We start from the raw sequence: 56,072 nt of genomic DNA on the forward strand, positions 1-56,072 counted from the left end.
ACTAATAATGGGAGAAAGCTAGAGTTTGAACAGATTCTGACTTTAAGATACAGATAAGTGGCTTTGCAGTAATCTAATTAAGATAATTCTCTCCTGTATCTCTAAAAATACTTACCCGTTCTGTCTCTGCTACTGAGCTGTATTTCTCTAGTACACAAATGTAGTGTATCTTAACATGTAGAGTCCTGGCATTTTTTTTTCATTCCTTCTCTTACCCCCTCCCCCTTTTGCCTCCCTTTGGAGTGAGGCAAATCCAGTACTAGAGTTCACAGCAAAATTTAGCACAGCTCTTTTTGCTACCACTCCACCTGTAGCTACCTTTCCAAGTAAACAGCAGTGAAGAATGATTAACATTTAGTACCATTTACATCCACATGGGAGTGCTAAGCACATACCATAAAAATGACAATTTACAATCATTTCAAATATATGTTAATCTTTTAGGCATTGGAATTACACATCTAGATCATGACCACGGAGCACCACATTTCTTTAAATGATCAAGTTAAGCTTTAAATCCAGCTTTAAGTTTAGGTTAGGCATTTAAGAAAGCTTGTTTCATAAATGCAAAGCACCCAACAGCATCTAAGTCCTACTGCTATGCCAGATGTACAAATATAGTGCCTTTGTTTTCAAGTATTTGGGAAGTTCAACATGTAAATGCTCTTCAGTAGACGGAGCATTTTATTTAGAGTCACAGTACCAGCTGCCTCTGGTGTGACATCTGTAAGAAAGATTATTATTGTAACTCTAGGAAAAGTAAATACAGGGACATGCTGCACAACATCGAGCATAAACAGCCCAAATTAGCCTAGTCAAGTGATCACTACATTAAATGAAGTCTACTTCCCTCCTTTTCTTTCTACCCACCGCAATCCTTTTTCCTTATGAGAAACCACGTTTTCAGCTTCACAGTATGTATATACGATCATCAAGTTATTAAAATATTTTTTTATGTACCATCTGTAATTTGGATTGGATAAACTACTATAGCAGTAAGCACCAGCATATACTGTTACTTACCCCATTTCATCACCTTGCATGTAGGCCTAAAGAGTCTTCAAATATATCTGCACCATCTAAGTCTGCAGAAGCAGCTTAAAGCTATTGAGAATAGAGAATTGGGGTGTCCTGCTAATTAAACACACACCCCCTTTTTGAGGACTTTGATACAATAGAGAAAATTTAAGCAGTTGAGAGACTGCTGAGGCAGAAAACATTTAGTTTTATATTACAATAGAAGTTTCTATCAAATTCAGCAGTAGAACAAAAGTTCACACTGCCCAACAACAGCATAATTTTTACTTTGTTCTATTTCATCACTTTTGTATTTTTTTCCTTTCAAAATAAGAATAAAGAAAACAAACATCCTGCATGAAAAAATTCTACTATTCTATAGAATATTAGAGAAATCCCACTAAGACATGGTGGGGGTTATGCAGACAATTAGCTATCTAGACTATCAAAATATTTATTATTCAGCCACCAAATGAAAATCACTTTTTAAGTTCCTTACTGGAATGCCTTTCATCATGTCATTTTCAAGGCATGGTTACTACTAATGAAATTCATTCATGATTTCCAGAAGGTAGTATTACTACAAATGGCTTAAAATGATGATATTTAAGATACCACAAAGCTTGGAATTCAGCTTCAGAAAACAGTATTATGCTCTATGAAGTAGTAGTGACATGAGTATGCTGGCAGATCTACAGACTGACATTGAACAGATTCATCTGTATGATATGTAAAATGGATTTTTATATAAATGTTCTGCTACTGGCTTTTTAGCTGCTCAAGGTGTGCCAGGAGCAAGCAAATGAGGACATGGGTATGCTCCCCCCCACCCCAACTTCCAGGGGCATGTTGTATGATTCTAAGAAGCCGATTTAAAGTAACAAAACCAAACATCAGCAGAATTTCTCTTAGCTAAGTGTTAACAAGGACTTATTGTAAGGAACATTGTTTATTGTATTACTTTGATAATGCACAAAAATATTTGAAATGTACATTAATATTCTCATGTACAACTCACAGCAATTGATCCCCTTAACTGAAAAAAGGTATCTAAATACTCTGTATTGCATTTTATAACTTTAACTAGACTTTTTAAAAACAAGTTTTCACATTCACACTTGTCACTCAGTTGTAGACATTCTTAAAATAAACAGCATTTCCTTTAAATTGGTACCACCTCAACACTTAACACAATTTTATATTTGCTATCAGGTTTTACTGAAAATTTAAAATTGAGATAACTGCACGAATTAATATAGAACATAAAGGGTTAAATGTGGCATTCTAATTTTCTACACTGTTTTGCCAACAATACAAACCACCAAAATCCAACAAGAACCAGGCAGCTGTTAATTTGTGGTTTTGTTACATGTTTACGCCATGGTAGCTTTCCACATTCTCACCCAACTTGTTTAAACAGCCATTTTAACTGGACCAAAACCCTAGGGGGGAAAAAAGGGGAATCTGCATATGAGTTCTACCACAGTGTCATTTAATATGAAATGGTTTTAGGTAATACTTGTAGAAATGCTACTGTTGTAGGTATTCACCTTGGCACTTCTTTGGGTTTTTTTTTTTTTCTTTAAGGTAAGTTAGAGAAGCATGTGCCAACAGGTAAAAAAAGAACTATGCCTCCCAAGCAAACCTGCTACATACTTTCAGCAAGAGATAGCTACTAAAATTTAAAAGTTTATTTTAACTATAGCCCCATTTTGGACCTGGCCTTGCATTCCTCAAGGTGAGATCTACAGGACTTTTGCCTGAATGAAGAACTGTATGATCACTCTTTCCAGTAAGCAGTTTTGTTTAATAGGTATTTAACTACACAGCAGTGTGTGCTTTTGTGTGTATATGCATATACATACACTGATAGGCACTGTATAGCTATATAGACAAGGCCAGCTGCAATTTAACTTTGAAACTGTGTCCTTTTTTAAAAATAAAACTTTTGGCTCCTTGAGCTCTGATGTTAGCAGCTATTTCTAATTTGCAAAGTCATCAGGTAGCACAACAGTTTAGATATAAAATTACTCATAAAAATGTAAAAATCTGTATATAGTAGAATATATGGGAGATAATGGTGTTAAGTAGATTGCAGGGTCACAAGATAGTCATACCCAGAGTGCAAAAAAAGTCAAGACTCGCTTCCAGCTGTACCAGTCACACAAAGGCCTTACCTTCATTAGCAAGAATAATGCAACAAACCACTTCCCATAACTGTGTTATCTTTTTATATACTTCAATATGCTGATACCACACTTTTACATTTTGGCATGGTTTTTGCCCTTACGCACTCCAGACTCTGAAGATGAGATTTTTGGGTGCTTCTGTGGATGAGTGATAGTAATAAAAGTGTTAAGGTGGGCTTTGGCACCTCTATCTCATTAGTAAAGCAAAGTCCTGCTCCATTTTTTCTTTAATAATAAAAAAAAAAGTCCCAAGAGTGGTGCATTCTATTAGCACTGAAGAGCAGAATAGGTCGGTACAGCGTGATGATAGGAGAACATATGAAATGGCAATATGTGTATCTACAATTGTCTTTCCAACCAATTGCACAGAAACTTGGTCCACTTCTTCAGTTACAGTGTAGTCCTCTTAAGAACTTTGGTTACAGCATTAATGTTTTTGTAAGAAAGCAAACAAAAAAACAGAGCAGATGCTTTCCTTTTCTTCAGGTAGATTTTTCATTGTCCTCTCCGGTCTTCTGAACCCGTGAATACTTTTTGCATGAAGATTTGAAGCAGCTGGGAGGCCAGGATATTGGCCAAGAAAAGCTGCAAGGAACAGAGCCTTGCACATTCTTCTCAAAGAAATAGAATATTGGATACCACCAAGCTCGAGAGAGAAAATTCGTCTGTGAAGACACCTTTAAAGTCTGTATTGGCACAAGAAGGTAAAGAAGAAAAGGAAACAATCAGTTTAAAGCATTACAATCAATTACATTGAGTCACAACAACCACAAAAAATTCAATATATTTGCATGCATTTCTGTAAAGACAAAGTGCATTCAGCCTAGAAAAAACAAATTACTGAGGTAACGTATACATCATAGTCCAAATGTATACTACAAACTAAGCATCTTTAACAGAAAAAGATGCTTCATTGCTATACAATATTCAGGGAGACCAAGCACTCACATCTTTGAATGCAAGTCCTTTCAGACATGTCACGTTTCCATTGAAACTAGTTGAAAACTAGATTGAAATGGCTTGAGATCTATGCTCCTGCTTGAAGGTGTTCTTAAAATAACTGCAGCAGATACCTTCTGAACAATGTACTTTTAGTGACAGTTACAGACAGAACTGCCACTAGATTTTTAGGATGGTCTAGGTAACTTAGGTTGGTTATAAATTACTAAACTACTGTGTATTCATAAGCTTAAACAAACAAGGGCTATTCTATACATGAACTACAGCAATAAAACCTTAAAGTTCAAGAAGTGTTTATAAGGAATTTCAAAAATTAGCTTTGTAAAAATAATTTTTGCAATAACTTATTAACAGCCACAGATCAAAAAGAACATCTTAATTCATTAAATATTTACTTAAACCACAGTAAAGTGAAACTTTCTGCCCAATTTGTTTAAACTTCAATATGGAACTCCTATTTTTATTTCAAAATTAAGAACCTGTGAGCATTATTAACAAATGCAGGCTATACATTGACTCTGAAGATATTTGCTACTCACCTTTTCATTAGCCATTGAGTGGTACCACCAGAAAAGCCGTGTGGTGATATAGTAAGCAATGATGACATCTACGGTGTAGTGTTCATGAGCAACAAGGATACAAATTATGCCAGCAGCACTCATTAGCCAGCAGATTAAGTGATACCACCAGAAATGACGTGGTGAATCTGTGAAATAGGAAAGTGATGGAAAAAAAAAGAACCACACAAAAAAAAGATGTATGTTGTTATAGCAATCCACAAAGGGAAGGGGAAAACATAAAAGATGAAATAGGTGAGATTTAGGTTGGATACAAGTAAGAAATCCTTCACTGTGAGAGTGGTGAGACACTGAACAGGTTGCCCAGAGAAGCTGTAGATGCCTGTCTCTGGCAGTGTTCAAGGCCAAGCTGGACAAGGCTCTGAGCAACCTGGTCTGTGTGAGACACCCCTGCCCATGGTAAAGAGGCTGGAACTAGATGATCTTAAGATCCTTTCCAACCTAAATCAGTCTATGATGCTATGATTATTTAATTTGGGCTACTAAATTTTAAAGCATAACTCATTTATACCACACTAGTACAAGAACTTTGTTTTGACACAGAAAACAAGACTAAAGAATTACACAAACTTACTGAGGTTTTCTTACTTTGTAAAGTGAATCCAAGAAGAGCTTACAGAGATAGACAACACCACTACCCATTTTCTGGTCAGATTAAGTTTTCCAGTTAATTCACTTCTAGGGTATGGGGTGCAGAGCAAGAGACAGAATTGAGGCAAAACATACACTTTATACACTTGGGTGTATTGAGACTGCTCTTTTTACAGTCTATGCTCAAGTAAACTTACACTCTAGTAAAATATCTAGAATTGATATAAACTTGAGCAGAATCATAGATTAAACAGGAAAAGATACTTGACTTTTAATTCCTAGGTTTTACCTGCTTTGCATGAAACCTCTGTTCTGTGCAACAGAATACACTGTACAGTGAAGTACAGTATGTGAATTTATACCCTTTCATTAAAGATTAACAAATGGGAGTGAAGCTCTTCTTCAAAATGCATTTAAGCCACTTCAGTGGAAAAGTTCTCCTGCCCTTCTGTCCCCACTGAAAAAGGCCTTGGGTGTCACAATGACCATTCATAACTTCTGCCAGGCTAACGGGCTTCATTTCACTCTCAGTGGGAGGTTTTGGCACCCCTTGCCTTGTGCGGCAATGGTCAGCCTTTACTTTCACACAATACCAGCAGAAAAGTTATGATCTCAACAAGCTTACACAGTAGAAGTTTGAGAGGCCCGTGCAAAACAGTTACTGTGGGACAACTTAAATTTTGGTGCAAGTGTCAAGACAGTAAAGTCTCTCAGCTCCCGCCAAAACACTGCAGACAAATCTGTATCTACTGATTAAAAAAAAAAATAAAAAATATAAGGAGCCAAATCATCTAAAGCAGCTGATGAAAACAGCCCAAAGCAAGACAAACTAAAGCTGAAAACGTAAATAACTACTCTGGGGGAAAAAAACTTGCAATATGGGGCAGTAAGTGAAGCAGCAAAGGATGAAAGAAAGAGCAGAGAAAAAATAAATCCACTAAGCCAGAAATAACAACCTCAGAATGCATCTTGCACTGCAGACGTGTCATCAAAAAAGCAGAAAAAGTACCATAAGCAACCTCTAATTCAGAGCAATTATAGGGCTTAAGTCCTTGCTCAGATAGTATTTTGCTAATTATATGGGAGTCAGAGAAAGGAAAGCTATTCATTTCTCATTTATAGAGCACAAGTCCTCTGAAATATATGCCAAACAATTAGGCAGCAAAGGGCTTATTACACATATCTGTATATTATAATTCCTCAAACCTCTTAGGATAGAAGTACAGGAGTTATACAAGCCACAGACATATTGGGTTACCTGCATCTTTCTGGTACTAAAGGTATTAAAAGGGTATGTGACCAGCATTAAGCTGCAGTAACATACACAAAACAAGGCAAACAACAGATGTATTAGGCTGTTTTAATAATACTGATGAGTTACACGTGCCATTCCCTCAGGAATGTTCACTTTACAAGAAAGACCCAGGCCTAAGAATCAGCAGACTATGAACAGCACCTTATATCCCTGTTTGAAGAAGAGTATCTTGCATCCAAAGATTTCAAGTTTGTCACATGAAACGGGCATTTCTATATCGTGGGCTTTGTGTAAGGCAGAACACAGCATTGCAACACCTTCCTCCCTCAACGTTTTCGTAACAGGAAGGCACTCAACTAATGCTGGCTAGTCTTAATTTTGTTTCAGTCAGCACATTCCCATGAGCCAATCTAGCATTTGCATAGTTTGGGACACAACAGTAGGAGAGAAGATTCCAATTCCAAATATGTGAACTGAAAAGGGAACTCCCCACTATGCATTCATGAGCGGCCAAGTTCCCAGGGTACCAGCATTGCTTACAATATATCAGATTCAGAAATTGGTGCTCTACTCTCTAAAGCTTCAATCGATGCTGTGTGTGCAGCACAGATTGAATCCCCCCCCACCCATGCACCACTGCAATGTAAAGCAAAGGGTGAAACCATAGCCCTAATTATATTTTTTTGTGTGCTTGCCAAATTTTTATCAACTTCAAGAGGCAAAAAGTAGGAGACCCTAGCAGAAGACATCCAAAGAGGACGAATCAACTTTTCACTGTTTGCAATAACTAACATATAGCAGACTTCACAAAAAAAAGCTTTGACTCTGCATGTAGTTTAGGTGTGTAATGGTGCTATGCTCACACCACAAAATAAATCCTTTAAAATCTAAGGTATGTCAGCCAATCTGTACAGAGCTAATTTACCTAATTATCTACAGAATGTTTTACCCCAGATTTGAGTAACCTGTTAATGAGTAATGAGAAGCTAGCTTCCTTCAATCAACTAGTACACACTATACATGTCTAGTCACATTAAGCCTTCAATTAAAGCCTACACCACTTCCACTACACCCATGTTCCATTTCCACTCAGAGTCATGATTTATATTTCAAACCCATACATGTACAGTCTGCATACGGCTGACCACTAACTGAGGGCTGTAGTTTTATATTTTGGTGCAAAAATATAAAACACATACTGAAACCTTTAAGGTGTGTTTTCCCAGTACAATGGATTTGAACAAGAAAAAAACATTGAAATACCATCACTTACACTCTTTGATGAACAGGTAGACCAGAGTTAATACCACAGTATGACCACTAAAGAGGAAGTCTCCGCACAGGATGTGAGATCCAGTTATGGATAGACCACCACCAGAAATCAGTCGTAGGATCCTCTGAACCTTTGCCTGCGCATCTCCGTTCAGCTACAACACCCAAAAAGAGTACCAAAAAAAAAACAACAACAGTTTAAGGTACACCATAAGCAACTTGAGTAAACTTCTTACCCAAACACGTGTGGAGTCAGGCAGACAGGGAGAAAAGGACACATCTTTGATTTCTTTGACTTTCTTTCCCATATTCTTAAACAAATGGGCATGCGCATCAAAGCTGTCAGGTGCCAACAACCAGCTTGGTAACACTAGCATTCTGCCTATGCTTTCCAAGGCTACTTTAAAATATGCACTGTATGAGAATGAGATGCACAGTATATTGGAAAGGTAAACATTAAGAATTCATAAGGTCAGGAATCTCATGATAGCAATTGATGGAATGGGTAAAACCCATTCAAAACTAGTTTCAATACCATACAACCTTGCGTACTGCTTGTCAGTCTGTTCAGAGCTGAGCAATTTTTCTACAGAGCAAAAAAAACCCTCGAACTAAATTTTACATTTGGTTACAAGCTCAGTCAAGACTTGCTCAAATTTAGAGGATTTTTTTTTTTTGAAACATACACGAGGATCAGCTTTTGACTTCTCATACACACTAGGCAAACACTCAGTTTCACCTAGCTATTTAAGATTAACTCGGGGGGGGGGGGGGGGGGGGGGACGACGCCCAAACACAAGCAAGTTAAAAGGATAACTCAGTTTTACATAATCAGAGAGATATTCACATGGGACAAAAACATAAATCCAGAAGAGCTATCATGTCTTTCCAGAGTTCAAGTAATTAATCCTGGTTTAATCCTAGCAATACGTACTTCTGGCAGAGACAGTTAAGTTTTCCTTTGCTTACCTCTCCCCACTTCTCAATCTACAACACACAAAGTCATTCCTCAATATATTAAAACAAAACAGTTGAGTCTTTACAATAGTGGTATACAAATAAAGATTTTCTTAAACAGATCCCAGTTCGTAAGTAGTTCATCCACTATGATCCTAAATTGTCCCAGTGTGAAAGAAGACTGAACAAACAGGTACCCCACCATCTATGTAATAGGAATTGCTGCAATACTAAGAGTGGCTCAAGCCTCGGGAACAAGTTTACTAGCTTGGTAGCAGCACTATTTTGACACAGGTGTTCTCCTTTAAAGCATCTTAACTGCAGCAACAACTTGAGGCTCTTTGCATATCTCACAATTTTTGGTTTAGTACAATCTATGTTTCTGAAGACATCAACTGAAAGTAATCTGTGTTACTTAACAACACCTGGAACATTAGCTTCTATTTGCTCTTATGGCCTCAGCCATAAGGGCTCAGGCAGACTAAAGCAAGAATTGGGGAGCAAAGACTCTTACCTTTGGCGCACACTGAAAATGCATTCCAGGCACAGGTAAGGTGGTAACATACATAGTAATACAGCGGTACAGATACAAAGTTCCCATTATAAAAAAGAACCTGCGTCCCACTATTGATCTGAAAGCAGAAGAAGGGTGGAGGGGAAAAATGAGTATAAAATTCACATGCAGGATACACATACAACCATTATGGCACTCTAGCTTTATTAGAAGTCTAAAACCCTAGAATTAAGGGGTAGCTCCATCCCCAGCTCTTTACCACACACTTCTTTAAATCAAAGGTTTCTTCAGTGCTGGCTCGTAATAGTACAGAGCTACCACAAAGCTTGCACCAATGTTAACATGACCTCAGTCTAACTTGGGTATGCAGTCAGGTGCAGTTTACCTTTGACTCTGTGTGCTTCTCTTTTTAGTCCCATATTGTAAGCATATACTTGACTTAAATATGTCATGAGACCTCACTTCAAGTATTGTGTGCAGTTCTGGTGTCCTCAACAAAAAAAAAAAAAAGACATGGAACTGTTGGAACAAGTCCAGAGAAGGGCCACGAGGATGATCAGGGGACTGGAGCACCTCCTGTATGAAGACAGGCTGAGGAAGTTGGGGCTGTTCAGCCTGGAGAAGAGAAGGCTGCATGGAGACCTCATAGCAGCCTTCCAGTAACTGAAGGGGGGCTATAGAGATGCTGGACAGTCCCCTCTTCATTAGGGGCTGTAGTGACAGGACAAGGGGTAACAGGTTAAAACTTAAACAGGGGAAGTTTAGATTGGATATAAGGAGGAAATTCTTTACTGTAAGGGTGGTGAGGCACTGGAATGCATTGCCCAAGGAAGTTGTGAATGCTCCATCCCTGACAGTGTTCAAGGCCAGGTTGGACAGAGACTTGGGTGAGATGGTTTAGTGTGAGGTGTCCCTGCCCATGGCAGGGGGGTTGGAATTAGATGATCTTAAGGTCCTTTCCAACCCCAACTATCTATTATTCTATGATTCTGTGTATAGTTTTAGTCAACACTGGAAAAAGCTTCCAATCTAGCTGTAGAAGACAAAAGGTTCTTCATCAAATTCAGAAGCCATTTCTTACATCAGCATGATTTCCTGTTTAAACGTTGTCACGTCAGTAAATACATGCTGACAAGCCCAATCCCAGAATAAATTTGACTTGTACAACATGGGTGTCAAATTCAGATTTTAGAAACATTATGCAATACTCAGGAGAAGTCTGTGTTTCTGTATCCAGCCTAGACAATGGAACAGTTTCTAAAGCAGTCATCCCTTTGGCATTTTTCTGCCAACCCCATTCTACAATATTGCTACAAATTCTACCATGAAATTTATTGTACTCAAAGCTAAAATTGGAAACAAGTGTTCTGAAAACATACACCAGAGGGAAAAAAAAAATATAGCTGCTTACTTGTATCTAAGAAACAACCACTGGAATATCCATAATCCAAGTAGTATCATTCCATTTATTTCTGATACAGAAAAAGCCCACTGCACACGATCAATGTAATCAAAAAATTTGTCAGGCAAGGGAGGGCTTAACTCCTTTGGAGGTACTCTCTCATGGACCACAGTGATCATGACAGTTGTTAGAATCAAGTTGAAGAGAGCATAGACAAAAGCAATGCCTGTTTTCCACCATTCCAGAGGAAATTTGTTCCTAGACTCAGCAGGCATAGCAATCTGGATGTAATCAGGATATTTCTTTGTTGTTTTTCGCAAGCCATTAGACAAGCCCTTTGGTTTGCTAGTGCCATTTTTGCTCTCTTCAGTAACTGAGAGAGTAGGTCGTGAGTAGCCGTTAGAAGCGTCATTGTTTTGACTCTCCATATGCTCTTCAAGTTTTGCTGTCTCAATAGTATTCATTCCCACGCTATATTCCCAAATAGGGTTTATCAGTGACCAACTTCTGAGCTCTGAAGTCTTATTTCTTCAAGTCCAATGCTCTTGTTCCTGGATGAATTTCTATTTCTGTTAAACTCTAACAGGTGTCTATTGTGCTTTCACTACTCAGATCCTGTCAAGCAAGTCATGAAGGTCAGTCTCTTCCTCTAGAGCTGTATCATCTGCGAAAAAATGAAATCCAAATAAATTCTGAGTACCTTCAGAACTAGTAATGTGACACAACGAAATGCTGTTCTAAGTTCCAGCCAAATTTACTTACATATGGAGTCAAAAGGCAAACTAGAGACATCTGGTTACAGAAAAACTTAATCTTTGATCAGTTTAGGAACTAGTACCAATTTCAAATTTTTTTAATTATATTTTAAGGACAAGATCCACAGACTTTAATGATGCTGACAGCACTTGTTTTATCAGTTGTCAGAATTAAGACTAATCCATGTCTGCAGCAATACTGACGTTTACTGCTATGGAGCACTGCATACAAAATATCTCCTTTTTGACCCTATTGACAGATATTAACATGGTTTGTCCATATAGATCAGACAATCATGTTAGTTCTGATGATAGAAAACAAAATGGCACTGCAGGATTTGATTTTGTAAGGCATAAAGTAATTTGGAAAAAATCTATTCCATGGGTAGATAGGTCTATTATATTTTCTTGGATCCAAATGAGTCTTTCAACGCTAAAAAACCCACAACCCACCCACAAGACAAAAACCTGGCTACACCACCAAAAACAACCACCCCAAACACAAAAGAAACTTGCACACACACACAAAAATAATCTAGATAGCTACTGCAGTACCCACTAAATAATGCCTGAAATTTCAGAGAACTGAGAAATACACTTCTGGATTAGATTCTTTGTTATAGTAACCTCTATGTAGAGCAGACCAAAAATGGATTGTTTGTCCTTTAGTTACTTTAAAATACATCTACATGGATATTTTTTTAAACAGGAACAAATAGCAAGATTCATTATCACACAGGATTTATTTCAGGCGATTCATTAAAATCACATTGGATAAAAAAAATAATCAGATATGCACACTTTTTATAACAGCATTTTCTACAAAGAATTGAATGCAGTTCACCTCCACAGAACTGACATTGCTCCCTGCTAGAAACAAAGGCTATTCCTCACCTCCGCTGTCTTTAAAGTTCTGTGAAACCACTTACTTATGATATACCTATTTTTATTACTCTGTTAGCTCCTATGACAAAAGCAGTATTACTGTATAAAAGTGTTCATTATCTACCAGCAATTTTAGTTTTTGTTTTATTGTTTCTCTAGGAGAAGTTCAATACTACCATCACCTCAAGTCTCAGCATGCCAATGCAGGCTGCCGCAGTTTGCCACACTATATGTGCCATGAAATCACCATGATGGAAACTAGAGTTTCTCCATAAAAGTATATCGCAAAACCTGGCAAAACAAAACATCCTGCTTAGTAAAAACCTGCCCAGTAACTGATCTCTTGATAGCAAGGCCAATCTAAAACCAACACAGCCTGGAAAGTCAGGTGTTTGTGTTTTGGTCCTCTTCCCTCATCCCCCCCAACTAGAGAAGACATTTAACATGGTCAGCATGTAAATCCCACTGATTTCAGCTCTTACTGCTGAAAGGGAGAAAGAGTAAAGGTTCAGATCCCAAACATGACTATCTCAGTATTATTTGTATAAATCTCCCAAGAAGAATTTCTAAGTTAACTCTCAGCAGTGTTTCCAAAATCCACTATCACTGGTTGACCTTTCCTAAATCCCTGATCAACAAGTTTATGTAAACTACAGACACATGCCTTGAACAACTCTCCACCACGCAACGAAAAACACTACCCAAGAAAACAAGTGGTGATTTCAGACACTTTCTCTCCCTTTTACTAATCATACTGTAAACTGTGCTACCCTAGAAGGGGAGGTTTAATCCATGAGGCAGGCATGACCTCTCAGATGCTTCCTACAAAGAATATTCTTTTAGAGTAGCTGTAAAAGCAACAGCTTACTTGATAGTGTAGTAGTAGAACAACACTGCAACTTTCACAAGTCCTATTTTAAACACACACATTCTATTCCCCATCTACTAAAGATAAACGTGACAGAATGCTTAAGTGACAGAGAAAAAAAAATTCTTAACCTCTGCAATTGCTTAAGTTTTGCAACACCAATCTACATAGAATTCAAAGTCAAGACCCTTTTTCTCAACATCACACACAGCAGTCACTGATGGAGGGATCAGCAAAACTTGATCTTTTGTATCTTGCATTGTGAAACATTTTTAGAAATATTCATTTTCTGAAAAACAGCAGCAGAGTTAATAGTAGCCTTTGTTAATTCCTTCTCTTCCCCCAAAATACCTCAAACATAGTAACATAACTAAAAGGAAGATTTTCAGATACTTAATGACATATAAGTAAGCCTTAAAGATCAAAGAGCATCTGAACTACAGATGAACAATAACCTCACAACCTAAAAGTACAGCGGCAGTCAAATTTTTACATTAACGTATTAAAGCAATTATACCTACAGCTTGCAGGAAAAAGTTCTGTTCCTTCTTGGTCCTTTTAAATGGATCATAAGGCATATTGATCTACTGTTTCTGATGCCTCATCAAGATTATTCCAAGCAGAGTGCATACTGCGGTCAAAACTTTGTTTACATTGATAGTTCAAGGCGCTATATATTATCTGATCAGCAATCTGCAAGAACATAAAGACTTTCCTTTACAGCACCTTTCCAACCTGTTCCTCCCGTACTCTAAAGGAAAGCAGAAACTATTGATGAAAGACAGAAACACTCTGCATGAAGCTTTCAGTCCCTTGCTGCCAATCTGACTGGCTGGACAAGTGACAGATAAAGAACACAAACAGTCTAATTCTCTGCTACAGGCTGTAGCATGTTAATTTCAGTTAAACATCCTATTGCTTCTTTTGTCAAACCTGGAATGCCCCCATATCCAAGCCACTAGATGCCCATAAACTGCCTAGTAGTAGGCCTTAGACTTCTTCGGTAACCAGGCAGCAATGCTCAGACCTGGTCATCTTGCCAACATCTAGGGTCTGAAAATCAAACCCAACTGCTCTAAACTATGGAACATCCACTGGGCGAGTCTCAAAGACTCACACAAAATTAGCAATGTAACCCAAAAGGATAAATACAATTCCTGTAACAGATACACTCACGTTTTAGGAAAAAGTTTTCTTTTTGGAAAAAACTTCAATACCATCTAAAAATAAATACCCTCTTCAAGGAGCAGAGCTTCTTAACCAGCAGTATTACAACAGAACTTGTAATTGCCACAAGAAACAAAGTATTTAAAGGAAAATCTTAGCAGTGAAAAAGATGAAAGAGCAGCAGAGATCCTAACTGTTTATCCTGAGTTTCTACTTGCTCCCATGCAAGTAGCTCCTTTATTTCTTCACATCTCCATTTGGCTGTCATTCTAAAGAAAATAGTTGACTGGGGGTACAGCTTTGAGACAAGTGTTAAGAAAGCACATCTATGTTTGGCTCTTTATGCTAGAACTGAAGAATAACAAATAGCTTTATTTAGCTTGTTAGTCATCCAATTTTCACATAAAGGTCATTTTCACATAAAGTTAGCTCACAACAGGTGCTTCTCATGCCATAATTGGCATTTCTGTAACATTTCTCAAACTATTTTAACTTTCATAATTTATTATGGACTGAATAGTCACACTTTAGATAGGCTTTCCAAATAAGCAGTTCTTAACCTGCTGTGCCATATATGAACAATACAATTGGAAAAAGAACATCTGTAACAGTAGGACTGATCGACTGACATTAAGGAAAGCTACATATTCATACACAAGGTGGAAAAGGTTTCTAAGCAGTAATATTTTTAAACCTCATTTACTTTTGTTAAGGTTGGCTCAAATATCTGAGGCAGCTGTAACATATTCCTGTATATGGTAGTTGTAGAAAAAGGGTCTGTAAATAAAGCACTAAAGAAAAATATGACACAGATAACATGAGGAACAGTTATAGTACCATATTGCTGTTCTCTATATCACAATTAGCAGGAAACAACTGCTGGCTAGTTTATGTTTTCTTCAGTCACATTTTTAGGACTATGTATGGGACCAGAACTAGAAAAGAAGCTGGGTAGCCTCTACTACCTTGACAGCAATGAATAAAAACTAAGTTTTTGGGGGTTCTTTAATTATTTTTTTTTTTCCCTAAGCATTTGAGGTCCCTGTTTTAATAGCATCCCTTCTTCCACGCTCTATGTATGTCCCACAGCATACAGGCCACTAGGGGGAAAAATGAAATACTCCCAAAACACAACTGCTAAGCAAGATCTGGGCAAAGTACATTCAGGTACGCAGAAACAGGACTGAGTTTAACAGGTCTACTTATTGTTTCTGTTTCCCTATAATTATTTTCAGAGTTGTGTTCACCATTCAGCTATACAATGTTTATGCTTACAATATACAAATACATGTACAAACTGAACTGCAGTTTATCTAAAAGTTATAAGTTTATCAACATAACAACATGGGCTGGCAACACATTTATAGCTCATGTGACGCTAAAGAACTGCAAGTAAGATAAAGCTGTATTACAGAATTGACAGTATTCTAGATACGGCTAAGTGCTGCACAAAGAGGAATAATCATTTCCCTATGAATCCTGGCTATGTTCCTGTTAAATACAACTCAGGACAGTGTTGGCTGCCTTCACTGCCAATCCACACTGCTAAATCCCTATTCAACAAAGCTGAAAGAAATACTGACATTTTTCCAATAGGCTAAAGACTCCCTCACAACTTCTTCACTCCAGAAAGATGACATTAAGTCTTCATCTTACTGAATCCAAAATGAGTCTGTTTCAGTATTTCACATCTGGGCAAAACAGCCTGCTAACTGGAACTGATACTTAAGCACTGAATCAGCTGCTTTTGAATGACAGCTAAAAAAAGGTGCTTTATCACTACATATTTTCTAACATTGCAAAGAAATGTTGGTCTTATGACCTTTTTTCCATTCATTAAGGCTGACTGTTACAAACACTCCATAAAGAGTGGAAGTCAGTGTACTACCTCAGTCCCATCAGGCAAAATAATTCTGGAAGAGTGCCAGAAGAAACCTTTGGATCATCAGGCTTTTATATAGTTTGCTGTGTGAGCGTATCAGGCTTTCCACTGCCAACTGCTTTCATTCTGCTATAGCACTGCTGATGCTGTTGAACCATGATCCAAAGCAAGATGGTTCTCAAGGAGCCAGCAACATCGGAAGAATTCTTAAGAGCCTAGCAACACATCTGATGCCCCACGTATCCTTCCTAGCTCACACAAATGTTGCAGATCATTGGCTGCAGGATGAGGGGGCCAGCACAGAAGGCAGGAATGTTTTAGACTGTTTTGTGAAATCTCCACCTAGTTACTGAGGGTAAAGGTTGCACTTCATAATGGAAAGTCAGACCCAAAGATTAGTCATCACTTTCAGTACAGGGTGGTGAGGAATCACAGTGACTAATGTGTACTTTAAAGTGACTCTGCTGCAGCTTATCAGCCATCAGAAGAGGAAATCACACAGAGTAAATTTATCAGTGATACACCCTAAAAATATTTGGGTGATTAAGAATATAACGTCTATCAGTTTTTTCTCTGCACTAGTTCTAAAAAGCTGCAGTGCCAACTCAAAAATAAGGGGTCACATTTATGACATTACTGAATATTTCCCACAGCAGTAAGAACCCCCTTCCTGAAAGTTTAATGTGAGCTTAAAGCTGCAGAGTATTTTATAACATTAGCAGGTAGTAAGGAAAACATGCACAAGCTGCACAACCCAGATAAAAGCCATTTTAGCACTGAAGTATACACAGAAGTCCATACCTCATAACTCACATTTAAAGTCTAAAACAGACATTAGTCCTTGCAAGGCATGTGACATTACAGAGACAACCATTAACTGTAATCATCTAGTGAGAGCAGAAAGACACCAAGTGAATTCTTATGACAGGGCACATTTAAAACTGACTAGTATCATACTGTAAGTTAGTATCATATCCCACAGTCTGATTAGCACATTACAAATTATGGATCTCCACAGAGGAGCTACTTGCCATGTTCAGAGGCTTAAACAATGAAAACATCCCTTTTCAGAAACACTAGTACTTCTCCCCACCCCTTATCTGAAAGTACGCTCATCAATGTTTTACCCCCTATGCCAACACCAAAAATCTAGTGCACAACACACTGTCAAACAAATCCAGAAAGAATCACTGAACACTTTCTCCTCTCTTTCCCCCTAAAAACTCTCAGATAACTGTCAGCTTGCTCAACTCTGATGTAGCTGCCTGGAAAGCTTCATGAATACTAGTCAAGAGGGATGATACAGGAACAACACATCCTCTGTCATTGACAGTAAACACACAGATTGGCTGGAACTGATCCAGAAACATGATCTGCTCCTTATTTTGAACCTCCACTGTACCCTTCTGTCACAACCACCAGTTCCTAACCCCACCTACCACCAAGCAGCAATACTGTAAGACTCTACTATCACAACCAACACCCCCACTAACAGAGATGGAAACACACAGCTCTCTCAAGCCCTGCATTCACAGGCTCCCAAATCTATATCCAGTTCACACACTGAAGGTTTGTTACCCTCCCACATTTCTCCCCATACCCCCAACTTTTCATGCCACACTTTCAGAAGCGAAACAGATTAACACCAGGAAGTTAAGACTGAGGCAATTTCAGCAACTACCAGAATCAACACGAAGATGTTTATATAGGGGATTAGGATGGCAGTACAGAATCCTTTCATAATACATTAGAGTTTCTAGTTTGCAATAACCAAAATGATAACAAGTTTCCCGTATGTAACCAGGTTTTTCACTGAAATCTTACCCATCAAATTGAAGCACTACATAGTTAAAACAATTAAAATGTCATCACAGCCTAAGTTTCCAGTGCAATCCCAAGGTCTTCCTCAAACTTGTTTAAGTGTTCCATTAGCTCAAGGTTTTTCTATTAATAGAAGAAAATACTTTCCACATTATGCTGACAAGAAAAAACATTTCCTTTTTTATTATTTAATTAGTCAGAGAAAATGGCATTGTTTAGCTTTAAATTGTAAGCATTTAAGTACTACACACTTCAACACTTCCTTCTTCATTTTTGTTTCTGCCACAAACTGACAAACAGAATACATTTCCTTAGTATTATCTCTTCTCTGGCCTGGCACACTATCTCCAACCAACACTGGGTATCATTGTTAAAGAAAATTTCAAGAGGACAGTAACCATGGGACAGCAGTAGAAAATTATAAATATCATCCAGATTCTTTCTGTAAAAATCTGTCCCAGACATTTTGCAGTTTCTATTTGAGTCTCATCCTACAGGTCAAAAGAAGCTGAGAACACTATTGATGCGTTTTTACTGCTCCTCACAAAGGTACTGTTTACCTCTGTACCTAAGCATCCTCAAAATGATTCAAACAGCAGCCTTTGGTAAGGATTTCCAATCCTTTAGCATTTAACAACCCTGCACTGAACACCACCACAATAACAAAATCTTTTTTTCCCAGCCTGTCATGAGGCTTTTACCATTCATAACAACCCTTTCATTTATTTTCCTCCTCACCTAATAGTTTGAGAAGTGTATTGCTTTTTAAAAGCTTTCAAAAAGGATTTAAAGAACTAAGTCAGAAAACATTTGAAAAACAAAGTCAGTGATGCTCATCCCAAATTCATATCCACTAAAAAAGAAAGAATAAAACTATTCCTGCAAGCCAACAGCCAAGTACCACCTTCAGCATTGCTCACAGAAAAGCCATCATTAGCATCTCTTACTGGAGCATTAGACAACTGCATTGGAACATCTACACCTAGTCCATGCACACACAACTAAAAAGGTGTAAATGAAATTAATAACCTAATCACTGAAGTTACATTGATCTTATCCTAGCAATTGGTAAAATCTGGTGTGAAAGTACTGAGGTTACTCTTAATCTATATAGAATGCTCTTATAATACACTGTATCACATACCTCAGGTAGCAACTTCCACTCTGTAAACTCTGTAAGCTACCTGTTACGCCCAAGGGAGGCTTCTAGACATCACTAAAGTTGTTATCTTTGAATGTGTAGGAAAGCAAATGATCACTCAAACTCATCGAACATGAATGCGAAGTGGAAACGTAAACCAACACAAGCAGGCCATCAAACTGCCTGCTAAATAGTATTCTTATCAATTGCACAGTGTGCTGCAGCTGAATATTGTTTATTTTCCATTTCTTTGTTTAAAGACCTGAACAGCAACATTACTATCACTTTAAATTTTGAGTGATAATACTATTTCCATAGCAAAAAACAAACAAACAAAAAAAAAACAAAAAACAAGAAACAAAAAACCAAGATGGAACCCAAGTCCAGTTCTGCCATTTGTCTTGCTGCCCATGAGAAAAGCCTATGAGAAATCAGGGAGGGGAAAAAAGAACGTGTGATCAAACATTTCAAAAAGGACATTGGGAAAAAGCTATTTCCAAATATATTTCATAGTTCTTAGTCACATTTTCATGAGAAGTCCTAGAGCTCTAATACTGCTTTCTAAAGAAAACATTTTATAAAAATGATTCAGAAAGCATTTGAAAGCATTCTTATCCCATGTCCAGCCAGACATCTATATATACACACTGATTTGGAAAGGAAAGGGAGGATATAGAGGTGTTACACAGGGTAACTGAAATGTGGAAAGACTAACTGTGAGGTGACAAACAGATTCCATAAACTGTTCCCCCAAAACACACTGCAGCAGCCAGAACTGCAGCTAACAAAACTGTTTAAGAGAATTAAGTCAGTTCCACTCATTTCTAGACTCACCAAGCTCAGCAATGTTGTGAACATGTGCTAAGTAACCATGGCATACAGTAAATAAGTGGTGAATCAACTCATTCCATGTGATCAGTTACCAAGGTCGTAAGGAAAGAACCAAGTGTTCAACTGGAAATAGCATAATCAGTTATAAAAGAACTCAGAACTCAGCAAAATCAGGGCACAGTAAAAACCACTATTCCAGTGTACCAAGTGGTGTCTTCTCGTGATGGAGATCTGATTACATTTTCCTGTTTCTGCTGTAATAGAATTATTGTCCAGAGCAGAACTTGGAAGCTATACAATATAGTGGCTTAGACTTCAAGAGCTTTCATTAACACCACACTACAGTAATCCAGCCCACTTGTTAAGGTACCTACAGTGCTAAACACAGGCCAGCACAAGGGCTTGCAGAATCTAATCTCTGCTAAGATCAGCTGTTCCAGGAACTGCTGTGGCACGGCCATTTCACAGCTAGAGCTGTTGCACATGCCTCTGCTCCTAACTACCCTCCTCAGGAAAAGTATTATCTTGCCAGGAGCAGGACAGTCCATCCAAGCATCAGTGGCTCCAATACCACCCTAAGATCACATCTATTCTAGAGAAAAAGCAAAGAGCATGAAGGGAAGTCTCATAGGGACTTAATCTAGAAGGCCAACCGTGCCAGTTTCACTTGATAGTCACTACTTTAACCATGCCTTGCATGACAGACATTGTAGAATAAGAAACACCTCCAGAGCATCAATTTCATGACTGCAGAAACACACAAAAGGCCACTAGACCAATGTAAACCCATTAGGAAGAAAACAGAGTATGTGTGTATGTTAGATCACAACCCTAACACCTGAGTCATGCTAAGACACTAATGACAGCTGGGAAAGCCCAAGAAGATGGCCCAAAACATTTGTCACTAATCCCAGCTCATGAAATTTCTTCAAGCTGATTAATCAAGACAAGATACAAAGACTGGGCTGGTTTAGGACTTGCCATACAAGTTGCCACCCAGAGGAGCATCTTGTGTTTAGCTGGAAGCAGAAGCCACAAGCTGGGACACTAGCAAATTCCACCCTGTGTTAAGCTCCTCCCTCCCCTCACTGCAGCAGTAGAGTCAGTTCATGCAAACAGTCCAGGTCATGCAATTTTACCTCATATTACAGATTAATATAAATTGAGTTAGAATTTCATAGTTTAAGTGTTTCAGAAAGCAGGATTGTTGCCCTACAGCATATATATTATCCCTTCCTAAGACTTCCCATCATTCAAAATCTCACTCAACACACAAGAAACAGGTTTTCTACATAGTAGTAGCGTTGGCATTTCAGCAGAGACTGGGAAACACTTAAGTAAGCCCAAAAATCATGTCCAGCCTCTGAGCAAATCCAATTTCCTTTCGTTTAAGATAATGCACATGATGAACTGCCTTAAACATTGAATACTCAAATATATGGGTCATAAGCCAGCGCCACATCTTTTGAGTAAAGACATCTTCCAAAGCCAAACATTTTCTTCCTACATAGAATCATAGAATCGTTAGGGTTGGAAAGGACCTTAAGATCATCAAGTTCCAACCCCCCTGCCATGGGCAGGGACACCTTACGCTAAATTGTATCACCCAAGGCCTCGTCCAACCTGGTCTTGAACACTGCCAGGGATGGACCATTCACAACCTCCCTGGGCAACCCATTCCAGTGCCTCACCACCCTAACATTACTACGACAGCTATACTAAAGCATATACTTAAGAAAGTTATATCATTTCCAACTTTGAAATAGTTTAATTCCACCAGAGTAACTCCACCCCAGTCTTAAAAGGACTATTCATAAAAAGCTCTCAGCTTCCCAAAGCTTCCACCAGTCTGATAGCAAGATTTATGGAACTTATTCGAATGAACTGAATAAACTCTACTTCTACAGGGCACCAGCACAAGACCTGTGAGGGCACAAGGTGTGATCTCTTCCTCTGCAAGGAAACAGTCAGGGCAGTCATCTGATGTGCCCAGGATTAGAATTTGTGGCAAAATTTCTTAAGCATGTTCAGACACCAGAACACTGAATATTCCCCCACACAGAGACACTTTTCAGAAAGAGACAAAGCTCCCACTAACTCTCAACATTTGAGCTGAAGTCCAGACTTCACAGCAGGCAAAGTACAAAAAAAACACCCAACCACAAACCAAAACAAAAAAATAAAAATCAAAGCACACCACCAAAGGGAAAAAAAAAAAAAAACAAACAAAAAACAACAAAACACCAAAACCCACAACAAAACAAGCAAAAACAAACCAACCTAGGTAACAGTTACTATTCAGTTTAACCACATGAACCACTTTCACCACATATACAGGAGGCAGAAAAGCACCAAACAAAAGGGTGCTCACACACCTACATACTTTCTCTAAAGTAGTAACTGTTAGATAAGAGGCTGCATGTTGTCTGATGTACCAGTGTGAAGATCTATGAAATGCCACTTAACTATGTGGTAACATGCCTCACGGGCATTCACTCTATACGTGCTGCCTGGCTAAGAGGTAAACACAGACAAAAAGGTCTTAGACAAGGCTAGATTTAAGATTATATCAGGCTGTACATTAAACATTAGGCTGAAACCGATTAACCAGTCGCAATGGTTCCTAAGATGTCCTCAGGAATAAGTTCCTGTTGAGCTAAGGTATAGGTCAGTTCTTGAGTACTTCTGGCCTACATGCTTTCAACACCCCAAAAAGACTTGCTTCAGATGAAGCATTTCAATCTATTCCCTCAGAATAAGTCTCACTTTTGCTCTTAATGAGTTTATGTCAAAGATGGTGAGATTTAGCAGAGAAACAAGCAGCAGCCACTTCATAGTTCAAATAATGCACAGGAAATTCTAAACTAAGAAAGTGAAGACATTTTCTAGATGTACACATACTTCCAATTCACATATCTGGAATTATGAAGTGACACAGCACTGAGAAGGGGAGGGAGAAAGGAAGAGAAAGCTGTCTTTGCTCTTTAACTCGATCTATGAAGTGTCCTAGACCTAGAGGACTCATGAAAAGAGGGGTAGGAGAGGTATAGAATCACTTTTCTTAAATAGTCACAATAACAAGTCAATAAAGTAATCCCAAGTAACAACACATTTCCTATGCACTAAGAATGTTTTTTCACTCCACTGAATCACACCATTACAAGTATGCAGCAACAAAAATACAGTGTCCTGCAGTTAACAGCCTTCTGAAGGAAAAGACTTGTAACTAGTTTCTGATTGAAAAAAACACCAAAATATTGCTAAAAACATGTGTAAGTAGATTTTTCATGTTCTATTATCAGCTATGGGTGACTATATCATAAGCTATGTCATACCAGTCTAACACCTGCTGAGTAAAACAAAGCATTACAATTTGAGTAAGCATTTTCATAATAGTATTACAGAAGATTAATCAATATAGCAGCTCTTTGATCAAATTATGTGAGACCTAAGTACAATAATCCTCTTGTAGTTGTCCTTACAAGTGCAACACAGACTTTGATAAACAACCACCTCTTCTGCATATTACATGCATTGCAGTCAAATCTGACTAAACTGTGCTGCCTTAAACACACATTCTAGAAAGGCTCACAGTGCTAAGAAATTTTGTGTTGTGATTTTTGTGTTTGATTTTACTACAACAGGATGCAAAAGGAGAATAGGAAGAAAGCACACATGCATGCACACTCTTAAGGTAGGTAAGGTAAAAGAACATAGTTCTAGTGATTACACTTAATGCACCACAGTAGGACAGATTCCTTCTGCTTCCTGCAACTCTTCTCTGCACTCCAGGCCTTTAAGTGGGAATTGCGTTCCATCATAGCTTCAGTCATTCAGCACTGAGCTCCTCAAATGTAAGAGCTAAATAGTTCAGTCCAAACCCTATGATATTTAAGAGGCTATTTTAAGCTTTCTCTAAGTCCAAATAAAATAAAAAAAATCCACACAAAAACACAAACAGAAAATGTTTATGAGAACATTCATCCATTCATCCTGCAGACTAAAACTAAGCCAGGCAGCTACTTATCTTGTTCAGATTGTTCAGTGACTAGAAAGCAGCATATACAGGAAAGTGTAAACTGCCTGCAATCTGCAGAAATATGCTCTCCAAAAAAAAAAAGTCACACTACATATAAATGAAAAATACTTTTCATTGATATGAAAAGTAATGAAATGAATATACTTGTGGAGCAAGAAGTGTAGTTATTCAGATTTTTGTTAGAGTTGAAAATTTCTTTAGCTCAACTACTTTGATATTTAACAGGCACTGTGCCTTGCTCCATGGTCAGTCAGCCCAGATGTATTTCATCCATCTTTCTAGCTTTTAAAAGTCAGTACAAGCTACTGACTTCTACCACAGGCATACACATTATTACACCCTATTTTACATATAGCAGTTGTTCTAGACAGAAGAAATGACTCCTTACTGTAATACTCATGCCTGCTTGTGTATATGGAAATAGCTTAGCCAATTTTAAGAACTGCACAGAGGAAGCTAATAACCATGGTTACCACAAAAAAAGAAAAATCACCTAAGCTATCCTCAGTGAAAGGGTGGAGTGAGCTTATCATTTAGCTATACAGCACATGTAGATTCAGTTTCATGGCGGTAAATACTGCTAAAACGAAGCGTATTAAACAGTGTCTGCAAATGCAGGACACAGTCACTGCATCAGACAGAAGTTTAAATCTGTAACATTCAAATCCTCAGAAAACTGTCTTCATATTAACTTCCGAATTTGCTATGGCACCTTAGAAGAAGCTAAGCATTTAATACTTCTTGCTTCAGAGCCAAACAGGATACCACAGCCCTTCCTCACAAGACTAACTTCATGGAAGTTAACATATTTCTAGGAAAACAAAACCACTGAAAAGAGTTGTTTTTCTATTTTAATGCATGATAATTTTTAATAGTCAATAGAGGATTTAAACTGCATGTCAATCCTCTTTTTCACAGAATGGAAAGAAATACAACTTCACTTTGGAGGACCACCTTTAGTTTTCAGACATGTTTTCCAGATCAAGTACTGTTCGTTTTTCTCAAAAAATTTCAAAACAGACCCCTATAGCTGTGTGCAAAATACACATATGCAGTGAAAGAAAACAATTACCCAAAAACAGCAGACTAAGCATCTGAATTTCAATAACTGCAGATGAACAAGTGTCTTAAGTTGTCCTTGTTACTTACTAAGTAGAGCCAAGTTTTGTGCTCATGGGCATCTACAAGACCAAGGTAGAATGCCAGAAGAAAGGAATGAACTCTTGTGAAGTGACACAATCAAAATAGTATATAAAATCAGAATGAAACCAGATGAAGACAAGATCATGCTTCTGATAACTGCACTGTGAGGAATTCTTATGTCACATCCTCGTAGATTAGTACAGTATTACGAAAACAGGGAAAACCACTAGCTTTATCAGGAACTTTGTCAGGCTCCTAATACACAGGAACTTAAAGTAAAATAAGTTTTTAAGCTACAATAGACTGGTAACTATTTCAGGAGTGCACAGAAGTCAAGTCACCAGAGAAACTACTAAGCAGAAACTAATCCAAAGTAGATACATAAAGCAATTCTTTCTCCCAGCATTAAGCAAACAAGAAATTAAAAACTTCCTTCAAAATTTCAGGATAAATGCTTTTGGTTTTATATTTAACTTGTAATACATACATTTGATCAAGAATAACTGGCAGAGGATGAAACAACAGAATTCTATACTAAATGTGTTTTTAGCACTATTATGACAGTAACACAGCATTGCAGTTTGCTTCAATACAGTCTGCTTCAATGCAGTCTGTGTTCAGTTTCAGACCAAGACCTGGGCAGTAGTATTTGGCACCCTTATAAAGCTTCTACGAATAGAAAGTGCCACTGCCCATTTACAAGGTTGATATGGGGAAGTAAAAAAAAAAAAAAAAAAAGAGAGATGAGCTGTATTTACTGTAGAAATGTATTAGAGCACTCAAGCTCTAGGATTATATCATGCCTTCCATATGAAAGACAGAATTAACAACTATGAGGCGTGACTTTCTCTACTGCTGTTTCCCTTTAAAAACTGTCACCTAAATAAGGAGACTGTCTCCCTATTTCAGTCTGCTCCACTAACCAACTGTCTAGCATTAGAGCAAACATAAGCAGGAACTTGGGTGAGTGCGTAAGTAAATATTTTGTCACTGTTACATACATTTCACATAACAAACTAATTGTGAGACGTCATTCATCACTCAACAGTTTAAAAATCTTAGGAGGTGACACAGAATAAAAGCTCTAAAAAATAGAATTAAGAAATGCATTTAATGAGGAAAAAAAACAGTGAGAGCAGGTGACTTCTTAATAAAGGAGTCTGACAAATGCAAGTGTTCTATTAGAGATATACTGGGGAGGTAACACATGCCAAAATACTTGCAATAACACCTCAAGAATGGAAAACTTTTATCTCTTCCTTAAGGCTTTTAACCTAGGTCTTAAAGGATCCAGGTGGATCTTTAAAGGATCTAGACAGGTGCTGCCAGAGGTTTGTTCTTTGAGGATGAACAGATTCCTGCACTCCGATAGTTACAAATTCCCACTTATTTTACAGTTAACCAAGATTTCAAAAAGAAAAACCAACCAACCAAATTAAAGTTCCAGTATCAGAAGCATGAACACCAGAGATCTACGATTAAACAAGAACAAAAGCCTCCCACAACTTGCACTTTTAGAAATGCAAACTCCAGTAACTTCTGCTAGTTCACAGTGACACTCTGCCATAAGAACTTGCATGAAGATAAAAACTGAATACTAGTATGATTAAACCCATATTAGTACTTAAAACTTCATCTGTTTTGACTTCACGGTAGTAGCAAGACTGACCAGGGCCTAAGATATCAGAGAAGCATAACTTTATATGGGACATACCGATTTATGAGAAAAAAAACAGGTAAACCTGCCTCTGAAACATCGTATTTCACTAAGAACATTACTAACTGCCTGGAGAGCTTCTGAAAATCAGTGATTAAAAAAAACACTGCAAGCAGTTTGTAAACTCTCAGATGGGGGACTAGAATGAATGGTTTAAATATATTTAGCTGCTTTGTTTTGTTCAGTCTATTCAATTTCTTTCAGGATGTCCATCTCTTTCACCACTGAAATAACATTACTATAATTGCAGATAGATAATCAATCATTATTTGTACTCCAAACTATTAAGTTTCAGCCATGACATGCCTACATCTTATCTAAGAAATTGAATTCAACTCTACACACTCCATTTAAGATTCCAGATTACTGCTATACCAAAAATAGCCCTGAATTAACTTTTTAAAGTTAGCCATTCTTAAGCAAAAGGTGTCCATAAATGCTCTCCACCAGTTAATCTTAAATCACCCAGATTAACCTTATGCAACTTTTCAAAACATTCAGCACTGCACTCAAAAGACTCAGCATCTTTCCTGAAGAAAAAGCAGGTGTACAACCCTAGTCTGCTTTTCATCAGTAACCACAGATGCACAAAACCACTGCAAATCTTAGTGTGAAGTTTACAGAACTGCACAGGATTCTAGTAAGATTCAGTCTAAGGGAATCTGAATATACAAAGAAACAGAAGGCTACAGAAGGGAGCAGCAATAAATTAGCTCTAAAAACCAGGTATAGTAAGATACTGCTTTGTGCAGCAGCAAAGCCCATCTTTTGAAAGCTTCGCATTTCCACTGATAGCAGCAAGTTAGTTTTGGTTTATGAAGCTTATAAAAACAAAAAAACAACCCACAAGTATGATGTCCTTGAAACTTAAATACAGCAGCTGCAAGTTAACCTACATAAACTGAAGAAGTGAAAGCAAGATACCTGCTGTTTTGGTCAGGTACCTTCAAGTGAACAAGATGCTCTCCTTTTCTAGGGTTACACATCTGAGAAAAAAGTATTTTATCTGGAAAATTAAGGCTGAATTGAGTATGTGCTTTGTTACTATAAAACTGTCTTGTCAGAGTGAATGCAGTGAAGCTTTCCTGAGTAATTAAGTTCAAGAATTATTTTCTTCAAGGATTTAGACCTGAAAATTGTTTTGTTAAGGACCATTCTATTTGCAAGGATTAACTCAACAGCTTCAGATTCTCTGACAAACTATTTTAGTTTCTCCACTCATTCAACAGACTAGACTTCAATATTTTCTAATGCCAGACTACAAAGAACAAGACCCCCCATACTTGACACTGCACATTTTGAAAAGGACTTAACACACTCTAAGGCAGAAGTTGTACTCAGCAGCCACATGAATGACCTCAAGGCACAGCAGGCTCCTTCTATTACAGATACTACATATACGTTAGCTAAAGGGTAAGTAACAGGTTTTCCTGAAGCATAGTTCTAGTACACAGTTTCGTTTTAGTAATTATTGTAAGAAGTACTTTATTCTTTGCACATACACGTACCTCCATGCAAGAGCTATTCTGAGGTAGACAGTGACAAGCAAGTCTCCTCATACAGAAGACACTTGCAGCTATTAAAGCTCTATAGCTCTACAGCCACACTAGCACAGTCAGATTCAGTATAGCTAAGAAATATCTTTCAAACTGGTGCAGAACAAACAAGACAGAGCTATCTCTGTTCCATGAAACTTTCCCCATCAGCAGCTCTTAAAGTCTCCAGCATCTGCTGGGACAGTGGTGCCTGAATGCCTGACATTCTTAGTGTCCGCAGCATCTTTGGGGACAGTGGTGTCCATGGTACAAACAATTCTCCCAACAGACAGAGATCTCTGAAGACAGTGGACCTAGTGTTACATTAATCTTCCCAGCATCTGTTCAGACTACTGCAATACCATACCCATACTAAATAAAATGTCACAGCATCTCTATTGTCCACTCCCCACAAATAGTATCAAAGAACATTGCAGGCCAATAGCCCATCAAAATTAGAAAAAATTTCAAACAGAAGATGATGTATGCTATTTTGTTACAAATATCTGCATCTTCAAAGCCCACTTTTATACTAAGAAACTTATGTGTGATGAGACATTTCCTCAAAAACCTTCTTTCACATTCCCTGATCCTTAAGAAAAACTACCTTTTTTAAATCCATCACTTGTTTTGATATTATTTTTTTATTTTATTAATCCTTAAAAATCAATACAGCATTTTTCAGACTTCATACTTGTATTTGGTACACTAGTACACTGTAAATAAAGAATCCTCTGATTTCAGAATAAAAAAATACTTAAGTCTCTTATTCAGCTCTCCCAGAGACAGGGAGGTGGGGGGGGCTTGTTTTTACCTTTTTATTGAAAAGGAAACATGAAGTTTTTCACAATACTGTTTCCATGATATAATACTTTTGATGACTACATGGAACATGAAGTTTTGAGTTCAAAAGAAAACTTCATGAAAATAAGGCTGTTAAGCCCTACCATTTATTTGTGTGTCTTACAGCATTGGAATAGATTAGAAGATGCTTTTATGATCCAGGAAAACAGATGCTCATCAATATGGCAACCATGGCTCAAGACTTAAAATTTAGGGGCACACACAAGTCATTCTAGATTTAGATAACCAACTTAACAGTAGAGTAATAAATAAATAAATAAAATAAATAAAATTCCACCTTTGCTCTCTTCAAGTTCTCATTTCTCCATTATGTAAGTTCACTTCAAGGCCAGTTCTGAAATCAATCTTATTTTGGGCCTTTATCACCATAATATTGTCATCATCTTATGATTTCACCTGAACTTTCCCCACCACCACCATTTTGATTTGTCCAAATACCCCTTGCAACTGCACTTACTACATAGGGTACTCTTGAATATTTTCCTGAAGGACAAAAGGGTATGCTTCTCTAAGATCAGTTTTACTGAAAAGCATTGTAAATTCTACCCTAAAGGAAAAAGAAAAATAAGAATGGCAGCAAGCACATTGACCTTTCTAGTAAATTGAGCCCTAGGTCATTTAAGTTAGGTTAAAATAAGGAAGTTATTACTTTCACAGGAAAGACATATAGAAGGTTATACAGTCTCCAAAAACCTGCCCTGTCAAATAAAGGTACATATAAGCAACTACATTAAATATAATTTTAAAGCAGTTTGGTTTTAGACAAACCACTTAAGAAATGCAACATGAAGCTTGCCAAAACTCTTGTAAGGCCCACTGTCTCAGAAAATACCATGCACCTGCTCCAGTTTAGCTAATACCACTATAGAACCATTCACCTATATAATTGAGTATAAACTAACAGCCATTAAGTGGTTAGAGGATAGACAGGTATTTGATTTTCTAAGGCCTTAAGAAAAAAAAAATCAAATAAAAAGATTAGAAATATATTAAACTAAACAACAAATAGTCTACACTATATTGCAGGAGTGTTATTATCTTGCCAGAAAATTAATCATTAACTACTTTTCGCAAGGATTTTGAGCTAAAAGTATACCAGAAACCATGCAACGTTAATAGAAAAACACTGTCACTAAGTCAAGAAGTTTAGTTCAGCTGCACTTCGGGAAGTTTAAGAGTTGCTTCAACAGAGCAGACATACAGCAACAAAATAAACCCCAAACAAACCGTATAGCAACGCACCTTTACAACACCATTACGACCCTCACAGTAACCCTTTAAATTCCTAAGCTAAAAATACGGCATTCTGAAGTCCCCTCCTGTTCAGCTAAGAACGCTATACTGCTCTAAGTGCTACCTATGCACACACTCACACCGCCCACCTCACGAACATACAATATCACAAGTAAGCTAAGTATGTTCCATACATTACGTATTCGCAAGGGAAATCAAAACAGCAGGTGTCCTCCTTAGTTAAAAGGGGTTCTTCAAGAGTAGAATTAAGACTATTTTACAGGTAAAACATACACACTTCAGAAACGGAAGAGAACGCAAACGTAGGACTGCTCTTCCCAGTTCTCACGTAGAGGTCTTCCGTGAAGCAAGTTCTCTAGGTGCGCACCTGTGGTACGCCGTGCCGTTTAATCCACCTGTGCCGTTCCCAACTTATCTTCTCAGCTGTACACACAAAAGCTTGCACTGCTGGCAGTTCCTCCTCTAAAGGCAGCTGGAAATCATTTCTGGAGCCTCGGGGCTCTTAGGTTTGGGCTTTGCAGTTTCTTACGGCCAGACACTCCCACCGCTGAGGTAGCAGCACGCAGAAGCAGCTAGAAAGTTTGCCACAATCTCTACCTTCCCCTGCCCTGTGCTGGCTCCTTCCCGGCGAAGGGGACTGGCGTTAAGGGCGTCAGCGGCGGCGACACTCCCCGCAGAGGTCTCCCTCAGCAGCGGTGATCCGGGGCGGGGAGCGGGGGGCGCGGGGGCCCCCGCTCGCTCTGCGCCGCCGTGTTTACCGCCTCATGCTGGCCGCGCGAGCCGCACTCCGCCCTGACATCATTCATTCTCCTGCACGCGCACCCGCCCACTCCATTTCCAAGCCGTGACTCACCCCGCCGCTGCTGCCAGTCACGGGCAGGGCTACAGAAACCGGCGGCACCGGGGCCGGGGCCCGCACCGGGACCCAGGCCCCGCCCGCCCGACGGGAGAGGTGCCGGCTGCCGACGAGGCGCGGGCCCGCCCGCTCCCCGCTCTGCGCGCGCGCTCTCTGCCCGCCGCCAGCCTCCTCCCGGCGCTGCCGAGCCGCCTTAACCGCGCCGGGAACGGCACCGCCTCCGGGGAACGAGAGGTCTTGGCAGATGCGGAGATGCCGGTGCCCCTTCGGGGCCTCCCCTCCCTGCCCGGATCCCCTGTGCCGTGCCTACAGCCGCCGCCGCCTCCTCCTCAGCCACAGATGTCTGTCCCTTGGGGGGCGGCTGGTCTCCTCTGCCGCGGGGAAAGGGTTAAGCCAGCTCGCCAAACGGGATACCGACACGACTACTGCGCCCATGAAGCGCTGGTGAAAAGGTAACAGCTGCCCTCCTGGGGCCAGCTCGGCTTCAGAAGCGTGGCTCCTGCAGCGGAGGAGGTGTCCGGGGCCGCAGCCAGCCCTGAGCAGGGGAAGGCTTCCCTGTTTGGCAGGGGGATTTAAGTTCCCGAACCTTGTTCTCAAATGCAGGATTAGCCACCGAAACCTCTGCTGTTTGCATCGGGCTTTGAGGGTATAAGGGTAGGGTTTTCCTCCCTAATTAGAAGTTCCCCATCATCACGTAGCAAGCAGATAGTGTTGGGAGTTCCAGCGTAACAAGCACGTGATCGGCGGGGGAAAGGGGGGCTAATGAGGTGTCGGCTCCCGCACACAGAGGGAAGGGTTGCAGCTGGCCCTGCCGGCCCGCACCTGTCCCCCGCACGGCGTCACGGCCCTGCCAGCACGGGCAGCGCCTGACCGGTGTTTGTCACGTCCCTGGAAAACCCCCTTCGCCCCGCTATTGGCTATTCTGCTGCGGTTGCTCACACTTTGTTTCTGCCCACAAAAGCGTGGGGGGAGGGAAGAGTAAATCTGCTCTATTCCAGCACAGGGTGGAAACATTTTCTGCACTCTCAGAGGTCTGTGGGACGGGGAAGCTCTGCCCGATCCAATACTGGACGGGCAGACAGCTGGTATACACAGGATGCCAGGTTTTCCCTCCTGCAGGTTTAACACCAACAGCGTTTTATAACCAGATACACAACTCAGCCAGAGCGCTGCTGCTCCTGCAGCTCACACACCTGTAGTGCTGAATCAAAGGAGTCTGTTGGAACCTCACAGCACTCCTCTCGCCACCTGCTCCCCAATTCCTATAACCCGGTAATCCTTTAAAAGTAATGAAAAAAAAAAAAAACAAAACCAAAAAACCCGAGGGCCCATGGGCAGAGTGTTTGCTTTTAACTGATACACAGACCCATGCACATACTCAACTGCATACACTTAGTTATGTGCAAGTTGTGTGGGATTTACTTGAGGATGCTATACAAAGAAGATAATGGCTGACACAGTGACAGTTCAAGGGTAGAAATAGCGAATGGAAAAAAAAAGTACCTACATGCAAACACACATACAGGAAATGCTAAATAGAAACACCCCCTTTTTAATGAAGAAAAAAAAATTGAAGGTTAAAATGAAAGAAGGGAAAATTTACTGGCATTCTCCTAAATTATTTAGATTCAACAGTCACCTTAAACACTGTTTAAGTATTATTCTTTGAAGCCACTACATTTGAGGGAGCAAAGAGTAAGTCCTTTAGCTCACTCTGTTCAAGGCTAGACTTGACATCCAACCCCACAAGCCCATCCTCACAGGTGACCTGCTTAAGTGTAGAACTTGGGCACAGAGCTCCAGCTGACCTCAGAGGTGCATCTGTGAAAAGCAGCTTGCAGAGATGGTCTGTAACCAGTTTGGTAACTAATGTTTGCAAGTCTTGCATAGCAACAAACTTTTGAGAGCAAGTGGCATATTTGTGAAGTCACGTAATTAGCAGCACCTATCTCAAGCATTAAACTAGATTAACTTCACAAGGTCCTTTTCAGATAGGAATTACGAGAGAAAGAACTTAAGACTTGCAGAATGATTACTTATGAGAAAAAAGAAAACTCTCACACACATACAAAATTCCATGGTAAGACTAGCACACGAATCACATTCTCACCTCCCAGGGAGGCAGGCAGAAGTGAGGGAGGAGAAAAGTTTTGAGAGGAAAAAAAAGTACTGTTCCTTTCAGCTGGAATAAAGCTAGCATCTTTTTCATTACTGTTTATTTTTTCCCCTTTTCATGAGATCAGCTGGGATATTACTGGAAACAGTAATTCTATAAATGCACACAGCCAGCCTGTGCATTAAAATTCTGACTATTTCCAAAGAGGCACCCAAGCAGTTTTCAAAGGCAGCTATCAGCAGAATCCTGCTTAGTTCTACCACAGGACAGAACTGAACCTGCAAGATGAGGTTTGGCGGGGGGAGGAGAGAAAACAAGAACCATAGGGGAGTTTCTAGTTCAGGCTGACTTTACAGTTTATAGACAGAGTTAAGCAGTAGTACAAAAAAAAAAAAAAAATCTGCTTGTGCTTTTATGGCTTGTCAAGCCATAGCAGACATCTATGCAGAAATCTGATAGGGAAGAAGCATGTATCTGTGCTCAGCTTAAGTAGTTTCAGAACTAATGTTCTAATGAGCTCACACATCTTTGTAGCCCCTATTACAGCTGTGTTAAGGACAGATGAAAACATACATTGGTATTTTATACTTATGTGTCCCATACTTCCCCATAAGTACAACCCTGCATAATTCATTGCTTTTTCTTCAAGTAGGGTATCAATCAGGGCAATCCTGCAAACTACCTCTATACAGGCCTAACACTACATTCTGTATACTGGTTCTCACAGCAGCCCTATTATATCTAAGAAGGTGCTAGTTGATACTCCTACCTTGAAACTAATGGAGTAACTCCAGAATGATTTATTATTTCAATCCAATTATGAAAGAATAAATTCTTTCAAAGGGGAAACAGGAGATCAGTCAAATGTACACAGAATATCAATTCACAGGAGATTCTTCATCAGCATACACTTACTAAGTGCTTAACAACACCCAACAAAAGTAAGTTCCACCATTTTGAAATTAGATGCATTTCAGTGATTACATAATTTTTTTGTCTCCAGCTAATCATTTTAACACCATCAATGTCACTATTTTTTGGCAACTGATCAAGTAGATCAAAAAACAGTACAAAAAAAAAAAACCCAAACCTAAGACAAGTTTTCCCATTACTACTTCATAAGAATCACAGTTCAAAAGCACTACCCTACCTATTGCATCATAGAATACCAGGTTGGAAGGGACCTCAAGGATCGTATGGTCCAAAGTATGATAAAGCATCATGTAGACTAGCACCCTACCAGCACCCTGTCTGGTGTTCATCTCGAAAAGTGCCCAGTGATGGAGAATCCACCACCATGTATTGTAGAAGTTAGTGCCTTAAAAAACCCATCTGTAAATCATCACTGCTAGTACAACCACAAGCTCAGCTACTTAGCAAGCCTACCTTAACAAGTCAGTTGAAGCTGAAACCAAATAAATATGCAAAGAACACTACTTATTATAAAGCACTAAGCTGCCAAAGCAAGCCCTGCTATGCTGACCGTACAAACTTAGGAAACTGATGAACGCTACCAGTCTGGAAGAAGACCCGTGAGGAAACAGACCCCAGTGAAGCTCACGAAAGTCAACCGAACCCGCCCTCAATCCTCCTGAGGGACATCTCCGAGTGAAGCACGCAGCCGCCCCCAGGCTCCCCGGGGATTACCTGCGGCCTCCCGCTCCAGCCCGGCGCTCCGCTCCCGTCCCGACCCGCCCCTGCCGCCCGACTGCCGAGGTGCTGGGGCCGCCCGCCCTTCCCAAGCTTTCAAAGGAGGCGGGAAGCGGCGGCAGGCCAATGGCCTGTCCGGGACACACAGACAGACCGCCCCGCACGTGCCCGGCCCAGCGCCCTGCCGGGTGGCTCGGCTCCCTCCTAAACGGCGGCGTGCGGCGGGCTGGCGAGCCCTCGCGGTCGCGGGCTGTTGTTGGGTGCCGCTCGCTGCCTGGTCAGTGAGGCTGCGCTTCCCAGTGTCCAGCCTGGGGCTGCTTGAAGCACCTCTGAAGGGCAGAGGCTTCCTCCAGATACTCTCTGCTAATTCCCGAGATTTACAGATGCTGTGATTGTTGTTTCCCATTTGCCTAATCTTAGTACCTCATACAGTTTACATTCCTCAAAACGCTGTATTAGCTGTTTTCATAATCAAAAGCTGAGCAGAGATACTGTTTTCCAAACTGTTTTTTCCAAAGGCTTACATGTTCTTGAGAACATCCTTGGATAATTTCAGTTAAAAAAATGCTGAAACTCTGTAGAATTTATACTCCCTGCTAAAGCTCATGGGAAAAACTGATTTAGACTACAGTGTGGGTTGTTTGTTTTTTTTTTTTAACGAAGCAGTAACTGAAAACAAACCTTGCATTTTCTGCTCAATATTTCACTTAAATAAGCAGGAAAAACCATATCACAAATTTATCCTTTTTTCCTTTGGATACTATTACGGGGTGGGTTTCGGAGGGGATGACTGTTTGATTGGTTTTGGTAATGCTTTTGGTATTCAAACTGTATGAAATCAGCCATGCTTCAGAAGCTATGAGAGAACTGGTTCAGATTCTTTAAACCAGCTTCCCTTAAGACTGAAGCCAAAAACTGATTTTCTATCTAAAAAGATATGTATCCAAAATCACTGCCTCCAGCTTCAGAGTTTTCTATACACAACAGCAGCATTTGAAGAAATGCTTTTCTTGAAGGAAACAAGGCTTCAGAATAAATTCTAAGAGCACAGCTTCTTACTTGACAAAGGGTGTAGGGGGAAATCGGAAATCAGGGAACAATAAAAATAAATTCTGATTGTCTCTATCTGCAAGTCCAAAACTCAAGGTGATTCTAGGAAACTGCACTGAGCAGAAGTACAGCAAATATTTTCAACCTCTTTAGGAAAAGAGGTAACATTTCTGAAAACACCTAGTAGATCAGAAGAATGATGCTAGGCAGCTGAAAAGGCTTATTAAGGCTTTTCTGTAACATTGGAAGTATTTCTGCATGTGACATTAAATGCATGAAAATTAAAAGAAGACTGCGTAGCTGTAACAACCATCACAAAGTCAACTCACAGCTGAATTAGCCCATTACAGTTCTTTGCTATTCAGCCTTATCTACTTTATTGTCTCTCCATGCTTCTGAATGGTTTTCCTCTCTTATCATCATCCCTGTGTAGCTTCCTTTTCATTTCTCAGCCTTAGGATTTTTTTGCAGCAGGCCCATCTGAAGCAGAATAGTTGTGCTAAACCTCTTGACTTCTAGCAAGTATCCTCTCCCACAAAAGTTTACAGGACTTTTACCCAGAAATGCAGAACAAAAAACTCCTAAATTTTAACACAGACTGACAGTAGCTGAATAGGAGTTGCTAGATGATCTCTTTTTGTCTGTGTGTGTGATTTTTTCTATGAAGGAGAATTTTATCTTATTCAGCTGGGAAAGGAGATAAAAAATAGAGGGAAAAGACTGGAATGTGAATGAACAATCCAAACCTGGTAAGATTTACCCACTCCCCATTCAAGTTTATAAGCAATATAATTTTTATCTCATTACTGTATATTTAGGATTCTATTAGTATGAAGACTTTTTTTTTTTTTTTTTAGCAGAAACTATTTTTAAACCTAAGCAGCTGACAAAATCGCATGAGGGACAGGTGGCCTACTTTTTTTTTCCTTTAAAAAAAGTGGCTGCTGTTAGCATCCGAATGTAAATTCAGTATGGAACATTTGGAGAGATCTGTCATACTGGGATAACCTCCCGTCTAACCTGTCACCCTGGCTGTGCTAGCTGGCAGCGCAAGAAGCTTCAGAAGAGGCACAATGGCAGCATCAATAAAAGCTGGGAAAAGGACAGAAATGAGAACAGATCCTTCTATTCTAGCTGTTTATCTACTTACCTTTCTAAAGTACTCACTTTTTGTTTTCTTTCTGGCTAGCATAACAGGAGATGCTTTTTCTCCTTTTAAATAAAAGGACCAGCAACTAGCCTTAATTAATTAATGCACTGAACACCAAAAGAAGGCTGCTTTTGGTGCCTTTTTTTTTTTTAGGGGTGTGTGTGTTGGTTGTGATGCTCCTCAAATACAGAAGATACTAGTACAATCCCATGCTTATTGCTCCAAGAGCTTAAAAAGGTTTGAGGAAAAATACCAGAAGGCATACAAAATAGTCTCAAATGAAATCTCAACATTACTTTGTGCAAGACTAAAAAATAACAGCTAAAAACATTCTGACAGACATCATTCAAGTACATGAATGAGTCATGAACCTTAGAGATATGAAGCAAAAGACAGAGCTGACTCATCAGTTCCGAATTTTAAATATGACATGCTTCTTTTGATATTCTGTATATTAACAGGGCTTCAACACATCTTCTGCTTCAGAGGAATCAAAAGGTAAATGAGTCTGATGAAAAGTTCTATGTGAACCTTTGTTCCACTGTATCTGAAATGTATCCAGAAATAATTTTGGGCTTATTCTTACATGGAAGCAAAATGCCCTGGTTCTACTCATGGAAAGTCATGACCAAGAGATTTGGCACAAGGGGCCCAGTTGGGAAAATGTTGGTTAATGGATGAATTTTTAGACTGAAAAGTACTTCCCAATGAGTCTTTGTGCCAGTTTGCACAGATGTCACTAGGTGGCTTCTGATGTCATGAAGCCAAAGTAAAAGGTTCTGGGTAGTGTTCTGTCCTGCCAAATGTACATTTACTGTTGTAAAAATGTGTTCTGAAGTGTCTTTTCCTTTGATTCATATTTTTTAATTGATTTGGAGGAGGATGCAGAAAGGATGAGTCTTAATACAGGGAGAAGGGTTCTTCCTAAAATCCAGTGAGAAAAAAGATGAAGAGTCTTCTCAAGTCTCTAGTGTGAGAAGAGGGGCAAATCTCAGCAGATCTCAGGTGAGGAGGCTTGACAGTTTTCCATGAAATGTCTCAATGGAAAACGCCATAGCATCATCTTACCTTTAGGCATCACATGTTTATATGTAGGCAGACCTTAGAGATGTCTTCATTGTTAACAGTGGAGATTCTTATTCTGCTCTTATAAATAAATCAGAATGAGTTGTAAATATAGATGTCACCAAGGCTGCACACACTAGGAAAGGCAACAGAAAGTAATAAGGCATTGGAAGAGTATTCTGCAACCTGAAACTGATGGGAATCTAGTATGAATATAATTGATGCTGATTAATGATGCACTGAGCTGAGGTGTGCCAGTTCAGGATAACTGCTATGAGAAAGTGTTGGCATCCACAGCCCTGACAATAGTATCTCTATGGAGTTACTGACCAAATGTAATTAATGAAAAGAAGCAGCTTTTTAACATATTTCTCTCAAACAAAAGCAGCCTTTGTTATCACCTAATAGAAATAACTCCAGACAAACATTTTTCTAGTCTGTCTGGAAAACCTGCAGTACCTGTGGGTGTTTCTAAAAAAAAAAAAAAACCAACAACCCCATAGCCACCTATTATGCACTCTCACTCACATCTCAGATTTCCTCTCTGCTTCATACTTGTATTTTCTAAACATTATTTTATAATTTTGTTAATTTCTTCACAGAAATGTTGAGGAAAAGGCTAATGAGAATAACAGGAAAATATTCCGAAAACATAGAATTAAGCCACAGGAGGCAATCTGCCTACATCTTCTCTACTTAGCTAAATTTTCCTTGAGAGGATCAGAGTTACATCTTGTTTCCTGTCCTAAACTCTTAAGTACTGCTGCATGCTGCCTGTTAAAAAGTTGTCACATTCAGTGCCAGGGTTAGCTGCAAATCAAATCAGACAATCAGGCAGGAATGGACCTCTGGAGGCCACCGATTTCAACCTCCTCCTCAAACCCTTGTCAACACCAAATTCAGGCGAGGCTGCCCACAGCTTTGTCCAGTTAGGTCTCAGCCTCTCAGACCTCACAGTTTCCCTGGGGAACCCACTCCAGTGCTTAAATATCATCATACTGAAATACATTTTCTTTTTATCTAGATGGAACTCCCTTTCTCAATTTCAGATTGCTGTTTCTCATTCTCCTTCCTTGTCCCTCTGTAGAGAGCCTGACATCAGACTCTTGGTTGGTAATTTTCTCTTACACATTGGAAGGCTGCTACTGGGTACTCAGTAAAGTTTTTCTTCTGACAAATTCATTCTCTTCTCTGATTATCTACTAAATCTGTAGATAAGTATTTAATGAGGAACTGGATTAAACATTTTGAAATAAGCCCAGACTTCAAACATACTAGTAACAGGGATAGTAGCCGTGCACGTGCTTGCACAGACATGAGACAGATCAGACTTCTGGTATATGAAGTATGAGAAGCAATTTCCGAATCAGAAAGTGCTGGAAAAATCCTTTTAGCATCATCCTGTTATAACATTGTTCCAAGAATGCTACAGAGGGAAAGAAGGCCACATAAGCCCACAGTGCTATGCTAAGCTTTGTTAGCCTGCCAAAAAAAAAAAAAGAAATCCCCAAATGTAGAAGATAGGGAACACTGTAAATCTAGTCTTTGTCTTAGGATTTTTAAATAGAAGACTAGAATTCTATTTCCAGCTGTGCATTGTGATGTTGGGCAAATTGCTTCTAATTATTTATTATATAAGAATTTTCACTGTTTTTTGACAGCCCAGTTACAAGGGACCTGGGACCAGCCTCCTTTATCAAAGATTTTGATGGGTTGGGACTGTATTTTGAAACACTCAAATAAGTTTATACATATATATTTTGGGGAAAGAAAAAAAAAACAACACCTTAACTTTCTCTTATCTCTCCATTTTTAAAAATATTTTTGAGATCCTCACCTAAAAGTGAAAACCTGGAAAACTGACTGTACTTCTGCACTTGTATTACTGAGTATGGGGTGAAAAATTAAGTTTGTCCATATTATATATTCGTGGACTTCCCAGGGGTTTGCACGATTATATTCAAAATAGGTTGGGGTTTTGTTTGTTTGTTTAGGTTTTATATGGGTATATTGCTTGTATTATTTAAGTACTGCTAATCTGAGCTCAGCTAAGACACCTAAATGGCTTTTATTAATTGCAACCACTTCAGCTTTTAGAAAACCCCTTCTTAGTCTACAGAAGTTAACTGTGTAAGAGAAACTGGAGGTACCTCTCTGTGTTTGACCAATATTTCCCATATGGTTTCTAGGAAAGAAAAACAAATTCTTGACATCCCTCATATCAAATACAAACAACATCAATAACAGTAATGGCACTAAAATACTGCTTCTGTAACTTATCTGAATATTTCACAGGTTTTCATCTGAAAACTTGTATTGTACAGCAGCTGTATTTCCTAAAATTATATTTACAGCAGTACTGAAAAAAACAGAGATTCACCTTGCTAATGACCTCTTTTTTTGGCAAGATAATAAGTACAACAAAAAGAGAAGATCTGTTCTTACCATAAACAGGAAAATAGGCTTTATAACAGCAGCATTTGCTATCACCTCTAAAATTAACTCTGGCTCATGCTTTCCGTGATAAATGCCTTTTTTTTCAGAGTTAATACAGAGCAGCTCAGCCTATAAACACATTAAAAAATGTATTTCAAACAAGTCAGTCTGGAAACTAAGTTTTAAAATAGTACAAGTGGAAACAAAAACATAAATTTATACTGAGTATCCATTTTCTTTTATAAATTATCTGGTCTACAGTACTTCCATCTTTTCCTGTGACTGAAACATAAGGTAAATTAGGGCACAGACAGTTGACTGTAAATCACAGCTGAGTTTAGGTTAGAAGGCACCTAAGGAGGTCATGCAGTAGGGCTAAACGTAGAGCTCTGTCAAGTTACTTAGGACTGTCCAGTTGAGTTTTGAGTATTTCAAAGTATGCAGAATCCATAGCGGTTTGTCAGGAAATACTAGTGCTTAACCTCTTAACTGGGACATTTTTCTCCTTCTATTTAGCATTTACCTCTTATACTTTTAACAATCCCTACTTGTAATCACCAGATAATTACAGTATGAAGGAAAAACTATTTTGCATCACCTTCCATAGTATTTTACACAAACAGATTTTACTAAACATTGCAGCAAGCCAAGAATGCATGTTTGCTGAGTAAGAAGTAACCACTCAGACCATGTAAATTAATGTCACATCTCTAGTAACCATCTGATTAAAACATTAAACACTTTTGATTTTTTAAATAAAAATACTGTCAGGTAGTTAAAGCTAAAAAAAGAGCTCTGATAAACAGTGTTGACATTTAATAACTGATATGCTTTCTTATTACGATTGAAAATATTTGTTTGGATTCTGTTTTCCACCAAACACCAGGATAAAATGTTAATGAATAAACAAATTAAAAAAAAAATATTAAAAGCACAGCTAAGTGTGTGCACTTTGTGAATATTTTGCATGAAACATCAAGTGCAGGTAACACAGTACAGGTAGGGAAAGGCAATTTAACTTCTTAAATGTTCAGTTTTAACAGTGATTATGATCTCATATATATGACCACTAAGGATGTTTGCTGGTTTTGCCAATTTAAGTTCTTTCAGTTGCTGAAGACATTCTCATCTTTAAAAACAGGATGCAAGGTAAGGGTAAAAATGCTTTTATTCTGAAGAACTAGCATTTTATACCATCAACTAAGTTTGACATTACAGTTTCCTTGAATGGCAAAGTCAATTAAAGGGGTTCTTGACACCCTTAGACCCAAACCCCTCCTCCCCTGGAACTCAATACTACGTAAGTGCTACAATTTACCGTTTCCTTTGCTATGAGAAAAAAAGCTATTTGTGTCTGTACTTTAAATCAGCTCAGTGAAATTATCAATTTAAAAAACCTTCTTAAACTGGATTAAATTCTTAGGAAAAACGCTATGGCTAGGGAGTGCTGAGTCATTCCAATATCATATAGAAATATGTACCCCATAGGGCAGCTGGGTAAGAGTAGTTTCAATCCAGAATATAAAATGCACTAGGGGAATCCCTTAGGAGCAGAGGCAGTAGAGGAATGTGGTTTAAAACACTGATAACAGCCAAGGTCAAATGAAAGTGTAGGTGCATACTGTTACTTGAATTTTAACAATTATAACCAGACCTGGGGAAATCTACATATACATCTATATACTCCACATAGTCACACATTTGATACTATACAAACTGTTTACCCCAACAGTAAATCTTGTGTTGGTTCATCACTGAAACTCAAGAACTAGTAAAACCTGTCAGATTCAGGAGTCTGGCAAAATTTACGTTTTGACTATAAACTAAGAGTTATTTATGAACATTTATTTTCTCCAAACTTAAAGAAGTTGAAAAATACCTATTTTAAGCTATTTTTAGAACCAGGCAAATCTTGACTATGATGATACATTGTATTGGTGGGTGGTAAACTCTGCACGTACATATTCTAGAAAAAAGTTTGAGGTTTCGCAGTAAAAACCATGAATGCTGGGTGTGTGGTAAATGTAATCTATCTTAAAAGGTTGCTGTTTACAGCAACTAACCACTTACAGTGGTTTTTGTTCACTTTTTGAGATTAACCAACTAGATTCCAGTTAGAAATCAATGTCAAATAAATCTTCAGGTTACATACTAGGGCATCACTGTATTCTAGATTCTCCTAAATTCTCCTTATGTGAATTGCCTCAGTTAGAAACCTTCTGTCTCAAATGCAGAACTTTCAAATCAGATCCAAATCATTCTAGATGGAGCCAGCTATCACCTTTCACATCAATATTAATTTTGAAGGCTAATTATAACAGTATAAAACTGATCTATTTACTTTTTAGAACTTGGATGTTCACAAAGGCATTTCTGTGCATTTTCCTGGCTATTTTTAACTGTAGAGTCAAATAAGTATAGGCCCTCTAAATAACCACATTTCCTGATGTCCAGTTTTCTTTTGTGTGTAAGTACACAGAAGCATAAATATGAAAAAAATAAGTATCAAACACCTTGCTACCCCCTTATGGAAACACAGGTTCTAACTATTAGCATCTGTACACAGATAGTAAATAGACTGAATAGAAATAAACCCTGAGAACTTAACAGCCATTATTGTTCCCTAAGCTGAGCACTGAAAGCAACTTTTTTTTTTTTTTTGGTATCTGACTTTATAATTAGAAAAAAATAAAAGAACTAAAAATCACTTTTAGCTGCTCAATTAATGGATAGCTTGTATGATTTAAAGAAAATAATCTGTATTGAATTGGTGCATGTGTTTGCAATTTGTTCTGTGAAAAGAACAGCACGGCATTTTGCAATAGCTGGCATATACAGTAGTGGATATGTTTTATATCTGTATCGATCCTTTGTGGTGTCTCATAAAAGAAGCCTGTAAATTATTCATGTTTAAACCACATTAGATTCTGGAAAAAAACCTTTGCAGAAATCCATTTTAAGGGCACCGGAATTGTAAAGTCAGCTGGCTTAGCTATAGTGATTTCTAACAATCATTTGGTTGCTAATAATAATTCCATCCTCATGTAAAACACACCCTCAGACACTGAATATAAACGCAGCGGTGCAAAGTTTAGGTAACAGGCCTCAGAAGGCAACTTAATGGGGTATCTCTTTGCCCCAGAAGTGCTAGCAGGTTTATGTTGTTTCAGGGCAGGAAACAAAACCATGTGGATATTAAATATCAGTCATAGAGGCTTGAGGCTAACACTCTTCAAGTTGAATAGTGTCCTACTGCATGTACATTCCCCTGAGTAGAGGCTGCACTATAAAGCTACTCAATAAAATGATCCAGGTTTGCAGTTTCCAAGAGGAAAGGAATCAGGCCTTCAACAGGCACTCTGAAACAGTACTGGCCAAAATCACTAGTCTTCTCAGACTCCTCAGATTAACAGCACAGAAACAAAATTAAGTTTGTAAAGTGATCATCTGAGTAATTACATGAACATGTAACCACATTGTTTATAGAAAACATATGCATACAAGAACCAGTAATATTCATTGGAAGATATGATAATTATCACTTCCTCTACAGTGTGAGTGGGATACTTGAGTACTGGGAGGGGGGAAGGTACTGACAGCTCAAGACTAGGAATAAGCATCTGTTACCACGTCACATTTTTTGACTGAAAGATTACTACACAGATACTTATAGAAAACTAGTATAGTTTTTCAGTTCTTCTTTTCATGAGCACTTCCAAGCGTGTTGCGCCGGACATTAGGCAGCCAAAAAGTACAGCTGTTCTATCTTCTTAGGCTTAGATCACCCTGAGCAGCATATAAAATAGTGTAGTCTAACTGTTGTAGCAGAAGAACCCTGTGCCAACAAGTTGTCCAAATATTTACTTGCCTTTACAGGCAGATTTTAGAGCTGACACTGAATTCCTTGCTGCCATGGCTACGCTGCTTCCCGTACCTGAGCTAGTTCATTTCAATCTACTTTGAGTTTTTCTTCAAGACTCTGCAGATGTAACTCTACAGCTCTACAATGTCTATGACTCCAGTTTCAATATACAATTTTTTCTGTTCACTTTCTATAGCATATAAGACACTGGAGGATTAGGTTAAGTATATCCATGAGAAAAAAAAAAAAGTTACATATAAAGCACTATTATTGCATGATGACTTTAAAGGGATTACATAGTACAGCATAGTACAGCATGTAAAACCAGCTGAATTTGAAGGTGTTTCTCAAGATGCCTTAACACTGTTAACTTCTCAGGAAACACTCAAGGCAGTCCAGCATTTCAGTTTGTGCTATGGAGTCTTTTGGACTTCAAAGTCTGGAAGTTAAACCTGCACTGATTTTTGGTTTTGTGTTTTATGTTGGTTTTTTGTTTGTTTGTTTTTTGTTTTTTTTTACTTTCTTGTTATGTATTGCTCCAGATCTAGCATAGCCTTACCTAGTACTTACTGTTGTTACAAATCATGTTACTATAATTAAAGCTGTACTGTTCAGGTGGTAAATGGATTAGAAGCTGGAAAATGGAGTTCAGTTTGGACTGTCTCATTTCAGTTTTACTATTCTGTACCAAATCCAGATATATTTACTCACCCTCCATTTTAGTGAAGCATGTCCGGAAAGACCTGTGAAGAGGGAGGAGAGCAATAAAATCTATGTTAATAATTACAATACAAAGCCCACTACTTTTCAGTTGCCCCATAAACTCCCATGTAACTTGTCTTTAGGTAGATCACATTTATAAATATAAAAATAGATCAATGTTACTCAAATAGTTATGGGTGTACCATTTGGCTTAAGTGTCCTACTGCAGCCTTCTCTTGGATAGTCTGATTCCACATATTTACATATTAAACATTCATTATTTATTATTAAGTAATTATATAGGGGTGTTTGAACTAGATGATCTTAATGTCCTTTCCAACCCTAACTATTCTATGATTCTATGATATTTACACACATTCACACAGCTAACTCTTCAAGGATTCAAGCTGTGCTCCAATAACCAAACATTGACATAAGTGAACAGTAACAAACAGTATCTCATGTCATATTCAGTCTTATTGTCTTCCTCACAGCATGTATCACCAACTCAATTTTTTGTATTGGAAGGGGAACCATGATCTGGATTGTCATCAGTGGTAGCTTCTTAAACACCAACAAGAAGCATTCTCTTGACTGTTCCTAAAGTGGTGCAGCCTGCACATACACACTACTTAATGTCTTGGCTGCAATGATGATTGAGTCAAGAAGCTTTTAGACATTATCAGTTTTTGGGGGAGTATTACATCTCAAAAAACCTACCTTCTTCAGGTGTCTAATATGGAACACTGAAAGCCATATGGACAGCATTGTTCCTAAAGCTTTTCTTTCCACTTCATGGAAGGTCTTAGTTTCATCTTCATTGCTACCATTACAAAAGTTTGAATATTATTCAATAATTTTAGGCAAATTAATTGATGTGCAGCATTAGTAGCATGCCATAATTCCATTAAGCCCCTGATGAATCTAATACATACATGCTATAGGGAAAGCAACCCTACTGGAAAATTCTACTTTGTTCACTGGAAACTGAGAGCTGAGGTGAGAGCTCTTTTGGGGTGTGCTAAATCCTATGGCACATTCACAAATAGCCATACTTATGCTCTTGAGTAATCTCAGTAAATTACTTGAGTAATTGCTGTTGGCTTAGTGGTTTTAACTGGTTTAGCATTACTCCCTTCTTGTCTAAAATTACAGAAGACATAATAGTGTGCTCTTTGCTAGCTGCAATTTTCCATTGCAGAAACACTAGATTTCAGGTTAGTTTGTCTATAAATACCTCCTTTTTAAAAATGGTTATAGGAAGTTCACAAAACTTAAACTTTACAACTTCAGTTATTACACGGTGTACAGGGATGCCTGAAGCATACATCTATTGATGCTGCTATGCACCTATGCACACATCAGTAGGATTTTAATAATTTTTAGATGCACAGTACAAATTTTAGATGTATAGGCAATAAACAAGGCAACACAGCTTCTATTAATATTAGAAATAAGTTATTGTATAATACCTAGTGCAGATAGAATCATAGAATAGTTAGGGTTGGAAAGGACCTTAAGATCATCTAGTTCCAACCCCCCTGCCATGGGCAGGGACACCTCACACTATATAGAATTATTTGCACTAAGAATCCTGTCCAATGCAAAACTTGAAATTTACTGTTAATGCGTTTCTGTAGACATAAGGGTTCAAGCAGGCATCACAAATTCAGTGTGGTTTCTCCTGCAATTAAAAATATTTTCATTTAATGGCAAAATATTTTTGTTCTTGTTCCAAGAACACACCACTGGAATCCAGTGTTTAAACCAAATATTTTCTTTTAGCTTTCCTCAAATCCTTAGCAGCCAAACTACACATGACTTCAATGGATTCTAGTCAAGCTTTCCCATATAAGCCAAATAGCTTTCTTGTGAATGCAGCAAAAAAAAAGAAGCTGCATTACACAGTAAATATCAAGTCCACTCTTGCTGGTAAAGTTTACCATTTGTTCCTGAGAAATAAACATCCTGATCCTTCAGCCAGCACCTGGCCAAGGTAATTCAGATTCATTAAGGTGTCTCCATAAACTTCAGCAGACCAAACTATACTAGAAGAGATCTGAGATTTAACTCATACTAAAGATGCTGACAATGCTGTGAAGTGAAATCACAATGTAGGATGTCTATCTGAAGCAAGCGTACAATTTCACTTAGGTTGGGAACTTCACAGAGAACTGCAAATGAGATACACTTTGGAAAACATAAACCAGCTTAAAACACAAAGCAGTCAGTGCAACCTGACAAATTCCTAAAAATAAAAAAATAAAAAAATTATTTGGTCTTCAGATATAATTCCATCAGCTGCAATAATAGAAACTGATTTTGGAAGGCATGAGGCACTATAATCCACGTGACAGAGAATTTAAATAGGGAAAGGAAATCTTTCTAATCCTCCATATTGCTTTATTACATGATTTGGTTGAATTATATCATCTGTATAAACTGCTGCCTCCAATGTGCTCCCAAAAGAGCACAAACACAACTACTAGCCTTTTTGTGTTTTGTTTTTTTAACAGGATGCAAGGTGAAAATTACTTTTAAAAAGGTTTCTTGCTAGAATCAAAGGAGAAACATCCAGTGGGGGGAAAATAATTAAGGAGAAATTAGGTGTATCAGATCAAAGGCTTCCTCCCCCCCCCCCCCCAAAAAAAAATGGATTAAAAAAGCAGATCTTGATTTTATCATGCAAGTACAAGACACATTGTTAGCATGAATTTGCTTTCAGTTAATGGTTGTATAACACAAATAACTTGAAAATACAACTCCCCTTAATATTATGTTTTTCTATATAGCAAACAAATGGATTTTAAAACTTGGTCAGGGAGTGGTAGGTGGCTAAATAAATACATAGAAACCCCAGTGTTTTGTCATATAACAAACTATAACAGCACTTCAAAGTTTTGGACAGGTTTCCTTATATTATTGGTTTAGGGTGTAGCTGTGTGGAAAATTGTAAATGTTGTCTTTTGGTATTTACTTTACGATCCTTTGTAATCTTCAGCTATATTTATAGTTTAAAGTGGGAAGAAATCAAAATTAAAGAGGCCTATCTGAGCATCCTTTGTAATCAAATGCTTTCCCCATTTCTCTTTAAAATAAAAGCACAGCCTGCATGTTTGGCTGCCTGAGGAGACCACCCGAAGCGTTTACAAGTCGTGACCTTACAGTGAAGTATCTGTGGAAAAGCAGAAGTTGTAGAACACACAGAGAGGAGTCACAGATAAACTAGCCAGTTTCTGTGGGGAGAAGGGGGCTGCTGTGTTTTGAATCGAAGGGTTTAACCGGAAATAAAAGGGAAAGAGTGAGGTTTTCTTGCCTGGGTGCAGCACAGGAGTGACAAGTTATTTAAGAGGCGATAGGATGCCACTCGTCCTAATGCACCGAAATCCCACGGCCCTCTCCCACCCGGCGACTTCAGGCTTTCGTAAAGGCCATGGCTCCCCCTCCGCCCCGGCTGCCTCTCTCCCCGCCCGGCCTGCCGCGGCCGAGGGGCTCCGCGGGGCCGGCTGCCGCCCCCCCGGGGCTGCCCTGCCCCAACGGCCAGCCCCAACGGCCTAGGCCTAACCCTAACCCTCCCCGTCCCCCGCGCGCCGCCCAACGGCTGCCGGGGCCTTCGCGCGTCGGAGCCTTCGGCTGCTGCTCGCCAACGGGTGGCTCTGCGCCGTTAGACTAGGGGACTCGGCCGGTGGCCTCTGTCCTAGGGCGGGGGCGAGGCCTGGCGGGTAGGCCCCAGAGCCGCAGGTTGAGGGCTGCCCCCTCAGAAATGCTGCGGATAGCTGTGCCGGTACTGACCCAACTGAGTGCTGCGGATATGAGAGAAAATTCCCTCTTGCTCCAGTGAAGGCATGCCTATTGCAAGGGAATGAATCCAGCTGTCAGCAGGGATGGGAGGTTGTGGCGGCTGCGGCAGTTGGATATAGCCAGAGATAAGTATCCTGCCAAACAAGGGCACCAAAATGAAGAACCCAAGACTGGGGGTGAAAAACTGGCTAGGAATTACTTTATTTAGACTTTTGAAAATTGTTTCCATTGTAAATAAGGTGGTCCAAGAGCTGCTTTTAGGTTTTCACTTTCCCCTGGTGTATACAAGATGCTCAAGGCAAGGTTTATAAAGGGATTTGCTTTTTTATTGGACTAACTGCTCTGTGTGGCAAAACCAGCTAAGCTTTAAGGCAAACAAAACCTTCAGGTTTGTGCAGCTGTAGGAAGGTGTCAAGGGTACATAAGTTACAGAAACTCCTTTCCATGCTGCCAGACACTCTTGGGCTAAGACTTCAAAGCTATTGCTACATAGGGAATATCCCACAGGAACAAAGTGTTTTGTTTTTGTTTTTGTTTTTTTTTTTTTGGGGGGGGGGGGGGGGGTAGGTAATATACAGGAGCCTTACCAAAAGAGATTCTGGCTCTGGACTAATAATACTGCAAAAACAGGCCCTCATTTGCTATAACCGAAACAAAGGTAGAACTAACTGCTCAGAGAGGACACAAATCTCTCTCCCGTAGCAGCTTTGGAAACGGCCCAGAACTGTAGTTGTAAGAGCAGCTGGGTATGCTGTAAAAGAAACAGTATAGTCATGTTTTCCAAAATTTCAAGAGTTTGCCTTATTGCCAGCTAACCTAGGTCCAGATGATCAGATCACAGCTGCAGTTCATTTAAATTTTGTTCCTTTGTATTTGGACTGAAATGTTCTTACTGGCTTTTGCTTCCTTCATTGCTGAAGCCTTCCCAACTAAGTTTTTCTAACTAGAACACAGGATCAGGAAAGATTTCACAGACTATGGAGTCTAGTTCCTTCCTGCAGCAGTTAAACAGGTCATATAATCCCATTTGTAAATTTATCAAGCTTTCATCTTAAAACACATTTGGGTTTTTTCGCCTCCATGGTCGTATTGGGAAGCTGTTGCAGTACTTTTTGTCCCTGACATTTGGAAACTTTTCTAATCTCCATGGTAAGTCTTCATGGTAATTTTCTTCAGGTGATCTTACGCTGTTACAGACTTCCAATTCAAGTATCTTCCCTTTGAGTGTTTCTCTTATCCTCCTTTGTTCCCACTGTATTTGGAGAGCAATAATAAACCTTTTCTCAGATTTTCTTCAAACAAGAAAATAAGTTAATAAGCTAAGTAAGGTAAATCCTTTCAGTTATACAGTTGCCTGCCTATAGGAAAACTGTGAGGAAGGTTTCATCTTGCCGGTAGTACATAGTTCTGCTACAACAGATTAATATACTAGTTGTTTTACCTAAAGGCCTTTTATAAAGTATTATCTGGTGATAGAAAATTCCTGTTATTAATTCCAAAGTGTGTGACCTTGCACTTTGTACATTTTAACCTCATCCCTTTACAGTAACTGAAGTTCAGTGACCTTTATGATATTCCAAGCCTTTTCTAGTTTGACACCGCCTCCAGACTTTGTCATCAGAAAATGTCATAAGCACACACTTACGCTGTACCAAAATTAGCTATGACACTATCCACTATTTTTAGCCTCCAAACTAATCCTAAAGAATTCTGCTGGTAACTTTCCTCCAAACATACACTTTCCCTTTCAGTGTAACAGGTTGAGTCTTTGTATTTTTGCCCTGGTAGTGAAGATAGTACAGTATCTTCACTATCCAATACCAAGGATTTTGTGTTTTTCTCTGTAATTTTGATTTGATTCCAGTTCATTTTCTACCTCTGAATTCTTATTTTTTCATGGTGAAGCCTTTTTCTCATTGTGGGCTACTTTTTGATGGGCTAGTGTGCAAATGGTTTAATAAGGTACATCAAAACTAGGCTTACTTGGCTTATTTTAACTAGAAAAATCAGTTGCTTTTCTCTGAAAAAGGCAACTAGGTAGATCTCATACAATCTGCCTCACATAAAATGATTTTTTACTCTTCAACTGTTTCAAGTTTCCATTTACCTTGATGTGTTAATTGTTCTATCCAATGCTATGTGTTCTAAAACCTTGCATAATATTAAAGTCAGTTTAATAAGGTTGTAGTTCACTTGGTTACCTTCTCCTCTCTCCCCATTCTCCATTTACTAATCTTTAGTAATACAATACAATATTTGCCTCATTCACATAATTAATTAACTCTCTGCTTTTCAGTTCATCATTTCAGGCAAAGTGACAGATTTTTAGGAAGTCTGTCATTCCAAAAATAAGCTTGGTAAGGAGTACTGTCCTATTAGAAGCGCAACTGAAGTGCCTAAAGCCACAACTTTGCCTGAGTCATTTGGCTGTCTGCCTAATGGTCAGCAAATCCACAGGGGTTGTATCTAAACTAGTGAATAAAAGAGAAGTCTTGTGGTATCTCATTTAAGTTAATTGCTGAAATGCCTGTTTTTCCTTGTCTTTGTTACTAGAAGTTATTGTGATTCACCACTATTACTAATCAGTTTATTTGGAATCCTTGTTCTCTATCATATGCTATGTTCTTCAAAAGTAATACTTTTTCTGGTTGCTCATATTATGCTGACCTTCTCAGATATATTTCCTAATTAACCTGTAATGCTTTTTCCCGTGCCTACAACAGGACAGGAGAGATGCATGAACTGCACAGTATTCTGACTGACCAGCATTCTGGAGAATGGTATCAGAGTGCACAAGGGAAAACAAAGATCAGGGTATTGCCATCAGGAATAGTACAAATCCTACCGCGTAACAGATACTTAAAATTTAATTTTTCCATCTTGGCGGAGTACTGAAGAGCTGAAATCTCTTAAGGCATCTGAAACTGTCATCCTTACATCCTTTATTTTAATGTGAAGAATAAAACTTGACAGTTAGATCCTTACAACATCTATCTCAAACTTACTTTAAAAATACCATTTCAGGATGAAACAGTAATTGCACTGTTTGCCCTATGCTGTAGAAAGGAATTATGAAGGAGAACTGTAAAAATTTCAAGAAGGAATCTGAACTCCTGCTCCTTGCGTAGGGAACTGGATTTTTCTTTCCAGTATCCACTGTAAATGAAGCCATTTAGCATCTCCAGTAACAATACTAGAGAAATCTGATTTTTGTTTAGTACAGTAAGTTCTTCAAGTTAGAATTTTTTAAATGCATGGGTTTAAAGATTGACTATTTACCTACAAATATGGAAGGTCTTAATATTTCCCCCTATGTTCTGACTCTCCTATTTGTCCTACTTTTTCAGTACTCATAGTACAAAGCCTTGGCCACAGATACTTCAGAGCTGTTTCTCCTGAAGCCAGAGCATATGAAAAGAAAGCTCTCCTGGTCTGATGCCTTCACTTTTTAACAGTGGTGTTCAAGAAGATGCAGTAGCTTATTCTACATGGCTGTTAGTTATTTTTTTTGTTACTGTCCTCCTGAAATGTAAATAGGTGGTCAATGTGTACCATATCTGCTATTTCAGGGACATGCTTATTAGGATGGAGGAAGGCCTCTACTTTCCTAGGCATCAGATAGATTGATCAAAAGGGCCAGAAGCCTGTGGGTTTCTTAATTGCCAAAGGGTGCATTTTGCTTCAAAGTTTTTTTAAACCACAATGAATCAAGGGCTTCAAAAATGAGCTCTGAAGTGAGAGATTACAGATTCTGAAGAGAAGGCCTGTCTTGTCTAGATAAACCACAAGGGTTGCTATAAATGTTAGGTCTATAACAGAGCCTTTCAAGCCAGTGGCCTGAAAATGTGGTCTCTAGATGGAAAGGGTGAGGCTGAAGTGGGGAGCAAAGGAAATTATCCAAACCTGCCAAAGTCTAGATTCTGACAAGCATTGAGTGTGGAGGAGTGTACTTGAGTTATTTTGTGTGGGGACTGTTGATCCCATGTTTTCCTTCAGTGAGAATATGTATCATTCTGCCATCTTAGAACAAGGTGGTTGCTCTTTTTGTTCAAGTTGGAAATCTTAGGCAGTGTTAAGTTGTGGAAAACCACCTGCTGGATCTCAGTTACTTTTCTTTTTTTGCCTAAATAACATGAAAAGCTTGCATTGTTTAAAGACCAGGGTAAAGTTTGTGAGGCGTTTGTTTGTGTTCTACGTGTTGAACAAATTGTTCTTCTGTATTCAAGATTTGGCAGCCAACATTGTGCCTTAGGCCCTTCATGACACAGTATTTGTAGAGAAGAAATGGCTGGTTTTATGGTTTGGTTTAATACAAAGCATCTATGCTTACCCTATGCTTAACAATTTCTGTGTCTGTCTATGAAAAGTCTGTAAGTTGCTTATCTTGGCTTTCTCTTTCTTCTCTTACTCTGTTTTTGACAGGTTTGCCCATCCCTCCTTAGTTAGATCTCTCAGAATTTCCCCCAAAACCCACAAAATTCTCTGAGAAGAATGTGTTCTCTGAGCTAAAAAAGATACATTAAACTGTACTTGTACAATTTCAAATTGCACAGGAAGATTATGAAGGACATACTCATGTCAGATCAGAATAAAATGTTATAGGCTGCTGTGTAAATATACACAGAGTGGTTCCTGATGTGGTTTCCCATAATGGTTGCTCTAGGCTTTCATCTGGTGCAATTTTCACTGAGTGCTGTAATGACGGGTTCCACAAAGTCCCCCTCATTCACTTTTAGCTCTACCAAACCAAAACAGAAAAAAAAAAATCAGAAGGGAACAGCCAGTAGCTAAAATCTGACTCGGGAACAAGAACTTCTGCTAGTAAATTCTGTCTCTACACACTGAGGAATGGCCACTAAAACTCTCCTGAAAAACTGTATGTACAAGCAAATACTTAGAATGCAAGTACATGGAGATGGTTCCAGGCACATGAGGCAAGGTGAACGTGACTGGCAGCAAGAAATGAAGTAATTTTATGGTACAGGTCAGTTTAACCAAGTCAAAGGGAGTAAGCACAAAGGTGCTGGAGCACATGGAGCTACCCCCACAGCAGGTAGTCAGCTGTTCATATGCAGCTTTGAAACCATGTTCTGGATGAAGTCAAGTAACAACTTTACTAAGCTGAGGGACTAAAATCAATGTGAGTCAAAACAAAGTCTAATGAGTTTGCTGTGAAGAAATTATCCCTAAATGAAATAATTCTAATAAAGCAGTAAAAATGTTCTAGAGCATAAAGAAAAATTTAGTAAGGAAAATTCAAATTATTCAGTTAAAAGAAACTTCATTTCCAGCTCTCAGCTGTATTTTTGGTTAATTTGAAGAGTTTTAAATTATAAATAGTAACCAAACAAGAAATAAGTGCATTTCCTGTCATGATCCTTGCCCTAATCAGTGTAGGTTACCTTTCTCTGACAAAAATCTACACAACCTTCCCCTACACCCAAAAAAAAAGAAAAAGAAAAGTTTGAAATATGGATGAACTACTCCTTTGGCTATGTTCCACCTTAAGCTAGTAACAAGACCATGCTCTTCACTCTGCTCCGCTTCCCAGCTCCTATAGAGAGGGATTTGAAACTGCCTTACGTCAACGTAGCCAGTGTAATTATTTAGGTAAATTATTGAAGTGAAAGTTCCATGTAGAAACATTTTGGCTTAGAACCTAACCAACTAATCCTTGTGCTTCTTCCCCTCTGTGCTGTAGATTAAATTTAGGTAGCACTCTGTTGATTGACTACCAATTGATATGTATAGATCGTGTTTACCTGCGGTAAGCTAAACCTAGCTGTAACCATTATTTCTAATCAAAACAACCATGGTGTTTATTACTCTAAATCATCAGTGAATGTGTAAACAGTGGAAGTGTTGTAGTGGTGTTTATGGAGCACTGATGTTTGTCTCTAAAATTTACTCAGGAAGAACAATTTTCTTGAAGGGATGACTCTGTGTATGTCTGCATTTCAAGTAATTTCATCTTGATCATCTGCTTTGATTTCCAGACCAACAGAGGATTGAAATGCGAGGCTTTGTATTAAAGAAAATTTTGATATGAATACAGTGATGATTCTGCCATAACTACATGTTACTTTACAAAATTAAAGCTTTCTTTGCTTTCTATCTTATTTAACTTCTTCTAGTTCTGCTTCTTTGTCCTTCCTATTCAAATGTTCTCTTTTTTTTCACATGACTGTGAGTTTTATTTTCATTCTCTCAACATCTTGCAAGATGATTCTGCAGCACAAGTTTCTAGAGAACAAAAGCACGTTGTTGAAACATTCCTTTTCCTTTATGGCTGCAATTTATATCATTACAATCCAACTCTGAGTAATGATGTTAATTTAAAAAAATATTTAGCTTAATAATAAATCTCCTAAGATTTCTCCAAGTACTGTCAGGCATTCTTTTGAACGTTACTTGGGTCTTTTGTGTGAATTAACATGTAAATGAATACATATTAAACCATGGATTTTAAAAGCCATATACAGACATAACCTTTATAGAGATTCAGAAACGGCAAACAAACTTCAGCACATCTGTCATGACCAAGTGGAACACAATGTAATACGTGAGCTTATGCAGCCACAAACCAGGTCAGTCTGCCCCCTGGACACATAGCAAGTTGTGCTGTTTTCTCCCAGGCCGCTGGGCCTCGTACATGTTAGGCTTCTGGAGTCTGAAGAGACTCCAGGTGCTTCACTTGTGTCTGTATTGTAAGGTGCAAACTTCAATGTACCCTTCTGAAACTGAACA

The 56,072-nt window shown here is 38.7% G+C and overlaps 1 protein-coding gene across 2 annotated transcripts; it reads right to left on the reverse strand.

Moving 5' to 3' along the window:
• Positions 1-1,947: 1,947 nt before the first annotated feature.
• SGMS2 (sphingomyelin synthase 2) lies at positions 1,948-45,565 on the reverse strand. Of its 2 annotated transcripts, none has more exons than XM_062636675.1 (6): positions 45,534-45,565; positions 10,745-11,399; positions 9,334-9,451; positions 7,864-8,017; positions 4,706-4,872; positions 1,948-3,892 (listed from the first exon to the last, which is right to left on the reverse strand). In XM_062636675.1, exons 2-6 carry the CDS (start codon positions 11,197-11,199, stop codon positions 3,689-3,691), a joined length of 1,098 nt encoding a protein of 365 aa, XP_062492659.1. In that variant the 5' UTR covers positions 11,200-11,399; positions 45,534-45,565; the 3' UTR covers positions 1,948-3,688. The 2 variants fall into 2 exon arrangements, with proteins under 2 accessions (XP_062492659.1, XP_062492658.1); XM_062636674.1 differs by lacking the exon at positions 45,534-45,565 and adding an exon at positions 35,257-35,330.
• Positions 45,566-56,072: the final 10,507 nt, after the last annotated feature.

The sequence above is a fragment of the Pezoporus occidentalis genome, unplaced genomic scaffold (genome assembly GCF_034315485.1).
Source record: "Pezoporus occidentalis ecotype Australia unplaced genomic scaffold, CSIRO_AGI_Poc_V1 ctg49, whole genome shotgun sequence".
Lineage (NCBI taxonomy): Eukaryota > Metazoa > Chordata > Aves > Psittaciformes > Psittacidae > Pezoporus > Pezoporus occidentalis.

What these genes read in the sequence shown, in the direction of transcription:
- SGMS2 (XM_062636675.1), bottom strand. Translation starts at nt 11,199, where the DNA reads ATGAATACTATTGAGACAGCAAAACTTGAAGAGCATATGGAGAGTCAA. An exon ending in CTACCTGTTCATCAAAGAGT is followed by an intron (nt 4,873 to 7,863) that starts GTAAGTGATGGT and finishes CCTATTTCACAG; the next exon opens with ATTCACCACGTCATTTCTGG. An exon ending in ACTCAATGGCTAATGAAAAG is followed by an intron (nt 3,893 to 4,705) that starts GTGAGTAGCAAA and finishes GTGCCAATACAG; the next exon opens with ACTTTAAAGGTGTCTTCACA.